Source organism: Odocoileus virginianus, chromosome 17 (genome assembly GCF_023699985.2).
Source record: "Odocoileus virginianus isolate 20LAN1187 ecotype Illinois chromosome 17, Ovbor_1.2, whole genome shotgun sequence".
In the NCBI taxonomy this organism is placed as follows: Eukaryota; Metazoa; Chordata; class Mammalia; order Artiodactyla; family Cervidae; genus Odocoileus; species Odocoileus virginianus.
Window position 1 is genome coordinate 36,881,026 of NC_069690.1, and position 67,816 is coordinate 36,948,841.

A 67,816-nucleotide genomic window follows, 5' to 3' on the forward strand; every position below is an offset into this window, starting at 1 on the left:
ACCTCCCTGGCCCCCCCAGAAGCAGAAGATAGTAAGGTCATCCAAATACTGATTTGGGAGGGAAAAATCCCTGCTCTAAACCACTGCGTCTCCTCCCGCCACAATCAGTGAAGGCCCAGGCACCCGGACTCACACACTCCAGGTATCAGGGCAGGGCTCCCAGATCTTACTGAGAGGTGGTGAGATGAGGGGGACCTTCAAGTGACAGGTATGTGTTCCAGAAAGGGGCCCACTCTTTCTGGAGTGGGGTGGTTTTTAGGTTCCCAGTGGTTTAAGGAAAGAGAAATAGACCAGGAATGGAGAGACCTGGTTCACGGAGATAAAAACTAGCTGATTGAATGCATAGATTGAATGTCTTTTTTCAAGTGACTTTTCCAATTATGGCTGTTTCCTCTTCTTTGAAATGAGGATTGAAAAATAAAATAAGAGGGTTGGCCAGGAGCAGTGGTTCTCAACACTTGGTTGCATGTTAGAATCATGTGGAGAGCTCCTAAAAATGATCCAAGTCTAGAATGCACTCCCTGTATAATATCTCTGGGTAATTCTTCCTCTTAATTTCTGTGCGATTCTGGCTTTTCCTGTTGCTTCCCCCACTCTGTCCCTGAATCCCTTGCTGGTAAGCTCTTCTCTGGCTGACCCCTTCTCGGGGGAAGCAGACCCCTCCAAGCTTCATATCTGGGTCTCCCCTAGATTGGAGGAGGGCAGAGGTAGCAGCCAGAAAGCCGGCTGGGCACTGGTGTAGATCAGGCCAGAGAGAGGGCTTAGCTTTCTCTGGTGGAGAGACGTCCTCTGAAAACTGGTACTGTAGCTGTACCCCAGGAAGGTGAAGTCCCTGCTAGAGAGAAAGGGAATGGGGGCCAGGTATGGAGTGGGTTTGGTGGGGCTGAGGCAATCCAGCCAGGCAGGGAGCTGCGGGGAGTGGTATAGGGCAGAGAAATGCTCTTCTTCATTGAGCATGCCTCAGGGATGGAAAGAGGGCTCTTTTTCTAAAACCTCAGAACCTGCTTGGGGCTTTGGGAAGTCAGGTCACTATAAGCTTTGGCTTAGAACACCTCCCTCTCCCCAGCTTAGTCCCAAGTTAAGGTGAGGACTTACACTAGAGATGAGCCTAGATTCTGCATTCTGGCGGGCAGCAGATCTGCAGGGGGAATTTGGAGGGAGGGAGATGGGAGCAATGCCAATGCCCCTCACACCCAGCTGGGCAGCTAGGATGGTTTTAGAACTGTAATCTAGGTAAATCTGACCTGTTCACCTGGGACCAGCCCAACTCCCAGGATGAGCTGGGTCCTATAGGAAGGATCACCTAGGAGAAGGTGAACTATCAGCGTCTTCCGGGGGTGGAGGGCCTCGCACCCTCACCCCTTCCTATCACTCCTAGTCCACACCCAGAGGTGCTTTCCCCGCTTTTCACCTGGGGGTGGGAAAGGAGCACTTGGCCCCGGAGGGGATCCGGGCTGGGAAGGAGAATGAGCCAGTTACTTCCCTCACTTTGTCTCTTCTTTGCCTCCTTTAGGTCCCACCTGAGGTGCCCTTGACTATCCCTGTCCCCCATCCCACCCCTGATCCCGGCAATGCTAACCGCCGTCTGCGGCTCTCTGGGCAGCCAGCACACGGACGCGCCTGCCGCCTCCCCGCCGCGCCTCGACCTGCAGCCTCTCCAAACATACCAGGGCCACACGAGCCCGGAGGCCGGGGACTACCCCTCCCCGCTGCAGCCTGGAGAGCTGCAGAGCCTCCCGCTGGGCCCCGAGGTGGACTTCTCTCAGGGCTATGAGCTGCCGGGGGCCTCCTCTCGGGTAACCTGCGAGGACCTGGAAAACGACAGCCCCTTGGTCCCGGGACCCTTTTCCAAGCTCCTGCAGCCGGACATGTCACACCATTACGAATCGTGGTTCCGGCCGACACACCCAGGCACCGAGGATGGCTCGTGGTGGGACCTTCATCCGGGTACCAGCTGGATGGACCTCCCCCACGCTCAGAGCGCGCTGACCTCACCTGGCCACCCCGGGGCGCTTCAGGCTGGCTTGGGGGGCTACGTCGGAGACCACCAGCTCTGCGCCCCGCCGCCGCACCCACACCCGCACCACCTCCTCCCAGCCGCCGGAGGGCAGCACCTCCTGGGGCCTCCCGACGGGGCGAAGGCATTGGAAGCGGCCGCCCCAGAGTCCCAGGGCCTGGATACCAGTCTGGACGGGGCGGCCCGGCCCAAAGGCTCCCGGCGGTCGGTGCCCCGCAGCTCAGGCCAGACCGTTTGCCGCTGTCCCAACTGCCTGGAGGCGGAGCGACTGGGGGCTCCATGCGGGCCCGATGGGGGCAAGAAGAAGCATTTGCACAATTGCCACATCCCCGGCTGTGGGAAAGCTTACGCCAAGACGTCACACCTGAAGGCGCACCTGCGCTGGCATAGCGGCGACCGTCCCTTCGTGTGCAACTGGCTCTTCTGCGGCAAGCGCTTCACGCGCTCTGACGAGCTGCAGCGCCATCTCCAGACCCACACCGGCACCAAGAAGTTCCCCTGCGCCGTCTGCAGCCGGGTCTTCATGCGCAGCGACCACCTGGCCAAACACATGAAAACCCACGAGGGCACCAAGGAGGAGGCAGCCGGGGCGGCTGCGGTAGAGGGCAAGGCTGGCGGAGTGGAGCCCCCCGGGGGCAAAGGCAAGCGTGAGGCCGAGGGCGGCGCGGCTCCCTCCAACTGAGCTCCCCCGTCCTGCCTCCCCGCTGGTCTTCATCAGAAGAGAGCCCTCGGGCCTGATGCCCCTGGGGGGGGGGGGGGGGGGGCTTGAGTAAGAGGAGAAAGTGGTTATTTATTGAGAGGCAGGAAAAGTGGTGTGGGGGTCAGGGAACCGGGGCGCTAGGGGTTTCGCAGTCTCTGGAGCTGGACAGGACAGGCGCGTTTGACTGTTTTGACTGGGCAGGGAGGAGCTGCGCATGCCGGTCAGTTCTCCCCTTTCTCTCTATTTCACTCCTGCCCCTGGGCTGGAGGCTGGGGAGGGATACCCCTGTGGCGGCTGGAGGGCGGAGGGCACAGGTCGGACGGCGTGTCCCGGGAGCAGAGAGGAGTGGGGCCGCCCCGGGCGCTGGGGATAGCTGTCCGGACACGTCCTTAGCGCCTGGGAACTGGGACATAAAAGGGCCTCCAGAGCCGCCCTGCGCCCTGGGTCCCTTTCATCCCCCTTAGATTGCTTTTACCCCAGGGTTTCCGGAGGGAGAGCTGAGATGGGGTATCAGAGGCTGGGGGTCCCCCTAAGGGAGGAGATTCTATCTGGCTAGGAGGGTTGTCGCCACAGAAGTAAACGCCTTTGATGTGCCTCCTTATTAAGCCTTCCAGACCCAGTCTGATGGAGCCATGAAGGAAGAGGGGAAGAGGGCCAGAATCCAGCAAGCTTCCAGCAAGACCAGTGGGGTGGAGGAGACAGCTTGATGTGGGGGTTAAGCAAGGAAGTCTCTTCTAAAAAACAGGAGAAAGGAATTCGGTCAGGGAGTGGAACTAAGCCTTTCCCTCTCTAACTCTGATTCAGACCTTAACTTCTGGTCTTTATAAAAATAAAATTCAGTAGCCCACTCTGGTCTGTCACCCCAGGTAGGGCTTCAAGGCAGCCAGGAGCCCCTGCTCCAGAACTGATGTAGTTCCGCACCCTAGGTCCCTCGGCATTTGCCTTCTCCTTAGGGAAAGAAGGAAGAGGCTTATCTTGGCTGCGTGGGGTTAGGTGGGAATGTCCACCTCCAACTGTTTGGCTCTGAGTGGAGAAGTCTGTCCCTGCCTGGCCATCTTCTCTTCTCTGCTTCTTAGGGGAGAAGCTAAGCCCCACTATTTCTTTAGCTCGACCCTTCCCCTTTCCTGATGCCTACCAGCCTTGCTCCTCCTGTAGAGTGTGTTAGGAGGCTCCTCTTCCAAATGAAGAGGTTCTCTCGTTGGAAGGGGTCTGCCTTCTGAGGCGATGTCCAGGAATCATCCCTGTTCCCTTCTTTAGATGCTAGAAATACATCCTGATGGTGATCCTGGAGTGGGGAACGTGGGGCAGGGGGAAGCCAGCAGAGGCTGAGCCAGGCACTTGGAAGGAAGCTGATGGGGGAAGGGTCTGGTGGGCCATAGGACCCTGGAGCTAGTGGGCTTTCCCAGGCTCCAGATAGAGGTTTTAAGGTTTCCCCTGACCTCCCTTTTCCCTGCCCTTCTTTCTCCACCCTATGCAAGGGTTAGTTGTGTATTGATTTTTTAAGTTATAAGCAAAGGGTATTTTATTTAATATTAGGACATGTGTGTGCATGTTGTGTGTACCTATGTATGTGTGTATTTCTGTGTGTATGTGTGTTTCTCTACTGAGCCTGGGGTCTCCAGCCAGGGAGACCCCGTCTTGTTCAACCCAGCCAAGGTCCTCTGGCCTAAGGCCCATAGCATCTTTTCCTTGGGGATGCTGGAGCCCAGTCCAAGGACTGGGTGCTTTTTGGGAAGTGGGGCTGAAATCTGGGGGGGAATATGTTTGTGTAGAAGAGAGCCCTTCGTATGAGGGATAGGGTGACTCTCCCTGAAGGGCCCATGGGGTAGGTTCAGAAGTCACGTCCTGTCTTTATGCTCCCTCTGTCCCTACCTCCTGCTTATCTGACCAGAGGTCCCTTTCCTTGTGGAGAGAGTTGGGGGCAGCAGAGAATGGGCAGTGCCTGCAGGCTGCCTGGCCCGGTGGACAAGGGGGAGGGAGAGAGGGTTCCGTGGGTGTGAGATGCCGTTTTCCTCCACCCATCGAAACCAGCCACCCCCTCCCTGTGCCACCAGGACAGTCTTTCCCAGTGACCATTCTCAGGGGAACTCCCTAGTGGGTGTTGGGGAGGGGGTGTGGATATTCCCCCCATGGAGGCCCGAGCTCTAAGGTGTGCGGGTGAGGGCTTTGGATAGGTTTTCTTCTCCCCTCTTTTATAGACCAAGGTTGCTTGGCTGTCTGCCCCCTTTTAGGCAGCCCCCTAGAGGAGAAATGTAGGATTTTTTTTTTTTTTCTTTAACTGCTGTGAACCCACTTTAGGGGGGTGGGGGGGAGGAGGAGGAAGAAGAAGCGGCCTGTGTTTTTTATGCCATAATAAAGTCATCAACCACATCACTGCTTCATTTGTCTTCCAGCTCTGGCTTCCTTTTTGACTCAGGGTCCCTCAGCAGTGAGGACCAGGCTGGCTGCAGGGTGGGGTGGACACTTCTCTTTGATCCCGCAGCCCTGGGCAGCCTCCCCTCCCTTTGTTTGGGGGCAGAGCTGAGCTGATTGCAGGGTCAGATCCTGCCCTGCCCTGAGGTTGTTGGTGCAGGAGGAGGGTGGGGTTCCCTCGGGGTTGATAGCTGAGCCGACTGTCCCTCCCTGTTCTTCACCTGTGGAGATGAAAAGATTCTAGATATTTCCTTCCTCTTCCACATGCAAGCCCCTTCTTTAGCCTCCCCCACCAAGAATGCTGGTTCCCTGCCTTCCCAGAGATGGCTAGCCTCTTGGCCCCCTCTCCCCACTCCTGTGGGGGTGTGCCTGTCAATCAGGCCTTCTGGTTGTGAGCGAGGTGGGGGTGACTGACAGCGATTTCTTCACCCAGGATGATCCCTATCAGGGACAAGGTGATGAAAGGCAGCCCAGATATCTGATGGGCTCCCGCCCAGCTGGAAAGTATGAAGGAAAGGTTCCTACTGCAGCTCCCAGCTAGAGACCGGCCACAGTTACACAATCACAGAAGTGCTTCAGTGGGTCCATGGGGCATCCCCAGATACGCACGAATGCATACTTTTCCAGGCTGCTCAGTGCATGGTGCACAGTCAGTGCCTGACACATGTCACAGTAAAAGCCTCATGACTCCAGAGTCTCAAACCTAGGAAGGTTGATAGGGATCAGTTTTTGGCTCCAAGGGTGCAGAGTAGGTTACTATATTCTTCCATCTTCCCATCCTACATGATGGCCAAAATTATCTACCCTAGTGGGACTCCTATTCCTCTCCCTCTAACCCTACCCGACTTTCTCAGAGCCAAGTCTGGTACCAGGTTGTTTGGGAGAATCTGATGTCCCAAAATTTCTTAAATGGGGGCATCAGCATGATTTAGGGATTACAGTGTACAGCAGACTGGGGAGGGGGCCAAATATTTATTTTCATATGCTGCTGGACTTAGATGCCTGGGTGGAGGCGCGTTCCTGTGACCTCAGGCCCACTCCACTCCCTGCTACTTACTCTTCTTTTTGTCTTCCTGGTTCTGGAGACTCAGACCCCAGGAAACTGGCGAATCCTCTCCTCCTGCCCCCCATCGCTGCCCCCAGGGGACAGGAGGGCAGCTGTGGGGCCGGCCGGGCCTGTCTGGGCAGGGCTGGGGCTGCCCCTCCTCCCCTGGCAGCTCCTCCCGCTGACCTGCATTCTTAGCGGGGGCCTTTGGTGGGGCTCTGACGATTCGTCGCTCGCCCTGGCAGCAATGCTGCCTGGCTGCCCCCTCCCCGCGCAGTGGGGCCCAGGACCATCTCTGACCCCTCAGTTCTGTTTCCCCCCGGCAGGACAGTCCTAGAGGGGCTGAGAGCAAATTTGGGAAATAGGAACATGGGTCTGATCCCTCTGGGCAACGTCTCTGAGCCACTCTCTTCTCTCCTGGGAAGTGGGAGTAGAAGCCCTCTAGGGTGGGTGAGTGGAGTCAGGACCGGGAAAGTGACTGGGGAACCAGCAGCCTGGGAACTGCAGCCGGAGGCTGTGCTGTACGGCCCCAGGCCTCTCCTCCTGCCCGTTCCTGCCCCCCAGCGGGCACCTGGGGAAGTGCACGACATGAACTGGCTTTCCAGCCCAGCGAGGTGGGTGTTCAGTGTTGATCACCACACAGCCTTGATGTTTGCTTCTGGAATGACGTCCGGTGGCAACCTCAAGACCCCACCCCCACCCTGTACATCACACCAGAAGCAGCCTTCACGTCCCATTAATCCTAGCGAGTCTGACTGCTCAGCATCTGAGCAGTGTGGGTTTGAAAAGAATCTCAGGAACCAAGTAGTCCAGTTGTTCCCACCTGGAAGAGGGCATATTAGAACCATCCGTGGAGTTTTTCCAGAAACCCCGATTCACGCCCCAGCATCCCACCAAATTATGTCCCTTGGGGGTGCAGTAGAGCAGCGCTTCTCAAACTTTACACCTGGGGGTCTTGTTAACATGCAGATTCCCATTCAGTAGTTTTGAGGTGGGGCCAGAGATTCTGCATTTTTAACAAGCTCCCAGATAATGCTGATGCTGGCAATTCTCAGACACTTTGAGAAGCAGAGTATTAAAGTATTGTGCTATGCAATGGGAGTTGTGTGGTTGAAATATAATCCCTCCTCACCATGATTCAGAACCACTGATCTAGTCCAATGCCTTCATTCGTTACTGGAGACACTGAGGCCCTTGCAGGTAAAGTGACCTGCCCAAAGAGGCCTGCGGTGCTGTTATAGCAGGAAAAAGGAGCAGGATGAGATGCTGGTCTGCACGTTCCGGGTAAAATGCTTTTCTCCCTCCAGCCCAGCTTCTAGGTCAACCTTCTGTTCAAGTGGCAGTCCCTTTTCTGAAAGTGACACCCATTTCCCTGGAAACAGCACCCTCTTGGGAGCCAAACTTGTTTAGCTGGAGGCAATCAGAAAATGTCTCAGGACTTTCCAAGTGGTTAAGAATCTGCCTGCCAATTCAGGGGACACAGTTCGATCCCTGGTCCAGGAAGACTCCACATGCCTTGGGGCAACTAAGCAGGTGCAGCACAACTGCTGAGCCCACCTGAACTCTAGAGACGCAATGAGAAGACCAGGCACCACAATGAGAGAGTAGCCCCCTCTCGCTGCAACTAGAGAAAGCCGGTGCACAGAAACGAAGACCCAGAACAATAAAATATAAATAAATAAATAAATAATCTTAAAAAAATTTTTTTTTGTTTGTGTCAACACTCATTTGTTCATTTACTCAGCAGATATTCACTGAGCATTCACAATGTGCTGCTGCTGCTGCTAAGTCTGTGCGACCCCATAGACGGCAGCCCACCAGGCTCTGCCGTCCCTGGGATTCTCCAGGCAAGAACACTGGAGTGGGTTGCCATTTCCTTCTCCAGTGCGTGAAAGTGAAAAGTGAAAGTGAAGTTGCTCAGTCATGTCCAACTCAGCCTATGGACTGCAGCCTACCAGGCTCCTCCATCCATGGGATTTTTCAGGCAAGATAAACAATCTTTTTTAAAAAGGAAAATGTCTCAGATTTCAGATGTCCCAACAGCCTTATCTTGTAGGTTTTCCCCAGCCATCACTCCCACAGCTGCCCACAGCCTGCCTCCTGGGGAAACCTCCACCTCCACCTTCAGTCCCATCCCAGGAATGACAACAGGCTGGGATGCTGTGGCCAGGGCTCTGAGCAGCAGCCCTGATTGGTTGGCAGGGTGGATGTGGGCGAAGTACATAATCTGCAGTGTCTCCTCTCCCCACATTCCAGAGGGCTCCATAAAGCAAATGGGAGTGAGATGCATTCACTTAAATGCTGGTTATGGAGATGATTTGTACAGGAAAATGACCTGGAAAGCAGAATATTTGAGATCAGAGTCTACCTCCATATGGATATATGCCCCCTTGGCCAAGATTTCTCCTTTGCTGTTTCGGTTACAAATCTTTGGACTAGAAATTTCCAAGTTTTCTTTCAAAGCTAACTTCCAGTGAGTTTGAGCAACGTGGGGCAGAATTGGCCTTTGGGGATTTTGTGCATATGGATTTTGTGCATATGAGTTAGTTGCTCAGCTGTGTCTGATTCGTCGTGGCCCCATGGACTGTAGCCCCCTGGCTTCTTTATCCATGGAATTCTCCAGGCAAGAGCACTGGAGTGGGTAGTCATTCCCTTCTGCAGGGGATCTTCCCCACCCAGGGATTGAACCCGGGCCTCCCACATTGCTGGCAGATTCTTTAGGATTTGAGCCACCAGGTATATATGCTTTAAAAGTTTTAAAGGAATTCACTTAAATTACTCGCAGGCCTCCTGGCCTGTGACCACTCTTGTCGATCTTTCTTTCTTTCCGATCTTATTTCTGAGCGGTTGGGGAGTGGGAGGTGGGAGATGGGGAGGAGCAGGGGGACAGGGGATGCGAGGGAGGGTGCACCAGCCCGGAATTGTGCCTTTGGAATTCAGATTAGGTCACAAGAAGCTGAGGTGCTTCCTTAATCTCCAGACGCCCTAGCAGTCCACATTCTCTAACAGATCAGCCAAGTTTTCCTTTCTTCCCTTCTCACATGGGCTTCTTTCCACCTCCGGCTCCCTCTCCCGACAGTGACCCCACTGGAGAAACTAGCGGATTCGTCGCAGCCTTTATCCGGCCTAAAAGCTGCACCCGGGTAGGGCAGGCAGCAAGCAGGACTCCGAAGGCCGCTTCGCTCCAAGAAGTGGTGCTGGCGCGCTCTCTGCTGGCAAACGGAAGAACTGCAGGCTCTCGATTTCGACTCCGCCCCCGAGTCCAAAGTCTTCCAGGTCACTTCCAGGAGCCTCCGCCCCTGGGACAGACCTTACCTGAAGCGGAGGCTGTAGGACTCCGGACTAAGCTGGGGATTTGCACGGAGAGAGGGTGAGGAGCATAAAGTGTTGGGGGAGCGAGAAAAGGGCCGACAGAAGAGGGGCTTGGGACTCTTGGAGAGAGGTTGGGTAGCGAGGGAGGCGCTCCTGCGACTGCCCTGAAGTGTCACGTTCCCGAGTAGAGCAGGGCCCTCGGAGCGTGCGGTCTGCGCCCGTCTGGCGATTCCCAAACCTGGAGCCCCGTGGAGAGAGTGGGCGTTTCCCTCTCGCACGCCGAGCAGCGAGCCTGCGTGCGGTGCTGTGCGTCGCACACCCGTCGCCGGGTCTTCCCCTAGTGTCTGCACGTGTTGGGAGGGGTGCTCCCTAGGACCGTTCCCCGGTGAGGATGGTGCAAAGGTGGCTTGAGAGGTACACACGCATCCCCATGTCTCCCCAGATGGCATCGTGGAGCCCTGACACCCCATGTTCCTGCGACTGCTTTGCCTCGGTGCCCCCGGCCTCGGCCCTCCCGGCGGTGATCTTTGCCAAGAACTCTGACCGGCCCCGGGATGAGGTGCAGGAGGTGGTGTTTGTACCAGCAGCCACGCACGTCCCTGGGAGCCGCCTCCAGGTGGGTTAGGCCGTATAGAGTGCTGGGAGGTGTGCAGAACTAGGTATTCTTCTAAAACCTTCCTCCTCTGTTCCCCCCACCTGAGAAGCTACCAGGTGTGGTGAAAAGAACATGAGCTTTGAGTCTATTGACTGGGACCTAACCTGTTATTTAGCCTCTGTTGACCTCAGTTTTCTCATCTGTATAATGGGGATAAGACGACCTTCCTCAAAGGGCTGTGTAGGGTGATTGGCACAGCGCCACCACTTTATAGGTACCTTCCCCCTTTCTAAGTGGATTTTCCCTTTCTCTTCCCTCATCTCCAGTGCACCTACATTGAGGTGGAACAGGTGTCCAAGACCCATGCTGTGATCCTGAGCCGCCCTTCTTGGCTGTGGGGGGCTGAGATGGGCGCCAACGAGCATGGGGTCTGCATTGGCAATGAGGCAGTGTGGACCAAGGAGCCAGTTGGGGAAGGGGAAGCCCTGCTGGGAATGGACTTACTCAGGTGCGGACCTGCCCTCCTTCATCCCCTCAATACACCAGAAATCTGGGGCTGAATACTGACCCAGGCTACCCTCCCTGCCCCCAAGCACCTCACTCACCTTTTCTGCCCATTCTGTCATCCTCCCCAGGGGCTCCTGCCCCTCCCCTCTCCTGGCCGCACCTCCACAGTCTGGTGAGGAGCTCCCAAATGTGGCCAGCTCTGGGTGTCTCCTGGCCCAGAAATAGGGCAGTGGTTTAACTTTATTTTCAATAGAAGGAAATTTATTTTCAAGTGAAATCTCATGAAGAATTTTGGTTTGTAAAACCAGTAAACATGGAGCAGCTCTGATAGAAGAGATTGGAGAGCTCAGGGCACTTCTTCCTCCAAGAATGTGTTTCAGTCCATTTCATGAACCCCTCAGAGCACAGCTTGAAAACCACAAGCCTCTAGATGGTGGCGATTTTCTCTGTGACAGGCTTGGCACCAAACCTCTCTGGGACTCTTCTGTCCACTGAAGCTCTGCCATCAGCACTGATACCCCATCGCCCTTCTTTCCCCTGGACTCTTTGTGCCAGGCTGGCTTTGGAACGGGGCAGCTCTGCCCGGGAGGCCTTGCACGTGATCACAGTCTTGCTGGAGCGCTACGGGCAGGGAGGCAGCTGCCGGGAGGACCCCATGCCATTCTGCTACCACAACACTTTCCTGCTGGCCGACCGGACTGAGGCCTGGGTGCTGGAGACGGCAGGGAGGCTGTGGGCTGCACAGAGGATCCAGGGTGAGGGGCCTGGCGCTGGGGCCTGCCTCCCAGAAGCATTCTCCTTTTTGGGGTGGGAATGATGGTGGGGGCAAGGAAGGCCTGATCCAGGTGCAAATGTCTCAGATGGTGGGGACGTTCTGGGACGTGGGAGATGAGCCCACTCGGGTACCTCACCTCCCCCCTCACTTGGTTGAGTCCTCTTGTGCTTCAGCCTGCAGCTTCCTCTGGGGAGCCTTCCTGGACTTCCTGGTGGCCAGGCTTCTCCCTTATACACAAGCTGGGGTCCCTTCATGATGATGTTCCCTGCAGCTGCCGGCTCTCGTTTATTCGTGTGATCGGTTTATCTGTCCCCTCCACGAGGGTTGTCTTGTTCTCTCCACCTCTGTGTTCTCGGCACTAGCTAGCTGAGTGCCTGGCACAGGACAGGAGCTCAAGAATATATGAGCGACCCCCCATCTCCTCCGCAGAGGGGGTCCGCAACATCTCCAACCAGCTGAGCATCGGCACGGACATCTCGGCAGAACACCCTGAGCTCCGGCCCCATGCCCGGGCCCAGGGCTGGTGGGACGGGCAGGGCACCTTTGACTTTGCCCAGGTCTTCTCCCTGAGCCAGCAGCCTGTGCGCATGGAGGCTGCCAAGGCCCGCTTCCGGGCCGGCCGGGAGCTGCTGCAGCAGCAACAAGGTCAGTGAGTGGACCATCGAGTGGTCGGTGAGTGGTCAGCGGGGGCCCAGCTCTCTTCCCTCCCACAGCCTCAGGGGGCTTACTCTGAGGCCGGAGGGCCCCCCTTCTGCCCCCCGGGGGCCCTCACTGTGTCCTCCTTGGCAGGGGGTATCACGGCAGAGGTGATGATGGGCATCCTCAGGGACAAGGAGAGCGGCATCTGCATGGACTCTGGGGGCTTCCGCACCACGGCCAGCATGGTGTCCGTGCTGCCCCGGGACCCCTCCCAGCCCTGTGTGCACTTCCTCACTGCCACACCAGACCCGTCCCGGTGAGAGGGTGGGGAAGCTGGGGGCAGTGCCCCAAGCAGGGGCGACGGAAGGGTGTCAGAGCCCTTATCATTCCATCCTTGTCCCACTAGGTCAGTCTTCAAACCTTTCATCTTTGGGGTGGGGGCGGCCCAGGCCCCCCAGGTGCTGTCCCCCACTTTTGGAGCACAGGACCCTGTTCGGACCCTACCTCGATTCCAGACTCAGGTGGATCGCCGGCACTCCCTCTACCGTGGACACCAGGTGGCCCTGGGGCTGATGGAGAGTGAACAGGTAACCCCGGGGAAGAGGGGCTACCCTGGGGGGATGATGCACTTCCCCTACCCCAACTGGGACTCTGGAAATGTGAGGGGAACTGGGAGCGAAGGAGACTAGAGCTGAGGAGTCTCTCCCTTCAAAGTCAGCTCTGGAGAATGTTGGGTGTATATCCTTTCTCCTGCTATGTGAGATGGCAGCCATCTGCCCCTACCCCGTAATCCAGAGGGAAGCCTGTCCCGGGGATTCATCACTGCCTTTCCTGGGCAGGCTCAGGGGCAGCAGCTTCGGCAGAAGCAGCGGGACCTGGAGCAGGAAGGCCTGGAGGTTGTGCGGGGGCTGCTGACCAGGGAGTGTGCTCCACCCGCCCAGGAGCTGGGCAGCCTCTTCCAGGCCTTTGTGGAGAAGGAGAGCCAGGCATATGCCTGAGCCCGGCCCCTCCTGACTTGGCCTGGGGTGCAGGGGGCTGCGGTGGGCACAGGCCCCCTGTGGCAGAGGGCTAGAGCAATCCCCTCACCTCGTCCCCCACCCCAGCCTTGTTCTGAGTGGCCAGGTCGGCCTTCACCCTAATAAATGTGTTTTATTTTCTTGTTCAGTGTCCAGGTCCAGTGGCGGTAGGAGGGCCAAGAGGGGACAAAGGGCAGCCCTGAGGTGGCTGCAGGGCCGCTGGGAGCCTTGCTGGGCAGCATGTTCTTCTGACTTAGGTGGTGGAGGAACCTGGGAGGAGAAGAGGTGGCCCCCAGCATGGGGTGTGGGAACATGGAGGGGCATGGCTGGTACAGCAGGTGGCTGCTCATGGGAAGAATTAGAATTTTGGTTCTTGGCTTGAACCTTGGAAGGGCAGTCCCTGGTGGGGGGGCGGTGGTATGCGATGTGTCTACTGTGAGATGGCATCTCCACCAGGCAGTGCCCGCCTCCTGCTGGCTCAGAAGCCAGGTGGGGGCCCCGAGGTGGGGTGCCAGTCCCTTGGGCAGCTCCTGAAAGATCCTGTTCCTTAGAATCAGGCTCTGTATTCCTGCCATTGTTTCTGGGTGCTTTTTACTGACAGCTTCCCCTGAGATGCCCCAAGTGATGCGGAAGACACATGCAGGGCCTGGGGATGCTTTATTGGGGACAGGCTCCTGCCACAGGCCAGGGCTCTCAGGTGGAGGAGAGGCCCACTCCTCGTTCCTCCATGTGCCTGGGGCTTCGCTGACAGCCATGGGCTGCATTTCACTTCTTGATTCTTTTGGTCACAGTTTTGGTTGTGCCGGGGGCCCCAGCCAGAGAGGCTTTGGGGGCCGCGGCCGCTGTGGCCTCTTTCCTTGCCTGCAGAGTGCTTTGCTGGCTCCTGGGAGCCAGAGGGCATCGTTTCTTGGTGGTAGAGGAGGCCTGTGGCAAGGAAGCAGGCTCTGGGGATGTTTCTTTCTCTTGCATGGGGGTGATGGAAGGGCTGCTATCCCCAGCCATGGGTGCCCCCGGCAGCGGGGGGAGGTCTGTGAGGGCGGGCCGTGTCTCCACCCTCAGCTGGTGCTCCAGCAGGGCTGTCTGCTGCCTGTGCTCCCAGAGCCTGCTCATTTCCTGCTCCAGCTCCTTGAGGAAGCCTGTGAGGGGTGGGATGGTGGGCGGCGGATAGAGCCCTGGGCTTGGCAGAAGCAAACTCTCCCCTACCACCCCTAGAGGGGAGGAGACAAGGTTGGGAAGGACTGTTCTGGCCCCGGGACCACCTCCCCAGACACCACTGCCCGTCTGAGCTTCTCCCGGACCCCACAGGGCAGCTGCACACTTTGGAAAGCAGGGGTCACCTCGTTCTGAGCAGAATGGGCCTCTCAGCTCTGGGAACTCCTCATCCTCATCACTCAAGGTTGCATCCTCCTCGTCCGAGGTCCAGCGTTCTGCCACAGGCTGCCCGTCCAGGTCTAGGAGCAGTGGCAGGGCTTCTGTCAACAGCTTCCTGCGGGGCGGAAAGAGCAGAGGTGACCCAGGAGGGTACCCCGGGTGTGGAGCTGGGAGGATGTGCAGACACAAGCCGCAGCAACCACACCGGGAGGGGTGGTGTTCTTGAGCTAGAAGATGGACCTGTGGTCAGCTCAACACAGGAAGCTGCAGTTCCTCCTCACCTGTAGCCATCCTGGTTGGTGCAGCTGTTTCCAGCCAGGTTGAGGATGAGAAGGCTCTCGGGGAATTCATCTGCACACAGCAAAGAGAAGGGGGATGAGGTTCGCACCCCCACCTTCCAGTCCAAAGCTACTGCCCCTTTGCACAGCACCCCCCAGGCTCCCTGGAGGATGTGCTGCTGATGCAAGCACAGGGAGGAGGGCAGCAGCGGGGGGGCACCCCAGGACTTATTCCATGAGCCAGGGCAAGGGCGTTCCTACCCAGCTTCAGTGTTTCTATCAGGTTCTCAGAAAGGTCCAGAAACTGGAGGTGTGGGAGGTCACGGAGGTTTTCCACTTGCCTAATTTGGTTTCCTGCCAGAGACAGGAAGCTGTAGGGGAAGGGAGGGGGAGAGACAGCTAAATCACAGAACTGCTGGAGGAAGGGATGGGGCCCCCAGGTGCCCGGGCCCCCCTGGCTCAGCAGCTGGAGGAGTGGGGACACGGGGCCTCCTGGGGTGAGGGAAGCAGAGCTAGGCTTGTGGGGCCCTTGGCTGACCAGCAGCCGGGCTTGGGGACATCTGAGCCAGTTTTCTGGAGTATTTCCAGGTTTCCTCCCCTTCGTTCTAGCTCTTCTCCCCTCCCCCAACCCTGCCAAAGCCCTGGCACCATCTACCGTAAAGAGGGGATGCAGGCCAGGTTCTCAATTCGCTGAATCTTGTTCTGCAGGAAGAGACCAAGGTGGGGAAACCAAGGTAAGGTCAGCTGAGTGGGGTCCCTTTAAAGGGACAAAGCCCTAAGACCGTGTCTGCTCTTGAGGCTGGAGACCTGGCCCTTTGGGCATGATCACCCCACTCCTTGAACAAGTTGTGAGTGCCTTGGGATGATCTGCTTTCTCCAAGTCAACGGCTGAGGACATAAACGTGGGGCTGGCTAAACTTGATTTAAGTACCCTGATCACCCCACAACCTGGACATCAGAGAAAGGGAACCACGGGGGGGTCCAGGAAACGGAAAGGCCTTGGTGGTGGACTGCACACACAAAGGGAAGAGCAAACCTGCACTCCTTTGATCTGGCCAGTGTCTGTGGGGGAAACTTGGAGGGATCTGGGTATATTCAACCTGAGGGAGCCTAGAGATTAACTGCCCCCTCTCCCACCCCCCACCAAAAAGCCTTCGAGGTTCTGAAGGATGCAGAGAAATCTTATGGTTCCCTCTTCCTTTCCTTCAAAACAGGAAATGGACTTGAGCTGTATAACATAAGAGATTTAGGACAGACACCATCTAGGACTTCTAGAACAAAAAAAGTGTCTGATAGAAAAACAGTGATTCAAGAGCATGGTCAGGATCTCTTTTGGGTGCATTGGTCTTTCAATTCAGCAGAATTCTGATCTCTTTCGGGTGTACTGGTCTTTCAGTTGAACAGAATTCCTAATTCATCTGGAAACCATTTCAGTGAAGGTCTGCCTGCCTGAACACCAGTAAATGGGCAAGATGACCTGGTTGGCGTCTTTCAGATTAAACAGACATGGCTCACAGGGGATGGAGTCCCCTCCCCAGGGAGAGGAAGGGCAGGAGGCAGGACATTACCCCTTGCAGATAGAGGCTGTGAAGATTCTGGAGGCCCTCTAAGTTCCTGATAGTGGTGATTCCTTCCCGGTCCAGGCGAACAGTCTGCAGTTCAGCAAGCGTGTGGAACCTGGGCAAATGGGTGCTGTGACAGAGTGCCATTTCTGTGGTCTCTTAGCAGGAAGATGGAGGGGAGGGTGTTTCAAGGAGGGATGGATGTCTCAGTGACTCTGATCAGATGTCAGGGACACCTGCTTGACTCATGAGGTGGGGCCTAGATTGGGAACCTGGGTTGACTTGGAGACCTCAGTTATCTATCAGTAGCACTGGGAAGGATAAGGGTGAAAGGGGAGTGAGAGTCCTTGGACTGGGAAACTAGGTGATGGCGGCCTATGGTTCCTGGAGAGGTGGGGGCAGACTTCCTCCAGCCAGCTTGGGTTGGGAGGCAGGGGGTGGGACAGAGAAGAGATCCTTCCTCACATCCCTTCAGAGTGTTCCATGGAAGGAAAATCACTTGTTCCACCCATCCATTCATTAATCCCGCAACATTTCCTGAATGCCCATTAGAGACAAATGAGAGAGTCCCTGCCCATCACTTTAGGGAAGCTGGCCAAACATCTATGACAAGCGGATGACAAATGCATGTGGAGAGGACTAAGGGAGTACATAGACTATACATTGAATCCAGAGGGATTCAGGGAATGCTTCCTGGGGGAGATGACACATAAGCAGGAGTTAGACTGGAAGGAGAGGGGGGATGAGAAGGCATTTCAAGCAGAAGGAATAGTCTGTGTGATTGCAGCCTTTTTGGAACTGCAATGTGCCCATGAATCCCTTAGGGGGTCTTCTTAAAGTGTAGATTTTGATTCAGTAAGTGGGCCCGAGATTCTTCATTTCTAACAAGCTCCTAGGTGATGCAGATGCTGCCCACCCACTCCAGCACCAATCTGAGTAGTAAGTGCTAAGCTGTAAGAACATGGGGTCTTAGAGGAATCACACTTATAGACAGTGGCAAATAATAATGTTGAAAAGGCACCAGGCTAAAGTGTTTGGATTTTATTCTGGAGGTGCTAGGAAGTTAAGGAAGGTCCTAACAGGGAGTGTCTGATCCGATTTGTTATTTAAAGGGATCATTTTGGCAACAGTATGAGGTGCCTGGACTGGAGGCAGACAGACTAATTAGGAGTTTCTTGAGAAGTGATGACTTTAGACCCTTATTTAAAGCAACTGAGTGGGCATAGTGAAAAAGAGAATGATTTTTAAGGGGGAAGAATCAGCTGTACATTGCCACTGACTGAATGTGTAGAGTAAATAAAGAGAGGGACAAAAGTAAGTTGACAAATCACTAGAGCTCAGGGGACTGGTCATTCTGTGTGTTTCAACATTCCAGCACCCCTTTCCTCTCTGATGCACTTACATCTTCTCTGACAGATCCTCATCCTCTGGGAAGGTCAAGTTCCGCCTAGTGATGAGGGCTTCTGTAATGCACACGCCACTGACTTCCTCTGGACTCTGGGCAAGTTTAGCTGTGAAAAGATGAGTCCAATTGTTACATTTCCTTGTTCTTGGAGGCCTGACTCTACTGTTAACCAACTGTTCTACCTACCACCCCACCTCCCTACTCACCTCCAGGCATGATCTAAAAGTTGCTGGCTTGCGGAGCGATTGGAACTAAGAGAAGTAGAGCAGCTTGGACAGGCCCTGGGAATGGAAGAACCCAGGGTGGTATGAGGAGAGAGAAGCTCAGAGAATTGGGGGACAAAGGAAAGGGCTTGATTCAGAGCTAATTGTTGGGGTGGGGCAGAAGACGAAAGTAAATCGGAGTGGAGGATCTGGAGTTTGAGGGGTATATAGGGGCTTTCCAGGCCGCATACAGGGGGATTGTAGGTAGATAGCGGTGCGGACGGATGGAAAGAGCGGTTCGAGGCGTCGTTGCTAGGAGACCGGACGCCTGATGACGCGCCGGGGAGGGCGGGCTCCCAGGTGCCGGGTTCGGCGCGTGCGGATTGCAGCTCCAGCCGGCGGCTCCTCCCCCCTCTTCCGGTCCTGGGACTACCCACAATCCTCAGCTCTTTCCGTCGCGCTCGTCTCCCGGTCTTTCTTCCGGTGGCGATGGCTGCGGCCGTGGCTGGGATGTTGCGAGGGGGTCTCCTACCCCAGACGGGTAAGGAGCGGCCCAGGTCTTCGCGGCGCGTTCTGGCCGATGCTCTCTTCTCGTCTCCCTCCTCTGCTGCTGGTCCTCTTCCCAAATTTCTGATCCCAGGCAGCTCCCGATGACTGTAGATATTAGTTTAATGAGTGATTTTTGAGAACCTTATATGGACCAGGCGCAGTGATAAGTACTTTACATGTATTATTTAGTTTAAACATTAAAGCATCCTAAGAAGATCTTTGGCTTGATCTAATTTCCTGTAATTCCAGATTCTGGTAGTAACAGCAACACAGCAGAAGCGTCGGGAACAACCACAGTACTTATTCTCTATCCCCTAGTCCCCCTGCCTTGTTTAGGGTTTTAACCCATTACCCAGTTTTTTATGCCTCCAGAAATTAAGATCTCAGGCCTTCCGTAGCCACCCTCTGCAAAGAAGATCTCCCCTGTTAAGTCTGTATCGTCACCCTGTTTATTGACCCCTCCACCTCATCACAAACTGTAATTTTGCGTTTGTTTGTTTTCTCTATTAGACTTTAAACTCCATCAAGGCAGAACCGTATTCATTCAGCATAGCCAGCAGGTGGCATGGTGCTTGACATTAGTAGGCATGCTGTAGGTATTTGTTTAATGAATGATTTTGAGTACCTTATATGGACCAGGCACAGTGATAAGTACATGTATTTCATTTAAACCATAAAGCATCCTATGAAGAAGGCATTCTCTTCCCCTCTTTATAGGTGAAGAAACTGGTTGAATGGTCAAGGTCACAGCCAGTAAGTGGCAGAAAAAGATTGAAAATTGGCTCCATGTGTGTCAATTATATCAATAAAACTGCAAAAATTTGGTTTCATCTGATACAGAGCTTGTGTTCGCAACAGTTAGGATTTGTGGCCACTAGCAAGAAAACCTCTCACTTCAGCAAAATCTCCATGCTCTTTGATATTAGAGCCACCTTCTGACTGAAACTTTCCCTGAGATCCCACCCTCGGCTTGGGGAGTGCTGAAAATGGGAAGCTGCAACCTGAGTCCTTTTGTTGAGAATGAAGGGGTTTCTTTGGCCTTGGTATTTCGAGTGTCTCCCTTGTCTTTTGGGGGGTGCTCTGCAGCAATGCCTGTAAACAAGAAAAGTACAGAGAAGGAAGACTTGTTTGGGAGAAGATATGAGAACAGTATAACTTTTCCCTCCTGCTTCAAATCCTGGGGGAAGGAGTAGTGCTTAGAGCAGTGATTCTCAAACTTCAGCCATCATCAGTATCACCTGGAGGGCATGTTAACACACTGTTCTCTGGGCTCCTCTTCAGAGCTACTGACTCAGGAGATCTAGGACAGGCCCTGAGAACTTGTTATTTCTAACAAGTTCCTGGGTGATGCTGATGTTGGGTTGGGAGGTGGTGGTAGTGCATACTTTGAGAACCACTGGCTTAAAATTGGCAAATTATGGCAGGACTGGTCACTGTCTTTTCTCCATAGTTGTGTTAGAAACAAGCTACATCTGTTTGTTTACATAGTGACTATGGCTGCTTCCACGATACAGTGGCAGAGTTGAGTATTAGCGACAAACCATATGGCTCTCAACCATAAAATTTTTGTTTGGTCACTTAAGAAAAAGTTTGTTCAACTCTTTCCTTTAAAAATATGTTTGAAATACTTTCCCTTTTGTTCCTGTTTTTCCTCGTTTCTGTGCATAAAGAAGAGCTGGAGAAGTGGGCTCCTCCAGGATGAAACACATGAGCTAAGGTCACCCATTAAAGAGAAGAAAAGGTTTGGGGATTCAGGCTTTCCAGCAGACAGTTCCTTTTTCCACTTAATGCCGAGGCTAGGATTGTGAGCTCCGTGCAAAGAGAATGGATTCTTTGTCTCTGGAGCAGACTAAGGCTTCCAAGAGGCTACATCTCACCACATGGCCCTTTTTTTCTCCCAGGCCGGCTGCCCACCCACCAGATTATCCGCTATGGCTCCAAGGCTGTTACCCGTCACCGTCGTGTGATGCACTTTGAGCGGCAGAAGCTGATGGCTGTGACTGAGTATATTGCCCCCAAACCCGTTGTCAACCCAAGATGCCTGCCGCCCCCTCCCAGCCCCCCGCAGGAGGTGAGGAGGAGGCTGGGCATGTCGCCTGGTGGTGGGATGGTGGATTAAAGTGATCTTGTCTCTGTGGCCATAATGAAGTAGCGCTCCAGGACATGGTCATCCACATTGTTACTTCCCCACTTTGATCCCAGAGTTCAGATCCTTTAAAATGAAATCTGCCCTTGATTCTCTGTTGGCCTCTTGGACTCAGTGGATTGGACAGGTGTGGGTTTCCTTCATTCTTGTCTCCAAAAATGTGTGCTTGAAACTCTCCACATATGTGAGGGGAAGAGAGAACATCCCACCGATCTTGAAGCTTCCAGGTTTTCTTAGAGGAACAATACAAAGTTTTTGGTCCTTGAAAAAGGACAGAAAGATCAGTGGAGTATTGCTAACTTGATGGTGGTTCTCAATTCCCCAAGTTGTCAACTTTGAGAAACACTGTCTTGAGAAAATGAAGTATTGTTCTGTGAAAATACCTCAATTTTGAATCAACACTGTAAAAGAGTAATCTTGTATTTAAATTGATAAAAGAATTCAACATGAGTACAGTGTCAGAGGGCTAATTAAGTGATTTTGACAATATTATTATCAAAATAACATTAGCTGGGTCAGACTGTTGTCCATTTCAAAGGGACTGAGTGTTCTCAGGTTTTAAAAACACTGCTCTAGGCACATGGAACTCTGTTCAATGTTATGTGCCAACCTGGATGGAAGAGGGGTTTGGGGAAGAGTGGCTACATATATATGTATGGGTGAGTCTCTTCGCTCTTCACCTGAAACTACCACAACAGTGTTAATCAGCTGCACTCCAATACAACATAAAAAGTTTTAACATTTGAGGGGGGAAAAAATGCTGTTCCAGGGGATTTCCTGGCAGTCCAGTGGTTAGAACTCTGTGCTTTAACTGCCAAAGGCTTGAGTTCAGTCCTTGGTTGGGGCACTAAGAACCCACAAGCCGCATGATGCCATCAAAAGATGATAGTATAAAATTGTAAAATAATAAAAAATCCTGCTCTGAAACCTGCAGTTATCAAATGGAAATGAGAGGGTGGAGTGAGAGAACGTGTCTCTGAGAGTCAGGGGCCTGGTTCTCCTTGCTGTGCCCTAATCGTCACTTGGGCGTCACTGGGCGCTCCAGCACCCACCCCTGAGGGAGTAAGGAGTACTAGAAGTGGCAGCCTATGTCCCCTTGGTCCTCCCTTCTTGACCTCAGGAGACAGGCCTCATCCGGCTCCTCCGTCGGGAGATAGCCGCAGTTTTCCGAGACAACCGAATGATAGCTGTCTGCCAGAACGTGGCTATGAGCGCGGAGGACAAGCTTCTCATGCGGCACCGGCTGCGGAAGCACAAGATCCTGATGAAGGTCTTCCCCAACCAGGTAGGGAGCGGACTCTCATTCCCCACCTTGTTCTCCACCCGCTCCACCCCCATGTCAGACCGCAGCATCTTCCAAGAAGTGGCATCCCCAGCCCCCTTCCATGGCCGCTCTCTAGTCCGGGGCCTGAACTGTGTTAGGGGTTGAGGAGACCTTCATTAGCTTGAGCCCACAGCCTGGTATGGCCTGTGACCAACGTGGGAGACTTCCCCCTACTCAACCCCAGTAAGCCCTTCTCTTCTTCCGGTTCAGATCCTAAAGCCCTTCCTGGAGGATTCCAAATACCAAAACCTGCTGCCCCTTTTCGTGGGGCACAACTTGCTGCTGGTCAGTGAAGAACCCAAGGTCAAGGAGATGGTGCGCATCTTGAAGAGTGTGCCTTTCCTGCCGCTGCTGGGTGAGCAGCCAGTTGGGGGCGGGGCTGAAGTGGAGTGGGTGCTCCTGCAGCCTGGTGTCGCCTTCAGGGCTCGTGTGGGTAAAGCTGTGGCTGTTCTTGGAGGGGACCCCTTCTCACAATGGGGCCTGCCTCTGTCACTCTGGGGAGGGGACGTTCAGACACCTGGAGTCTAGTCGGGGTGTTTTGTTGCTTTAGTCACTAAGTCGTGTCTGACTGTTTTGCGACCTTATGGACTAGAGCCCACCAGGCTCCTCTGTCTGTGGGAATTCCCAGGCAAGAATACTGGAGTGGGTTGCCATTTCCTCCTCCAGGGGATCTTCCAGACCCAGGGGTTGAACCCAGGTCTTCTGCATTAGCGGGTGGATGCTTTACCATTTGAGCCACCAGGGAAATCCAGTAAGGGGGTAGTGGGTGTTGAAAGCCACACAGATGAAGATACTTAAACAGGCCAAGGGAAGGGGGCTGAGGTTCAGGATTCCTCTGATGCTGAGAAACCCTGAAGGTGCTTCTTTTAGAGAATGCTGATTTCACAGTTATCTGTTGGTGGGGCAGGAATCTGTGGATATAATACAGATAATACAAATTCCACCCCCGCCTCCATCAACACACACTCCACGGTTCTTCAAGGAAGTTTAGAAGGAAACACTGATGTTGTGGGGATTACATAATACATGGAAGGGTTTTCCAGGAAAAGTTAGGAAAGAGAGGAGGGGACTGATCTGAAACATTGGGAGTGGGGTGGGACACAGGTGGAGACTGGACTTGGGGGACAGCTGGGAGGTAGAAAAGGGCGGTGGAGAGCAAATTCCTAGGGTGGGACCATTGTCTTTGAAGAGGAAAATCATGTGTGGGAGCCTCGCTGATCCTGTGTTCTTCTAGGTGGCTGCATTGACGACACCATCCTCAGCAGGCAGGGCTTCATCAACTACTCCAAGCTCCCTAGCCTGGCCCTGGCACAGGGGGAGCTGGTGGGAGGGCTCACCCTGCTCACAGCCCGGACCCACTCTCTGCTTCAGCACCACCCCCTCCAGTTGACTGCCCTGCTGGATCAGTTCACCAGACAGCAGCGCGAGGGGGACCCCGTCCTGCCAGCCAGCGCGCAGCCGGATCCTCCCAACCCTGTTCAGGACTCGTAGCCAGCCTCCTGCACCCAGCCTGCCCATAAATACACTCTGCCCTGTTGGCTGTCGGAGACATGGGGAACTTAGGCTGGGGAGTGGCGTTGTTCCCTGGTTTTTACTGACAGTGATCTCTTCCAGTACATGGCCACCCAGAGATGTAGGGGAATTCCATTTCAGAACGGAGGCTTGTAATCAGTATCTTTGTTACTAGTTTTCCTAACTTGGGACCTGATAGGAGCCATCTCTTCCCGTTTTCCAGGTCCAAGGCAGAGAAGCCCTGTCTTCTTGTTCACTGCGTCTTGCTGCACACGCCTCCCAGCCTAGCCCCTCGTGGCTCCTTCATGCCAGAATAGCTCAGCTGAGTAGTTAATTCTGCTGAGAATGGCATCTGTTGAGAGCCTGCCGTGCCAGGCTTGCTGCTAATCACTTTACATGTGCTAGTTCCTGATGTCTGACTTATTATCCCCATTTCACAGAGAGGAAGACTGTGGGGAAAAGAAGTTAAATGGCCTGTGAAAGGTCATGCTGTTAGTAAGAGGCAGCACAGGGACTGACCAGGCTCTTTGCAGCTGTAAAGATGCTCCCCTGGTTTTCTACACTAGAACTTTCTCGTTAGGGTCCCAAGAGTGCTTTGAGTGTTAATTGTGTACCCTCGGGGTGTGTCATGTCATGGGAAGGTTGGGAGCACTGCTTTATGATAAAGTGAAATGCATTTTACTTAACTGTGTTTTGCTGTTTATAAGCTTATTCTCCCTGTAGACATATTCCCAGGGTCATCTCTGACTCACTTCCCTTCCTAGAACATCTGCCTCTTCCCATGTCCGAGTCTGTCACTTCCCTGTACCTGCTCCCACAGATGACACTGCTTACATGCTTGTCCTTTTGAAGGCAGCTGCCCGCTTTACTAAGTAGCTGACGTGTCTCAGGTGGTTCAAACCAAAAGAGCCGAGGGAGGAAAAACCAGGATTCTGTTTTAACGACCGGGTCTGAGGGCTGTTAGTAGGAGGCCTCATCCAGATCTCAGGGAACTGAAAGTTTCTCATGGAGGATGTTTAACTCGGAGCCCGCCCTTGTCCTTGATGGGAGCCCGTTTCAGGTGGACACGGGCAATGCATGGAGGTGGCCGTGGATCATTTCTGGGACTTGGAGCAGTGCCGCAGCTTCCTTGGTCCTGGGCAGACGCTGCTCTGGCAGTGGCGACCTGCAGCAGCTTTTCCTTCCCTGGTCCAGGATCAGCTTCCCACCGTGCCCAGCTCTGTGCCCTTTGCCCAGGGATGCTCAGTCAACATAAAGTGAATTAAAAGGCCCTTGAGGCTCCTGGGTGCCAGAGCTAGTCTGGCCAATGCTGCCCAGCGCTCCCCCTGACTCCAGAATCCTGCCAGGTGCTAACAGTGCCCTCCTGGGGTGGCAGGAACGGTGCCGAGGTTCTGAATGGAACAGAGCGCACGCGTCTGAGAGATATAAGACCCTGAAGGGTAAGCTGAGACCCAGGTGGTGACAGCTGGATGGGAAAGTGGCCCACATCATATTGGGAGTCAAAGAACCTCAGACTGCACCCTTCACCCGCTGGCGGTGCCTGAGGCCACACCATTCAAAACCCATTTCTTTCTGGAAAGGGGCTGTACTGCACTTAAAGCTGTCAGTCCAGTTCACATCCATTTGAATAAATTCCAGACTTTTCAGCAAGAGCAAGTTTTTAATTAGAATTGAGCAGCTGGACTCTAGCAGAAGGGCAAAGGTGCTCAGAGAAGGAGGCTCAGCTAGCCCTTTACCAGCCAGCTGGTCCCTGGACCTGCTCCTGATCCAGACTTGGTAGGCTGGGGGTGGGTGGGGGTGTCCTACCACCTAGCTGCTTCCGGCCCCCATGTGTCCTGACCTGGAGGTGCATCACCCCCAGTGACAGCCTCACTGTGGCCCTCTTAACCTTGACTGCCCTGCTGACTGTGCCCTTGGCACCGTCAACTGTGTCCCCTCGGGGCATCCCTCCCTTCCTGTCAACCTGATAGCTCTGCTGGCTCCAAATCTAGCCACCTATTTTCAGTTGTAAAACGAGGAGCGGGGGTTAACAAGGAAATGGCCTTGGGTACTAACAGGTCAAGGCCATGCTGTTATGAGTAAATTCTTTACCACCGCTGGCTTGAGGCCAGCAACTCCCCAGTACTCTGTGATCTATCTGGAACTGTGCCCAAGGGGGACTCTGTCCTCACTCCCAAGCCTCCTGGGCACTGGGGCGTCAGCTCAGCCCTGAGTCCTCCGGGGAGCAGGGGGGCAGAGCTGAGCGGCCGCCTGGAGCTCGGCAGGAGGAGGGGCCGAGGAGGGGGAGGTGAGGAGATCCGGCTAGAGGGGAGGCTCCGACGTCTCCTTCCTTCCTGGTTCCTGCTGCAGCTGCCGCCACAGCTCAGCTCTGAGAGCAGGGAGCGGGTGGCTCAGAGACCGTGACTCAGAGGCTGAGTGGTGCTCGGGCCAAGGAGCACTGGCGTCCATGGACCCTGGGGTAAGGGGGCTACCCTGGCATCAGCTGACATTCCCTGAGAGGGCTTCCTCACACCTGAAGCTGGCGGGTCACTGCTCCGGAGATGAGGGCGGGAATGGAGCTGGAAAGGGGGCACCCACCTGGCTCACCTCGACCTGCGCCCTCCGTAATAGAGTCTGCCCCTCCACCCACAAGCAGTGAGGGGCCAGGATCCCATGGGGCCAGGAAGAGGGTACAGAGATGTCCCAATACTGGAAGAGTTTGGGAACTTCCAATGGCTAAATGCAGGAGTTTCCCCCAGACCAGCCTCTCGTAGCGTGGCATGGACCCCTCTGCCCTGACCTTCCTGCCACCCGCAGCCCCCATATCCCTGTCCCTCCTGACCGCAGCTCCTCAGGTGCTTGCTAGCTCCATCAAAAGATGTGAGCTGTTTCCCCGGCCTCAGGCCAACCTTGCCCCTCTAATCCCCTCCCCCATCTCTCACACACACAGTCTCATGCATTATTGATCTCCCCGTGGAGTCAGGATGGCCAGGACTGGTGCCCAGGGCGCCTGTGGGCACGGCTGAGGGACCAGTATGGACCTCAGCATATGTCTCCATCAGCCTGTCCCCAGCTCTCTCCAGGTGGATGGTGTTTCTCAGGAGCCCCAAGGACGGATGGAAAAGAGGAGGTTGGGGGGGGGGGCGGTGGACCGAGGGTCCGAAGTGGGCATCCTAAGAGAATGATTGATGGGAGGCCCAGGGGAAAATGGGGGCTGTCCCAGGGCTCAGTTTCTCCAGGCAGAACCATGGGAGCCCATGAGCTAGAGGATATGGAGGCCAGTTGGTCAGGCAGCTGGGGGGTCTGTATGGAGCTGGGGTCGGGGGTTGCGGGGGTGCTCTGTAAAAGGTTGATGGCAGGGGCGTCTGCACTTCTGTGGTGGTGGTAGTGGGGTTGGGATCCTGAGGAAGAGGAGCTGGGGTGAGATCTCGCCTGCCCAGTCCCTGAACCCCTTGCTCTATTTCGGAGCCTCTTCCTTCACTGCCCGGCTCACCTCTGGGAATCCTCCAGAGAAAGCACCCAGTGTGTCCTAGAGCCAGAGAATGTGTGTGTGCCTAAGGTGGGGCGGAGCAGACTTTTCGAGGTTTTCTCTTGGCACCGGCCTGCCTGCTGCGCGCTCCGCCTCTCTGGGCAGCGGCTGCAGCCGGAGGGTGTGGGCAGGGTGACCGGCCCAGAGCGGGGATGGGCTCGGGATGGGCTTGGCAGGTGAGCGGAAGATGTGTTGGGGCTCTCAAGACTCAGAAGGAGCAGGAGGGGGTGGGGGTGGGGAAGGTGACAGTCAAGTCTGTGCTAATAGGGTCTCTCTCTGCTTCAAGGGCCCCCTCAGGACAAGGTGACGTCCCTCCCCTCTTGCTCTCCGTCCACAGCAGGGAGTGGCCGCTCCCTTCCCCATGGACTTCCAAGAGTGGGACCCTCCCTCCCTGGCCGAGAGCACTCAGTCTGCAAAGCCCAGCGGTGGCCAGCAGGTCTGAGGGTGGGAAGTGGGTGGTGGCAGAGGGCAGGGGGGCTGGCCCTCAGGGGACAGACAGATGTGGTCACCTCACCGCTCTGCCCCCCCACCCCGCCCTTTGTCCTGGACTGCAGACCACTGAGCTGTGGGAGGTGGTGGAGGAGCCTCGGGGCCGGCTGGGGCCAGAGGGTATCATGCCCGAGAGGCAGGAAGGCCACCTGCTCAAGAAGAGGAAGTGGCCTCTGAAGGGCTGGCACAAGGTAGGGCGGCAGGGCAGAGGGAGGGGCCAGATGCAGGGCCGGAAGGGATGTGTGGGGCCTCTGGGCAGTGCAGGCTGTCTGTGTGTGAGGAGACGCTTCCGTGTGGTTGCTCTCCCCCACACCCTTTCCTCTCCGTGCCCCCCACCCTGGTCCTGTTCCCTCTGGGCATCCTCACAGAGATACTTCGTGCTCGAGGATGGGATTCTTCACTACGCGACAACTCGGCAAGATGTGAGCTGGGGCCTCGGCTGCGGGTGTGAAAGGAGGGGGCCCTGGGCAGGCAGGGGGCTTCTGGAATCCCCCAGAGCAAGGCCCGAATCCCAGGTATGCCGTTTTCTGGATGTGGGGTCTTGGGCAAGTTACTTCCCTGGGTCTCCACTCCTCACCCCTAAGGTGGAGAGAGGGTGAGCACCCACTTGTAGAGTCTTTGCTTGGTGAGGGCTCTCAGAACAGTGCCAGGCTCAAATTAGTGCCCAAGACTGAGGGGCTTCTTCATCCTGTGCTCGTACCATGCTCAGACAGGAACAAGAAACTAGAGACCTAGACACCCAGGCCCTCTCCAGGAGGTTCATCGTCCTCAGCCCTGCCTGCAGACTCCTGAGGGTGGGAAGTATTCCTCGCTCTGGACTCCCTGGAGTTCTGGTTGTGACGTGACATAGCAGGCTGTCCCGTGCTCAGGAGGACGACTGACATGTCCTGCTGATGCTGTCACTTGAGCCTGAGGGTGAACCTGCTGCCTGACCTTTGAACCTAGCATGACCTCAAGGGGATGGTGGCCCCGGTGGCCTCAACTCATCTCCTTTTCCCTCTTTGATCTCTCCATCCCAGATCACCAAGGGGAAGCTCCATGGCTCCATTGATGTCCGACTGTCGGTCATGTCCATCAACAAAAAGGCCCAGCGCATTGACCTTGACACTGAAGACAACATCTACCACCTCAAGGTGACATCCGTGGGAGGCAGGGGGTGGCTTGCCCCCCCAGCCTGGCAGAGGCACTGGGTCACAGGAGAGAGAGGCAGGGCCGAGGGGCCATCTGAGTTTGACCAGAGGGGAGTTCCCACCATGTACAAGAGCCAACGGCAAACTGGCGCTGTTGGTTCTTATATGAACAGGCACAGAGGGGGGCCTTTGCACCATCTGTGTGCTGTAGGGAGAGACCCTGCCTGCCTAGGGACCAGAGCCCCAACTACTTGCCCCTAGAAAGCAATCCTTCCCTTCATGTGTCCCTCTTGTTCTCCATCACCTCTGCAGATCAAGTCCCAGGACCTGTTCCAGAGCTGGGTGGCCCAGCTGCGTGCCCACCGCTCAGCCCAGCACCTGGATGTGCCCCGAAGCCTGCTGCCCAGCACCACCCACCAGAAGGTAAGATGGGCCCCAGGGCAGGACCCGGTCACATGAGGATTCAGGCTGAGACTCAGAGAGGAGGTGCCTTCCTGACCTTTGACTCGCCCCACAGGTTCCCAGTGCCCAGCCTCCGGCAGCGGGTAGTGCCTCGGCTCTGCCAGGGGTTGGACCTCGGGAGAAGGTGTCTTCCTGGCTGAGGGACAGTGATGGGCTGGACCGCTGCTCTCATGGTGAGGGACAGGGACCCCTGGCCCTGCGCCTCCATGGGGAGGGCCCATGCTCTTGCGTCTCGCTGGCATCAGCAGTCACAAGGAGGAGAAAGTGTGACCTCTGTCCCTGCTCTGGGAGGCCCCATCTGGTGGGGGGGACAGCCTCTACCTCTAGCCTGAGCAGGTCTCCTCAGGCCCTACCCCCAGAGCCTCAGGCTCACAGAGATGGCAGGGCTTGTGCTCTAAGCACACAGGGCTGGCACTCATGACACAGAAGACCCCGGATGCCAACGCAGGGAGGGGTCCTGAGAAGGAGTGCCAGGGAAGGGGTGTGTTCTGGCACCAGGTTCCTAGAGTTGGGGGCTGTGATGTTGGCCCGGGAGAGGGGAATGCAGGCCGAGTCGGGAGAGTAAGGGTGAGGGCCCGCTGGCCTGTGTGGAGGCAGCCGAGGTGAACTGTGGTCTGGGGACAGTGCAGACTGGGGTGTGGGTGCTCCGTGGAGGCCAAACCGTAGGGTGGGAGCTGGAAGCGGCTGTGAGCTTGTGAGTGGGAGAGGGGAAGCAGTGTCGGGATTCCCCAGGCTGCTGGTGAAGTCTTTGGAGGAGGGAGGGAAGCCGGCCAGTGTTGGCTTCCGGCCTTCCTCATCCATCCTTCCCACAGAGCTCTCGGAGTGTCAGGGCAAGCTCCAGGAACTACACAGACTCCTCCAGAGCCTGGAGTCCCTGCACCGGATCCCCTCGGCCCCTGTCATCCCCACACACCAGGTGAGGTCCAGACGGAGACAGGGCTCTCTCGCCTCTTGCCGTGTTAATCTCCATCACCTCCCCAGACAGGTCCCCTGTCCCCGTTCCATGCTGCCATTTCCTGGAGAGCCACCGTCTCCCCGTTGCCCCTCCCCACCCTATCCAGACCGCCTCTGGCCTGTCTCTTCTGCCCCTTTGGAGCGACCCCTTTCCCCTGTGCCCAGGCGGCTGCCAGGCTGTCTGTCTTCTGCCTCCTCCTCCGTGGCTGTCCGCCTCTCACTTGGCTTTGGGGGTCTTCCCCACCCTGAGACCGAAACTCACCCACCTTGACTTGCCAGACCTCGGTGACGACGGAGAGACCCAAGAAGGGGAAGCGGACCAGCCGCATGTGGTGCACACAGAGCTTTGCCAAGGACGACACCATCGGGCGGGTGAGGTGGCCCCTGAGACGCTGGGTGGGAGGCGCCGAAGAAGGCTGGGCCCTTCCACCCTTCCCCTTCACCCACAGGTGGGTCGTCTCCATGGCTCAGTTCCCAACCTGTCTCGCTACCTGGAGTCCCGAGACCCCTCGGGCCCCCGAGGGCTGCCGCCCCCAGACTATGCCCACCTGCAGCGCAGCTTCTGGGCCCTGGCCCAGAAGGGTGAGTATGAGCTGGAGGGGCAGCGGGGAGCAGGTGGGGGAGGGTGAGGGGGAGGAAGGGAGTCTGATGCCGGCCCTGCCCCCGCAGTGCACAGCTCGCTCAGCAGCGTCCTGGCCGCCCTCACTGCTGAACGGGACCGACTGAGGGGCCTGCACCAGGGTTCGGAGCCATCCAGGCTGGGGGTGAGCCAGGGACCGGGTGATCGGTGGGAGGAGTGGCCTGAAGATGGCCGGCCTGGGCAGGCCTGGGGTGGTCGCAGGCCTGGGCCGGGAAGGGGGTTGGTTGACGCAGGCCCTGCCTGACAGGCCTTTGGTGTGTGTGTTGGGGGTGCTTCCCCCATCCCCATCCTGTACCTGCACCCTCACTCTCTCCCTGCAGGTCTCTGAGACCTCGGCCGGCCCGAGGCGCCTCCATTCACTGTCCGTCTCCTCTGACACCACTGCAGATTCCTTCAGCTCCCTCAATCCCGAGGAGGTAGGAGCTGGCTGGGTGGTGGGGCCCTCCTTTCTCAGCAGGAGTGAAGGCAGGGTTCGCTTTCAGAACTGAAACTCCAGCCCCTTTCACAGAACACAGGCAGCAGCCATATCCGGATCATTTCTTAATAGTGTGTAGAGCGCTTTTAAGTCAGGATCTCGTGAGGAAGCTGATTCTTACCCTCAAGTTCACAGATAAGGAAACTGAGCCTCAAAGGATCTAATGATGGGCCCAGGCTCCTGTGCTATATGGGTTTGAATTTGACTGTACTGCATGCTGGCCTCGTGAACCTGAGTCTCCTAATCTACAGAGTGGGGGTGATAATGGTACCTACCTTGCAGAGTGAGTGTCGGGATGGAGTTGATACATGCCAAGGGCGTGGAGCTGGGCTCAGAGTCAGTGCTGGGAAATGCAGGCAGTTATTATGGAACCCATGTCTCCTCACTCCCAGGCCAGGATCTTTCCCTAGGCCTCGTACCACATGAGGCTCACTCCCCTCTACATCTCCTCCCGCTCTGCACGACTCAGACAGTAAAAGTCCCCAGTCATACTTCCTCTCGAGGGAACTATCAGGCCAGGGGAGCCCGGCCCAACTCTCCCGGCTGGGCCTCGGGCTGACACCAGTCTTGCTCCCACAGCAAGAAGCTCTGTACATGAAGGGGCGAGAGCTGACCCCCCAGCTGTCCCAGAGCAGCGTCCTATCCCTTGCTGACTCCCACACAGAGTTCTTTGATGCCTGTGAGGTTCTCCTCTCTGCCAGCTCTTCTGAGAATGAGGTGAGGGAAGGGGGAAGTTGCCTGTGAGAGGGGAGGGCCCCTGGGAATAGAGGGCTGGGGTCCCAGGAGACTAGAATCAGTAGATTCCCAAGTGCTTTCTAATCAGCTCAGCCGCTGTCTCTGGGAACATGGCCAGACCTGCTGGGTTTGTGTGGCCCTGCTTAGAAATCTCTGCTGAGGACCCTTCTTCCAGCTTGATGTGCTCTTTCTTCATGGGTTCTCCTGAAACTGCTGCCTCAGCTCCACCCCCAGCCATCTTTCTGTGACCCCATTTCAGCCTCTGCATTCTCTTGACCCTTGCCTTCCCAACCCTGGATCCCAGGAATCCCTTACTTCCCTCCCTTCATGTCCACCATGTCCCTGAGCTGGGGGCCCTCTCCCTCTCAAGGTGGCAGGGTACACCATGACACCAGGCCTCCTGGGGCAGTGTCTTAGGGTTCAGACCCCCCAAATATGTTCTCTTCCCCTTCCCACCAAAGGGCTAGCTGGGCAGATTCTCTCGCCAGGCCCTGGGTACTGCCCAGCTGCCCGGGGAGGCCTAGTCTGCCCGGCCTGTCATCTGTCCCGGCCCAGGGCTCGGAGGAGGAGGAATCGTGCACCAGTGAAGTCACCACCAGCCTGTCTGAGGAGGTGCTGGACCTCCGGGGAGCCGAGCGCTGTCAGAAAGGTGCCCACCGGGCGAGCAGGAGGGAGGGCTGGAGGTGGGCCCAGAAACGGAGTGTGTCCAGGCCCAGGCCCCTTGGGAAGTCGTCCCTTGTAGGACTGGTGGACTGATGGCTTTGGACGCTGACTCCAGGGTGACTTTGGAAGTGAGGAAGGCTCAGCTATGAGCTGGGCTCCAGTGGTGGCTCTGGGGGGTGGGGCTGGCTCAGCTTGGGGCCGGCCTCCACACTGGGCTTCTGAGAAGGCTCATGTGGGCCTCAGTGAGCCAGAAGAGCCCACTTTGCCATCTTTTATTATAGCAGCATGGCTTTGTAGTGTCATTTTACTCCTTGGAGCCTGTTTCCTTGTTTATACAATGGGCTGGATAATCTACATCCTGACCTTGCTTTCTGTGTTTATGAAAGGGAGTAGAAACCAAGGATGGGACTCAGGAAGGGGTTCTGGGGTGCAGGGTTTCCATTTCCAGCAGTGGGAAGCGTCCTCTGGTTCTTAGCCCTGTGACCACCTGAATCCCCGGGAGCTCATCAAGAATTAGCCCCCAGCCACCTGCCCCTGCTCCTGGTAGTGAGTCAAGCCTGGAGCCTGGGAGTGAGCACACCTCGGGCTGCTGCAGGGGCTTAGGAGGGGCCTCGCTGTGGTGCGCAGCAGAGAGGGACAGGCGGGCTGTGTTCCAGGCGGAGCCGTGGAGCTGCCCCGCCGCCGATGCCTGCCGGCCGCCAGCGGGCCCGGCACTGACGTGAGCTTGTGGAACATCCTGCGGAACAACATTGGCAAGGACCTGTCCAAGGTGTCGATGCCGGTGCAGCTCAACGAGCCGCTCAACACCCTGCAGCGGCTCTGCGAGGAGCTGGAATACAGCAGCCTCCTGGACCGGGCCAGCCGCACCGCCGACCCCTGCGAGCGCATGGTGCGCCGGCCAGCCCCAGCCCCGCCCCGGCTGTTGCCACGCCCCGCGACCCCGCCTCCCAGCCCCGGTGAGGGTGGGGGTGGCTGTGGGGTAGCATCTCCTCTGATCCCCTGGCGCCCCGCCCCCTGCAGGTGTACATCGCAGCCTTCGCGGTGTCTGCCTACTCCTCCACGTACCACCGGGCGGGCTGCAAGCCCTTCAACCCTGTCTTGGGGGAGACCTATGAGTGTGAGCGCCCTGACCGAGGCTTCCGCTTCATCAGTGAGCAGGTGCAGGCCAGGAAGAAGAGGGCTGGCAGGGGAGCCGTGTGGATGAGGCCAGGGAGGATCCAGGCTTCAAGGGGCCAGGGCAGGGGTGAGAACACCCCGCAGACGGGCAGTCAGGAAGGAGGTCCCCACTCCTTGAGGAGATAGACTTGAAACACTTGCATCGTGTTCTGGGTCGAGGAAGCTCACAGAAGGCTATTCAGCTCTAGTGAATGATCTTGAGCTCAGTCTTGAAGGATGGATTGGAGTTGGCCAAGTGTGCAAGGAGGTGGGAGACCAGGCTGTTCCAGGCAGTGTGAAGGGATGGATGGGAGGGTTTGGGAAGAGTTCAAGACAAGGCTGGAAGACAAGGCAGGACCAAACCTTGAGAAGCCCTGTGGGTGAAGATAAGGAACAGTTGATTGGTTGATTTGTTGGTTTTTAAATCCTGAAGGCCACAGGGAGTCATGGGAGGGTTTTAAGCAGTAGAGTGACATTCTTAGAATTGCACTTTGTAGAGAACACTCAGGCATTGGTGGGCGCCAGGGGATGGGGAGAGGCAAGGAGAGCCCTGGAGGGAAGTGAGCGAGAAGGGAGAAAGTTGGGGCTTGTGGGAGAGGAGAGGATGATGGAATTTGGGTGGTGGCCAAGGATGACAGGGACAAGAGACCTGGAACTAGCTGGTCTTCTGGTTCACAGGGGAACTGGGGGTGAAAGTGAGGGGTGTTGGGGGCCTAGGGTCAGAAGCAGCCTCCAGAGAACTTCTTTGCTCCTCAAGGTCTCCCACCACCCCCCCATCTCAGCATGTCATGCGGAGTCTGAAAACTTCATCTTCTGGCAAGGTGAAGGTTGGAGCTGGGAGTGAAGGGCAGATGGGAAGGGGCCTGGAACACCCTCTGGTCTTACCTCTGCTGTTGCTCTTCCTCCCCCAACCCAACTCCAGACATGAAGTGGAAGAACAAGTTCTGGGGCAAATCCCTGGAGATTGTGCCTGTTGGGACAGTCAACGTGAGCCTGCCCAGGTGAGTGTTCCTAAATGCTGGGCAGCCGGGCCCAGCCCACAGGCCATCCTCCAGGCTGGGATGGGGAGGCCTCCTGAAGCTGCTCGGGGTGGGGCAGTGTCTGTGCACTTTACACCCATGTTTACAGCAGTTGTCAGTAAAGAAAGGGGAAAGTCTTAGAGCTGCAAGGGCTCATCAAGGCCATCTGACCAAGAGGCTTTCACAGTTTTTGACCATGCCTCACAGTAAGCAATGCATCTGAGACTTGAGGTGAGTGCACTGTAACATACACACACACACACAGAAACCTAAAGTAGTTTTAGGATGAGTCACAAACCATATTGAAGCACCCTCATCTAGCTCATGTTACAGGTGGGGAACTGCAACCGGAGGCCAGTATGAAAGGTGCAGGAGACCCTGGGCTTCAGGGTCAAGAGTCCTGGGTGGGAGTCTTAGTTCTGCCACTTAACAGTTGTGCAGCAGCAAAAATACTTGAGTCTGCTCGTCTATAAAATAAGAGAAATAAGTAACAGCCAGCAGAAGTGGGTAGTAAACAGGCTGTTGTATGTGATCAGCCCACCACGGTCCCCGGCATCCAAGAGTAGGGACCCTGTTTATGTTTTCACTCCCATGACTTAGGCACGTAGGAGCTTTCTCAGCAAATGGAGATGTGTTAGTTGAGTACTCTCTGGGGAGGCTGCTCTACTTAATAAATATGTCACCCTTCATGGAAGGGCCATGAGCTGGAACCAGGACACCGGGGTTCCTTCCCCAGACCCATGTGACCTGCTCCAATGAGAGAGACATTCCCCGGGTCAGGGTAGCACTGTTCCCCAGGGCCAGCCAGCTGCCCCTCACCTGCCCTGTTCTCTCTCTCACAGGTTTGGGGACCACTTTGAGTGGAATAAGGTGACGTCCTGCATTCACAACATCCTCAGTGGCCAGCGCTGGATCGAGCACTACGGGGAGGTACTCATCCGGAACACACAGGACAGCTCCTGCCACTGCAAGCTCACCTTCTGCAAGGTGGGCGGCCCCCTGCCCACACTCTCCACCCCAGCAGCCCCTCCACGGAGGTTAGGGGACCTCTTCCTAAGCCCCCTGCCCCACCCCCACCACAGGCCAAATACTGGAGCTCCAACATCCACGAGGTACAGGGAGCCGTGTTCAGCCGGAGTGGCCGTGTCCTCCACCGACTCTTTGGAAAGTGGCATGAGGGGCTGTACCGCGGACCCCCGCCGGGTGGTCAGTGCATCTGGAAGCCCAGTAAGTGGGGTGCTCGGGGCGGGCTGGGCAGGGGTGAGGGCAGCTGCGCACAGTCCACCTGCCCCAGCCTGCTGCCTTCCCCCTAGACTCAATGCCCCCAAACTATGAGCGAAACTTCGGCTTCACTCAGTTTGCCTTGGAGCTGAATGAGCTGACCACAGAGCTGAAACGGTCCCTGCCTTCCACGGACACACGGCTCCGGCCAGACCAGAGGTCAGTGCCAGGCGGGAGCCACTCTGGAAGCACTGGGCTTCTCCCTTCGATGGAGGTTTCTGCATAGACCCAGGACTGTATCTTTGCTTCTTGGTGTTGCCTCAGGGAGATGGGACCTGTCTGGGGGCAGAACTGGGCAGGGACAGAAGCCTTGGATTTGGGAGCCCCTGAGGGTGGGGCAGTTCCACTGACGGCAGTCTGGGTGCCCAGGTACCTGGAGGAGGGGAACATACAGGCAGCCGAGGCCCAGAAGAGAAGGATCGAGCAGCTTCAGCGAGACAGGCGCAAAGTGATGGAGGAGAACAACATTGTCCACCAGGCCCGCTTCTTCAGGTGCCTCCGTGCCCCCCGTACCACCACACCCTTGTTGCTCCACCTTCCTCTGAACTCAGGGCCACCCCCTGCCCACTAGTCCCTTGCTGCTTTGAGTGGGGCCCGCAGTGTGGGGCAGCATCTCGGGAGCAGCCTCAGTGCTGGACGTTCACCCCCTCCTTCCCCGGCCCCTCTCCCCCAGGCGGCAGACGGACAGCAGCGGGAAGGAGTGGTGGGTGACGAACAACACGTACTGGCGGCTGCGGGCTGAGCCGGGCTACGGGAACCTGGACGGGGCCGTGCTCTGGTAGCCCAGGCCCCGGGGGCAGGAGGCCTCGGTCCTCCCTCCTGCCCCCACGGACACACGGACGAGGCCAGCCTGTCCCACTTGGCTGCCCTGGAGACCGAAGGGGCAGCCCTGGCTCTGGCCCTCTCCCCTCTGCCGGCCAGAGGGGCTTCATCTCAGCCCATCACCCACCTCTTGTTTGGGGTGGGAAGCAGGATTCGTGCTTCCCCAGTCTTGTTGCCCCCAGACAACCGGCATGTAAGACCCTCCTTGCTCTGTCATCCCCCTTCCTTCCCTCCCTGGGGCACCTGGGGGAGTCTCCAGGCCCTCCAAGATCTTCCCCATTTCAGTGCCTTCCTAGGACACAGGGGACCCCTTGATGCTCCCCAGGCTTCCTTGGCCCAGGACTCCGGCCCCAGCTGTGAGGCTGTGAGGTTGGAGTGAGTGAAGGAGAGGGGATGGCCTTTTCCCACCCCCGTCCCTCCCACGCCCCATCTCCAGCATTTTCTCTCCATGCCCTGGCCCAGGGGGGCTCCCTTTGCTTGGCCCTGGCAGTCTCTCCCATCCTCCCAGATCCCCTTCTCCCAAACCACAAAACGCCTGCAGCCGCCAGCTCCTTCATACCTGGTCCTCAGTGGTTTCCTTCAGTCTCAGCTCAGCGGATCCCCCCAGAGCAGGCGGGGCAGGAAGGGTACTTGGCCTCTGACCCACCGGGAGTGAGTGAACATGTGTGAGTGTCTGTGTAGAAGTGTGTGTGTGCGTGCACGTGTGTGCCTGTGTACTGCTTGCGGGCGAGCAGGATTCCTCATGTAGGCCGGACGTCCCCCCACCAGCGGGGGGAGGGGGTGTCTGCTGCCGTTGCTGCTCATCTTACCAGTCTGCCTCTGATAAAGGTGAATTGCTATGACATTCCAAGCTCCAATAAAGACTGTCTCAAACTTTGGCCTGTGACCATTCCTTTAAAAACACGTGTGCTCAAGCTCAGGCTTTCCTCAAGGCTCAGCTAGTAAAAAAAACCTGCCTGCTAATGCAGGAGGCACAAGAGACTCAATCCCTTGGTTGGGAAGATCCCCTGGAGAAGGAAATGGCAACCCACTCCAGTATTCTTGCCCAGAGAATTCCATGGACGGAGGAGCCTGGAGCTATAGTCCATGGGGTCACAAAGAGTCAGGCTCCACCTAGTAGGCAGTAGGGAGGCAGGCAGGCTCAAGTTCAGTGGAAGTCCATAGCTCCCCACTCACCTGGGCTAAAGGCCCAGTGTCATCTCTCTCCCTAATCCTTACCTCGATTGTGCCTCAGTGGCTCTCAGCTCTGGCCCCTTCCCCAGTGATAGCCAGCTTAGACTGGGCCCTCATCGACTTTCACCTGGACTATAGCAGTATCCTCCAAGTATTCTTGCCTGGAAAAATCCCATGTCCTGAGGAGCCTGGTAGGCTACAGTCCATGAGGTCACAAAGAGTCAGACACGACTGAGCGATTTCACTTTCACTTTCAGAGCCTCCAGTCACTTCCATTTTACTGCTGGCTTTCGGGCCGATATTTTTAAAGAGAAATAAATTTCAAATACATCCATTGCTTCTGAGTGCCTCAGGGAAAACCTAGACTCTTCAACCAGGCAGAAACCTGTGTGGTCCCTGTCCCCCACCCCCAGCACCCTTGGTCAGGTCTGTGCGCACCCTCTCACTCCCTCAGTGAGTTTTCAAGGAAAGGACGCAGGGAGGGGAGGGACTGGAAGGGATGGGAGAACAGGGCAAGCTGCATTTCTCCACCCCATCCCCCGCCACCTCCCAAGTTCAAACCCCAACCCTGTCACTCCAGAGTTGTTCTGACCTTGACCAAGTGCTTCACCTTTCTGTTCGGAGACTCCATTCCCTCATTTGGCTTCCTTTGTGTCTTAGAGGAGAACATATGTCCAGGCTCCTGATTTCATTGGTGGTCTCCTAGCCCCTCAGCCCACCCCACTGCCCCCACATGCTCTGCTCTGGTGTGAGGGGTGTCCCGAGGGGAGGTCATGCTTTCTCAGGGGAGTGGGAAGAACAGAGGGGTCCCCTGAGCTAAAACAGCCCTCCAATCCTAGTCCCTTTCTTCTTCCCTCGCCTCCAGCCTCGCCCCCACCCCACCCACCGCCACCCCCTGGGGGGTGTGGTCCACAGTTCCACAGTTTATTTACAGAAGGTGCTAAAAGGAACACGTTTGTCCTGACACCATGCACCAGAAATAACCTTAACCCATTCCAGAAAAAGCCGAAGCCTGCACACATTCAGGATCTTTTTAAAACAAGATGTGTCTCTTCCTCCCCAACCCTCTCTACCCAGAGTCACACACAGCCTGACCGTCCAGCCTATGTTCAACTCCCACGTGTTTTAAGAACTAGAGTTTCAAATAGACCGAATTCCAAAGGCATTTTTCTAATGGAGACAGGAGACTAGCCGCAACTCCTCTGCCCACAGGAACCAGGTCATCTGTGGCTTTTGCCATGGAGACCAGTATCCTCTCTCCTCCCCGGTGCCAGCTCAACAGCGGGAGGGAAGGTGCTCAGGCCAGTTTTGCTCCTGCCGTGGCATTCCTGCTGGAGGACCCTTGTCTCTCAGAAGCCCTCCCCACCCAGCCAGGGCCTGGTGCGGGGCTGCTGATGGGGGCGCTCAGGCCGGGCTGAGGGGAGCCCGGATTTCTGACTGCAGGCTGCGCTCTGTGGACTGTGTGAAGGGGAGGAAGCAACTGTGGGTACAGAGGGTGGTGGCCACCTCCCAGGCACCACGAAGACAGGCATGGAGGGTGCTCGAGTCTGCTCTGAGGAAGGAAGGCCAGGCCCCCTTCTCCAGCCCTTTCAGTCTAGTCTGAGGATGGATGCAGAGGAGGACTGCTCCCTGTGGGCCTCAGGGCAGCCCAGCCCAGACCCCAGGCTTTGTTCAGAGGATACGGCAGTCCCGGGCAGAGGGGAGCATGTGGGCTCAACGGCCCATATTTTGACTCAGCTTGGGAAAGAGGCAAGGTGGGACACACCAGTTTGTAAAGCCAGGGGCCTGTTTCCCTGGATGAGCAAAGATCAGAGCTTGAACAGCAGAGGAAAACCAGGGCCCAGGGATGGTGGCAGAGGGTGAGGGAGGCAGGCAAGAGCCGCTAGTCTTCAGCTCACTTGCCGTGGACCCTCCAACCCCAAATCGCTCCACCTAGGGAGATTAAAGTCTTTTAAAACTTAACGACTGAAGAAGTCACCCGCGTACCCATCCAGAAGAGTGAATAAGACATGTCCAGTGGAAAGTGTGTTTCAGACCAAATGACTGATGTGAACTGATATGCACCCATTCTCTATTTGTTGAAGTTGGTAGAATTTAAGTACAAACTCACGTCCCAGCATTTTGTCTGTTTTTTTTTAGTTGACATTTTGCAGTTTTTTTAAATGTAAAACTTCAACTTTTGTCAAAACTTGAGTTGAAATCAAGTTATCAATTATCTTGGTTTTTATAGATGAAATTTGTTAATAAAAATTGCAAATCAGTGGTTTAATCTTAAAAAAAAAAACAAACAACGTAACGACTGAGTTGCTGTTGGGGATACCCAGGTAGCAAGGGGCAAAAAAAGTCCAGAAACACTTAAAACTTGCCCCCACACCCCATTCCCTGGATCTTCTGAATAAAGGGTGGTTTGGTGTGTGTGGGTGTGTGTTTGTAGTGAACCGCAGAGGGGCGGGAGCGCTGAACCAGGGTTAGGCCAGGAGCCAGTGTCAAAGGTAAACATAGTCGAACTTTAAAGTGGTGAAAACAGATTTTCCTCACTGACTACCAACAGGAGGGGAAAGAGCTGAGCTCCGTTCTGATCTGTGCAGAGGACCCTCGGTGGCTAAGGGAAGCAGGAAGGAGTGGGGAAGGGCAGTGGGGTCTCAAGCAGCTTCAGAGAAGAGAAAACTACAGTGTTAGGAGTGTCAGCGCGATGAGGCCATGGTGCCCACAAGCGGCAATTATCTCAGGATTCTGTCCTCTGAGCGAGACCAGGAGACACGGCCTCCATCCTTCCTGATGAGTGACTTCAAGAAGTGGTGTTCAGGTTCTGGTGAAAAACACTCTTGTTGGAGGAGGGACAGAGGAAGGAATCAATGACAAGCCCTGTTTAGTAAATGCTCTAAGAAAGGGAGGTCAGGGGCCTGGGTCAGGTGTTGGCTAGAACAAGCAGTGAATTCTGCTGGCAGCGTTGAGCTTTCTCAGACAGGCATCCTGAGGGGGACTGGGGTCACCCTAGGGATGCAGGGCCTGGGTTTGGTCATCTCCTAGTGCAGGTGTGTGGGTGGAGTCATGTGCTGATCTGTAGCTCTCAGGGGGCACTTCACCTTCCCTTCTGGAGGACAGGGTACGGATCTGACCCCCCACAAGCTGGAGGCCCCCCACTCCTCGCTCCCCAACACCATGCAGCCCATGTGGCCATGAAAGGGGCTCTCCCACGCGCTCCACTGCTGGGAGAAGGAGCGCCACATCGGGCAGTGGTGGGGATGCCCTCAGGGTCTGACCGACCCCCACTTAGGATGCAAAGGTCCTGGTGCCTCACTCCAAGTCCGCTGGTTTCAGTCTGTCCCCAAAAGGGTACACGGCTCTCCTATCCTCAGCGCTCTTATTCTAGTCCCGTTCTCCATAAGCACCTTAAAGACCCTAGGTCACATTTTCGGGGATCCTTTTTAAGGAAAGTTCAGGGGGCCCCATGTGGCTGGTCTTTAGTTTAATGATGCTCCCTTCCTGGAAAGGACCTGCTGAACTACTGACTTTCCCCTTCAGAGACCCTCTGGTTCCAGCATGGGCAGAGGAGGAGATGGGGCTTAGCACTGTCCCCCCTGGGGCCTGTCTCTGTGCCCCTTAGGTGGTCAGGGAGGGCGGAGGGACTTCACAGGGCCCCTCACAGGCTGGCTTGAGCTGAGTCTTGCTTACCTCTTCCTCGTTCAGACTTTTCACCTGGCCAACTGACCTAAAAATTCAGGGACTGATCCACCCTGCTTCTTGCCATCCTCCCCTCACCTGTCCCCTAAGAGCCCATGTAGAGAGGGGTCACTGAGAGCTCTCAAGATCCCCACTACAACAGGGTCAGCTCGGCATGGGGCTCTGGGCAGGGTGGCCCTGGGGGCTGAGAGAATCTTGGCGGTGAAAGTTGGAGTTAATGAGACTATCCATGTCTCATGAACATATGTCATCATGTAGTACAAAATCTTCAGGTTGCTGGAAGATGCTTCCAGGACCTAATGTATTTGGAGGAGTGCTTCCCTATGGTAAATCCAGACTGTTGGCACTATGCCCCATGAAGTCAGGATGCTGGGGATGCTGGGCCTTGCTGGTTCCTAACAGGAGAGGCCTCTCAGAATGATGGGTGGGCTGGACTATGGCAGAGGCTGTAAGTGGAAGAAGAAATTGGAAGGGTCTGGACAGGAGCTAGAAGGAAAGAGAATGCAGAGAAGAGCTGGCCTCAGAGTCCCTGTATCCAGGATGGAGGCGGTGAGATTCTTTAAGAATCCTCTAGAGGGCGTCTGGGTGTCTTGAAAGGACTGATTCAGGCACATCCCGAGTAGCTGGCAGCACCCACTGTTGGCTCAGAGTATCAGACCCCTACAATTTTCAGTGGCTGGCGCCCAGCTCACAGCACAGACACCATTTATCAGCAGTGCCCTCAACCCCTGTCCACCTTCACTGTTTTTTCTTTTTTAATATTTATTTATTTGGCTGTGTCAGGTCTTAGTTACTGCATGTAAACTCTTAGTTGTAGCATGTGATATCTAGTTCCCTGAGCAGAGATCTAACCTGAGCTCCCTGCATTAGGAGCATAATCTTAGCCACTGGACCACCAGGGAAGTCCCCACCTTTATCCTTCAGAAAACACTCACCTGGCCAGGAAACCCCCTTTCCTGGGAAACCCGAGTGAAACCCAAGCAGGAAATCTTTCCTGCTTCTGTAGCCCTTAGACCCATTACATACTAGGGCAGGAGACTCTGAATTAGTCTTGTCCCCTAACTTTGAACTTCCAAAGAGAAAGGGTAGAATGCAGAGTAGGAAGAGGGTCACCCCTCAGTCCAGACAAGAGGTGCCCCTGCCAGTGCCCTCAGCTTTGAAAGGTCTGGTCCTGGCTTTCCTCTGACAGCACCCCTCCCACGGGGAAACAGAATTCCTGACCAACTGGCTTCTAGATCATAGCGCAGGGATCTTTCCCAGGCACACCGTGTCCAGGGTTAACTGCCTGCCAGCGTGAGCAGTTCCAACCCATGACAGAAATGGGCGTCTGCCATTGGCCTAGTGCCAGGTCTCCCCTCATTAGTGAGGAACTCAGAGGAGTCTGGAATTCTAAATAGGAACCTGACCTTTCAGGTCATAATCAAGTTATATTTTGTCAAATTTGGACAATAGAACATATTTTATTTGTTAGCTTGGTTTATAGTATTTAATACACGAGGGGCTTCCCACGTGGTGCTATTAATAAAAAACCCACCGGCCAACACAGGAGATTCGGGTTCAATCCCTGGGTCAGGAAGATCCCCTGGAGAAGGGCATGGCAACACACTCCAGTATTCTTGCCTGGAGAATCCCATGGACAGAGGACCCCCGGTGGGCTACAGCCCATAGGGTCGCAAAGAGTCAGACACGACTGAAGCAACTTAGCACACACGCATGTAGGCCTGCATTTGTACTCCTGTCCTGGGCCTGGGAAGACGCCTTGTGTTGTGCTTCTCAAGGGTGTATGCATGGTGTGTGTGTGGGGGGTGGTGTGGGGTGTCAAGGGCTGTCATTGTGCCTCCTGGGAAGGATGAGATTGGGGATGAGAAGGAAGCTAGGCCAGTGCCAGTTTAGCAGAGAAGTCTTGGCTGCTGTGGGAAGTCCTCTGGCCTAGGACCCTGGAGACAGCTGGAGAAGTGGGAGGTGGGGAGTCCTCCCCACCTCCACCAGCAATACTAGCAAGAGGGGCCCAAGGCAGCCTCTCTCCTCCAAGCTAGGTCATCAGAGGCCAACACAGTCCCCTTCCACCACCTTCAAGGCATAGAGGGAAGGTCAGGACCCTGGACTTAGAACCAGGCGATCTAAGTTATGGCTCTGACTCTGCCATTTCTGCCCTTTTCCAATTCTCCTTCTGTAGGGTGGGTATCAGAGATTTCCTGGTGGCTCAGTCGGTAAAGCATCAGCCTGCAATGCAGGAAACCTGGGTTTGACCCCTGGCTTGGGAAGATCCCCTGGAGAAAGAAATGGCAACCCACTCCAATATCCTTGCCTGGGAAATCCCACGGACAGAGGAGCCTGGTGGGCGACAGTCAATGGGGCCTCAAGAGTCAGACAGAACTTAACAACTAAACCACCACCAGGGTGGGTATAATGATAATGGGCCAGTTTCTCTCCTTTTCAAAAGAGATAGTGGGACCCACTGTTCTCTAAGCAGCGGGACTCGGGACAAGGGTGGCTTCAGATGACCTCGACCAGAGTGACCGCCAGCTCTGCTGCCTTCTAGTGCAGCAGAGACCTCCTGGGAGAGAAGGAGGCGGAGGTCAAGCGTGGACACGTGGACATCAGTCGATGCCTTAAGTTGCCCAATACTTTGGCCAAGAAAAGAAGGATACAAAGCATCTTCCCCCAAAGATGTGAGGTTCAAGTATTGGTGGAGGGCGAAGGGCGACACCCCCCACTCTATGGGCCCCTCACTAACAGTCCCTGAGACAGAACACAGCACCCCTGTGTCTGTTAGCCTGACCCCCTCCCCAGTGAAGGAGCCTCGGGCTGAGAGGAACCCCTGACCCACCTGCATCAAACACTCCAGGCTAAAGTGGTCAGAAAGTCCTGAAAGGGCAACACGCGTCCTAGGCTGATGAAGAGGAAGGTTAAGGGGGCAGAAATGGGCACCTGCCCCAGACATCACCTTCACTTTATTTTTATTTATTTATTTATTTTTTGACTGTTTAAAGATTATCTTATTAAATATCTTCAGTTCAAGGTTTCATTGTAACAAAGCTATGAAGGGTCTACCAACATTCAGAACAAACACTATTTTTAAATTATTTCTATGTCATCATGCAAAAATTCTGCATCAAATGCCCTCCATTTCCTGTTTAAAAGGTGTTGTTGTTGCTGTTTTTAATAGTCTATTGTCTATAGATGCTGACATTAGCCCCAGAAGAGGACTAAGAATGCTAAGAAGTGGTGCTGGAGCAGCCATATGAAGCTATGGGTCTTAATGAACTCTAAAACCATTTGTCTTCAAGCCAGCAAAACCAAACCCTGTGGTGAAGGTGTCTGCGTGCTGGTACTGCAGGCTGCAGGGCGGGAGACGGCTGGGACCTGGGGGCTGGGGCATGCAGGAGGTGCTCGGAGGAGCCTGGCTAATCCAAGCACCAGCACCTGTGAGTCTGCTCTTCTCAGCTGGCTCCAAGGTAAACCTGTAGCTTTGCCTCTTCTCCCAGCTCCTGTGCCTCCTTAAGGCAGTCCAGGGAGCTGGGGTCTACTCATCTCTCCCCCAATAGCACAGACATTTGTGCAGACAGACCTGCACAGTTGTTTGGGGGGAAACCAAGGCCATGACCAATTGCTCCTCCATTATCGTCTCTGCTATCTGCTTAGAATATACATTCTTCCCTCCTGGAATGGAACTCCTTGAGCACAGACAGGGACAATGAAGGTAGGAGCCTTGGCTCTGGACATCTCTTTTGGGTACATGCAGGTGAGACGGGGGTGATGCCCATGCAGATTGTCCAGCAGTAAGTCTATACTTCAGTTGGTCAGTAAAGAAGTCTCTTTATAGAGGATACCTCTTCTTGCCAGAGTAGTCAAGTCAGTCTCAAAGACAGGAAAAAAGATTGGCGTGCAGCAAGGGAAGAGTAAGAAGGGAGGCAGCCCTGAGGGCAGCCTAAATGCACAGAAACAACCATCAACTCAATCCCGCTGCCTCACTCCTCCCATCCCACAGGGGCACTTGGCAGAGAGCCCAGGCCCAGATGAGAGTCAGCACAGGGACCACCACCATAAGAAGGCAAGACAAAGATGGTCCAAGTCAGCACGGAAATGGAACTGCCCAAGGCGGCAGGGGGAGCCCAGTCCAAGGCCTGGCTCTCTCCTTGCTAAGTTATAAGAAAACAAACACAAAGCAAGGCAGCAACCCCTCCCACTTCCCAGCTGCTAGGGTTGGGCCTCAAGATCAGAGCCCACGTGCATTGTGCATCCTATAGAAATGGATGAGTAAGTGAGTGCATGTCAGACTAACACGAGGTTTCTCATCAGCTTCAGAGCAGACACGTTTCTGCAGCACCAATTCTCTTCCCTTCTACGCTAGATGGTAGGGTACAGCAATGTCCAGGCCCTGCTTCTCAGTCCTAAGGGCACTGCTTCTCAGCTGCCTCCACGACAGGCTGGGAGCTCCACATTCTCTCCCAAGTAGGTCTGTTGGCCACGGTGTTCTCATAAGCCTCGTTCTAGGCGCGTATACAAACTCTGAAGAAGTCCATTCCGAGACCTGGGGCAGGCAGGCCATCTCAGAGGTTGCAGTCACATCACACAGCCCCCAGAGCTCTGTCAGAGTTTTTGCCTGGTCCCGAGTCCATGGAGGCCAGAGGCCGAGCTCACCTCTTCAGGGCTGGTGGGTGAGCCCACTGCTTGTGCCAGGATGGGCGTCACACAGACTCCTGCCTTCTTGCCAGCCCAAGGGCTGTTGGTGGTTTTAAAACACATCATGGTATGGATCCTGCTTTTTTTTTTTTTAACAATCTTTTTTTTTCTTTTTTTCCCCTTAAATGTAAAAAACACCTCTGTACAGCAGAGACAGACACGAAGGGCGGGCAGGAGGGCTGCATGCAGGGGCGTACATTGGCTGCTGCCGCTTTGTAATGTAATTGTTTTAAACCTCAAACGAACAGGACTGCCGCTGTCACTCAGGCCCTCCAGAGCCACTGGCTGCGAAGGTTTGACCTCCGGCTGGGATCTCCTCATGCTCCTGTGGCTGAGCTCACTGCAGTGGTGCGGCAGGGGCCCCTGAGCAGTGATAGTGGACATTGAGCCACTTGCCATCCCGGCGATGCCAGACCCAGGTCTCCTCCGACTGGCTGGTGCGAGGCCGACCCAGCCCATCGATGTACTGGGTGAGGCGGATGTAGGCAATGCAAGCTGCGTCCTCTCCGATCACATGGACGTGTGGGTTCAGGATGGTGGTGTGGATGGGCTTGCTGTTCTTGGACAGGACTGTAGTGGGCAGGGCGGGGTGAGGTAGGTAGGAGGGCATCAGGCCTGGGGACAGGCATTTTCCTCCCAAGTCTCACCCTCTCTCCAGTAACCATTCTGGGAGTCGCCAAGATCCCCCGTACACTCTCCAGAGGCTGGGAAACCCCGTTAGATTAGTTTCAATTATTTAAAAGGAAGAGAAAGGTGGGGAGCAGTGTTAACAGCAGCTAGTATTTTAATCAGACAATGTACTGCGGGTTTTACATGCATGAGCCATATTCCTTGGTCAATATTATTTTCTTCGTTATAAGATAAGGAAATAGGCTCAAGGAGGTTAAGTAATTTGCCCACACAACATTTGAACTCAAGATTATCTTAACGAAAGACTATGATGATCTTTCCACCCCGACAGGTGGGTTTAGATTTCACAAGTGCTGTGTGTGCTCAGTCGCGTCTGACCCTTTTGCAGCACTATGGACTGTAGCAGGCCAGGCTCCTCTGTCCATGGGATTTCTCAGGTAAGAATACTGGAGTGGGTTACCATTTCCTTCTCCACACCTTCACTTTAACCTTCATCTTCACCTGTGGCACCGATTCAGGGTGGCCGGAGTGGGAGGTGGCCGCGGCGCTTGTGGACACCCAGATTCGCCGTCGCCCTGGGGGCCAGGGCCGTGCAGCCCGGGTGCAGCTGGCCCCGTGGCCGCGGGGTGGAGCCCGAGGACCGCAGACGCCGGATCTAGGGCGCCGGCCAGGCGGGAGGGAGCGGCGCGCCGAGTCCTCAGTCGCCTCTGCGTTTCCCCGGGGACTGCGGGGCTCCGGGTGCAGGGAAGACCCGGGGACCGCAGAACGGCTGGAGTCTCCTTGCTCTTCCTCCGCGCAGATGATCGCGGGTCCCCTGGTCCAACAGGTTCACCGGGCGCTGCGGGACACTGGACCGCGCCTCCGTCTGCAGCGCTCCCGCTGCAGAGAGGGCAAGGGGCCTGGGGACCCAGTTCTGGACAGTCTCCCCAGACAGCCTGGGCCACTCATCCTCGCCATCTCATAGGTATGACATGTGTCCCATGGATGACCATCTCGAAAAGGAAGTCCTGACCGAGGGCAGGACAGAGAAGGAGCTGCGTGGGCTGGAAGAGCCCGCAAGGGGTGAGGATAAGAGGCATGGAGACGGAGATGCCTGAAGGAAGGATAATTTAGAGACCCTTGTCAGGAGAGGAGGTAGTGACCAAGTTCCCTTTCTAGATTGTTGGGTTTTCCTTGGTTTTTGTTTGTTTGTTTGTTTGGTTGGTTGGTTTTTTGCCCCTATCCGCCCGTTAAAAATAATGCACGTTCATCCTTGGACAGTTAGAAAATACAAAAAAGATCTGTCTCCTAAAGCAAAGGAAATAAAAGCAAAAATAAACAAATGGGACCTAATTAAACCTAAAAGCTTTTGCATAGCAAAGGAACCCATCCACAAAAGGAAAAGACAAATGACTGAATGGAAGAAAATATCTGTAAATGAAATGACTGATAAGGAGTTAATATCCAAAATATATAAAAGAGCTCATACAGCTCAATTTCAAAACCAAATAAACCGATTTAAAAATAGGCAGAAAAAGAAAAAAAATAAAATAGGCAGAAAAAGATTAAAAAATCGGCAGAAGATGTGAATAGACATTTTTTTTTCTGAAGAAGACATACAGATGACCAATATACACATGAAAAGATGCTCAGCGTCACAAATCAGCAGGGAACTGCAGAACAAAACCACAGTGAGATATCACCTCACACCTGTCAGAAAGGCTATCACCGAAAAGACCACAAATAAATGTCGGCGAGGATGTTTTCCACAGTGGCTGCACCAATTTACATTCCCATAAACAGTGTACAAGGTTGCCTCTTCTCCCCAACACTTGTAGTTTTATGATAGCCGTTTTAATGGGTGTGAGGTTAGCAAATAGTAATATTTTTGGAGGGGGTTAATTTTGCTGTGATTTGACAGGATTTTGAAGAGGTCAGTTTTTGCCTGAAATATGATGTAAACATTACATGGAAGGAAAGTGTGTTTTCAGATGCTAGAAAATCACATTGTCAACCTTAAAAGGAAAATACTTTCTTGCATATTTTTACATATGAGAAAAATATCAGGCGGAGGAGAGATGGAAGCCTTAAGCATCTATCTCCAAGCCTTGACTCAGTACAAATCCTTTGGCTCCCAACTTGGGCAAAATCCAGAACCAGAAGAGTCAATGGGTCCCTCATTCAGAACACTGATGATTTAGGATAATGTTGCCAAAACCTGAGGGGTGAAAGGAGGAGAATTTATTTATTTATTTATTTATTTTCAGGAGACGGGAAGGCAGCCGAGCACTTGAGATGACTCTGATCTGTCCAGGGTGCTGACAACTCACAAGCCATGCTACCAAACAGGTTGGAAAGATTTGATGCTAATTATGAAATTAGTTCCAGTGGCTTTATGGCTTCCAGTATCAAGAAGAGTCCAAACTCCTCCCTCACCCTGGTGAAAATAAAGTTTAAGACATCGTGACTTGGACCAAATAGACTAGAATCCCAAAGAACTTCAAAAAGAGTTAGAAAGCTAAAAAAGAAGTACAACAAAATAATAATTTGTTTAAGAATATATGAACGTTGGATTAAAATTTTTTAAGCAAAAAAGTAATAAACTCACGACTCAGGATAATGGTAAACTCTAGGGGAGACTCAGGCATATGGGTAGGGAAGGAGGATACAGATAGATGCAAAGTTATTGATATTGTTTTGGTTCTTAATTGAGTGATTCATAGACATTTATTTTAATATTACACTTTAAGTCCAAGGCATATGCCACATGTATCTTTTTTACATGAACAAAAAATGAAATATAAAAGATATGAAGATTAAGAATATTCCTTAAAAGAATCTTGAAAAAAAATTAAGTCTAGAGATGTATTTACCTGGTGCCGAAAGAAATGAAAGCTTTTATTTTTTCATTGCTAACACTGTTTTTTACTATCAAAAACATTTAAATCACGAATTTTACACTTTTATATTGAAAGTGTCAATATATAAAATTATCATAGACTAGAACAGAAATATTTCTTTGTCATTCTCATTTTATGAAACTTTTTGGTCCAAATTGCTCCTTCGGTATCATTGTACTTATTATCACTCCTGGGACTGTTTGAGCACTTCTATCCGAGCTACTTGAGGAGAAGCAATGTTTGCATCATGTATGATGTTGTCCGTGGAAATGTTATCCCAAGATATCCACTCACCATTTGTGATCTTCACATTATAACCATGTATTGTATAAATGTTTAATTTTTATTACAAAAACATCATAAAACAATGTAGAAGGAACATACAATGAACCCCCATATTCTCATCCTTCAGAACTAGCAATTATCAAACTTTTCCCACACTTGCATAATCTATTCTTCCTATTATTGTTTTAAACTCCAGACCTTACATCTTTTCAGTTTTATGAATTTCAATCTGTGTCTTTAATGTATGGTTTGTTATTGTTATTTAGTCACTAAGTCATATCTGGCTCTTTGCAACCCCATGGACTGTAGCCCTCCAGATTCCTCTGTCCATGGGATTTCCCAACAAGAATACTGAAGTGGGTTGCCATTTTCTTCTCCAGGGGATCTTTCCAATCCAGGGATCAAACCTGAGTCTCCTACATTGGCATGCAGATTCTTTACCACTGAACCACCAGGGAAGCCCTTAATGCATGGATGTTTTCTTCAAAACCCCAGTGCCATTATCCGTGCCTTAAAAAAATAATAATTCTTTGGTGTCATGGAACATCTAGTCCATTTTCAAATTTTCCAAGGGTTCCAAATTTTTTTTTACAGTTGGATCATTTGAATCTGAATTCAGTCAAGGTCCACACACTGTACTTGGTGATGTCTCTTAAGTGTCTTTCCCTCTAGAGCAGTACACCCTCTCCTCACCCTTTTACTATTAATATTATGTTGTTGAAGAAAACAGGCCAGTTACCTTGTAGAATATCCCATATTCCAGATTTCTCTGTGCCTTTGGGATGGCATTTAACTTTTCCTTTATCCTCTGCATTTTCTGTGAACACAAAGTTAGGTCTAAAGGCTTAATTCAATTCAGGTTCAACTTTTCTCTTGGATAAGAACATTTCAGAGGTGGTGCTAAGCCCTGCACATCGCATGTCCCCAAAAGGCTCATAACGTCAGGTTGTTCCATTCTTAGTGGTGCCAATATTGATCTATGGCTTCAGGAAGTAAAAGCTTGAAGCCTTCACTGTAAAGCCGCTCATCAACCTTTCATACAAAAAGTGCCTTCTGGGGACATGTGATGTGAACGACTTAGTACCACCTTTGAAATGTTCTTATCCAAGAGAAAAGTTGAACCTGAATCGAATCAAGCCTTTAGGCTTTATCAAGCCTAACTTCAAGTTCACAGAAAACAGAGGATAAAGGAAAAGTTAAATGCCATCCCAAAGGCACAGAGAAATCTGGAATATGGGATATTCTACAAAGTAACTGGCCTGGTTTCTTCAACAACATAATTTTAATAGTAGAAGGGTAAGGACAGGGTGGATGGACTACTCTAGATGGAAAGAAACTTCATCAAGTTAACCCGATCCTCTTAATATATGGGTTTCCCTGGTGGCTCAGACAGTAAAGAATCTGCCTACAATGCAGGACACCTGGGTTCGCTCCCTGGATAGGGAGGATGCCCGAGAGAAGGGAATGGCAACCCACTCCAGTATTCTTGCCTGGAGAATTCCATGGACAGAGGAGCCTGGCAAACTGCAGTCCATGGGGTCGCGAAGAGTCGGACACAGCTGAGTGACTAACACTTAATATATAGAAAAAATGCAGAACTACAGAAAGGAGAAAATAATCACTCATGTTCCTGCCTCTGAAGGCAATGATAAATGCTATTTTTTAGATCATTTCTTTCCATGTTATGCATTTATTTTTCCTTGTTGTGGTCATATCAATGTACATTTTTATAAAACCACTAAAGAATTTACAGGTGTTATTAAAACTTTATACACATCAATTTAGTTGCAGCAATGGACTAATTGTTTGACTGTTACTAAAACTTCTGAGCCTGTGTAGTGGGGCTGGCAGTCACTGGGAAAGAGGCTTGATGTCCTCCTAGGCAGGTGGACTGGGCAGTGACATGTAGAACTCTGCTCTGTTGGGGAGCAGGCTCCAGGTCCCTCACTCAGGCTTAGAAGCTTCACTGGCTGCTTTCACCCGCTCAGAGAGAAAAGTGCCCTCTGATTTTGGCATTCTAATTTTAAAGTCATATCCCATATAGTAAAAGCACAACAAGAAGTGGATATTTGTTACAGCTTTGGTTTTGATGGCAAAGACCTTACTATCCCACCTGGGCCCAAATGGATTAATCCAGCAAAATAGAAATTGAAAGGCTGCTTTTCACATATGTATGAAATGGCTTTTAGTAAAGACGACGGATTGTACATGTGCGTGTGATGTTTCTCTCTGCCAAATCACCACTAAATAAATCAAATTGAATCATTTGGGTAATATTTATTAGTAATTGAAGTATAGTCATTCAGTAAAATTCACTCTTTTAGAAGTACAGTTTCATTTGAAAATTTTTTCTATGCATTTTTACTTTCTCTCTGCATTTTCAACAAATGCATATTGTTACCTCACACATTGTGCCCTTGGGTCGTCAACTCCTTCCCCTACCCTGTTCCCGGCAACCTCAGATCTGTTTTCTGTCACATAGTTTTGCCTGTTCCAACATGTCATATAAACAGAATAATAGTATAATATATATAGCCTTTTGAATTGGATTCTTTCACTTACCATATGCATCTGAGATTCATGTGGTTGGGTGTATCAATAGTTCATTTCTTTCTATTGATGAGTAGTTTTCCATTGTATGAATGTATCCTAGTTTATCCATTCACCAGTTGAAGGACATTTGGATTATTTCCAGTTCTTGGCAATCATGAATAAAGTCACTATGAATAGCCATGTACAGATTTTTGTGTGAACTTAAGTTTTCTTTTCCCTTGGATAGATATAAAGGGGTAGAACTGCTGAGTCATATCTTTAACTTTATTAGAGACTGCAAACTGTTTCCCTAAGTGGCTGTACCATTTTGCATTCCCACTCAGAATGGATGAGATCACTACTTGCTCAACATTCTCAACACCACTTGTATTATTTGGAATTTCTTAATTTATTTTTTCATTTGCTTGTTTTTTAGCTATTTTATTTATTTTTGGCCCAGCTACATGGCTCATAGGATTTCAGTCTGCCAACCAGGGATTGAACCTGGGTCACAGCAGTGAAAGTGCCAAGTCCTAACCACCAGACCACCAGGGAATTCCCATTTTTGAGCTATTTTAATAGATGTGTAGTGTTATCTCATTGTGGTTTTAATTTGCATTTCTCTAAAGAGTAGTGATCTTAGCATCTTTCATGTGCTTGTCATTAATATATCTCCTTTATTGAAGCATCTTTTTGAATCTTTTGCCCCTTTATCACTGGGCTGTTTTTTTATTATTGCATTCTAAGAGCTCTTTATATATTTAGGGTCAAGTCCTTCATCAGATATTTATCTTGCAAATATTTTCTCTTAGTCTGTAGCTTGTCTCCTTATTCTCTTAATGATATTATTTGAAGAGCATAAGTTCTTAATTTTAATAAAGCCCAATTTTATCTATTTTATTTATTTATATATTTACTTTTGACTGTGCTGGGTCTTCCTGGCTTTTTTTTTCAGGCTTTCTCTAGTTAAGGAAAGTGGGGGCTACTCTTCGTTGCAGTGCATGGGCTTCTCATTGTGGTGACTTTCCCTGCTGTGAAGCACGGCTCTAGGTGCATGAGCTGCAGTAGTTGCAGCCTGCAGGCCTGGTAGTTGCAGCTGGTGGGCCCTGGAGCATTGCCTTAGTAGTTGTGGTGCAGTGCACAGGCTTAGTTGCTCTATGGCATGTGGAGTCTTCCCCGACCGGGGATCAAACCTGTGTCCCCTGCAGTGGCAGGCAAATTCGTATCTACTGCGTCACCAGGGAAGTCCAATTTTATCAGTTTTTTTTTTTTGCTTTTGGTATAGTATTTGGCAGATTTTTGCCTAACCTAATGTTAAAAAATAATTTTTCCTCATTTTCTAGAAGTTTTACAGTTTTATATTGAGGTCTCTGGTCTATATTGAGCTATTAAAGTAAATTCTCTTTTAGAGTGATTAAAAATAAGGAAAAATAATCCTATTGTTATTTTAGTTTTTACCATTTTTACCACTCTCCATTTCTTTAATGGAGCAAAACTTCAGTCTGCTTATCACATTCATGGGTTATTTTTAACAGCTATTTATAGACATTAAAAGAAAAACATAGCAATTGAGATAGGAGACAGTATCAACAAAATTTTGGCAACTGGGAACAAATGGTGAGTGGTAATGACCATACAGCTAGCAGTGGGAAAAGCCCAGTAAGGAATCTGATTTCTACATAATTTCCCAAAGGCTCTGGCATAGAATGTACCAGGCACTTCTGGAAGTGGGGTAGAAGGTAAGATTCAAAAAAGGAAAAGGAAGATTGTTTAAAACCCTGTTGAAGAAACGTCTGCATCCTCTGATTTTCTTCATACTCAACACAGCTGAACAGCTTCCCCTTCCAAGTCCCAAAAGAAAAATGGAGTTTTATTGTGTGGAGAGATTAAAATAAAAAGTTTCTGCCCTGTGAGGTCCCAGATGTAGCTGAGAATGGAATTACTATTCAGGAAACAAGAGGATAAATGATATAAATTTTAAGACCCCCTTCCTGGACCTCTTCTCTGCTCAGCACCCAGACACTGGCCTCAAGGTTTAAACTTTATAGGCAAGGGGTCCAAAGGACCTTCTTAGAGATAATCTGACTAGCTTATGAGGGAAGATTCAAAAGGTCCAGCCAGATCACTACATGAGCCCACAGTAGATGAAGCTCAGCTACTCCACTAACTAAGCTATTCCAGTAAGTGTTTCGTGTCCTATTCTCAAACATAAGCAGACAAAAGGGTCACTTGCTCTTGGAAAAGTCTGGTGACAAGGCTTTCCCAGTTGTGAGTTTCGACCGGGAGGTTTTACAAGGGATTTCTTTTTTAGGTAGTGGAGAGGTGCCATGAACCCAGGCCCATGGCAGTGAAAGTGAGGAGTCCTAACTACTGGACCATCAGGGAATTCCCGGAAGAGATTTCTTCAAAGAAGATAAAACTGATGAAAAAATCAGGGCTTCCCTGGTGGCTCGGTAAAGAATCCACCTGCCAGTGCAGGAGACATGTGTCCGATCTCTCATCTGGACAGATCCCACATGTCTCAGAGCAGCTAAGCCTGTGTGTCGCATCTACTGAGCCTGAGTGCCCTAGAGCCTGTCCACCTCGTCAAGAGAAGCCTCCACAATGAGAGCCCACCCACCGCAACTAGAGAGTAGCCCCCGCTCACCACTAGAGAAAAGTCCATGTGGCAAAAAATATAACTGACTAAAAAATCTAAAACAGAGTCAAAATTTCCAAATACCAGGAAAAGATCCTACAAGTTTCCTGAGAAAGAAAAAAAAAATTTTACCATATGAAATGTAAACCAGAAAAGCTTTAAACCCCAAAGATAACACCGGAAGTCAGAAGAAAATGAACCATTACTTCTCTGAGGGTAAGTTAATTCTTAGAATTTTGTACCCACAAAAACTACCAATTTAACATGAATTGAAACCAAAAATTCAAGATGTACAAATTCTGAAAATACAAGCCATGTCCTCCTTCTCAGGAAGTTACTAAAGGATATAGTCTACCAAAATGAGAGTGGAAGTCAAGAAAGGGAAAACGGGCATCGGGAATTCAACCCACGGGAGAAGCAGAAGGATGACTGCAGAGTGGCCAGCCCAGACTGGAGCAGTAGGAAATATTCTGCTCAGGAAAGATTCTTCCAAAAGGTGAAAGGATCAAATTACCCGATGCAACTGAAAATACTGAGAAACAATTTGGACAACTGGCAAAAGGTTTGGGGTTGAAGTTGTGATATATTTCTAGAAAATAAGCAAACAAAAACAATGACTGACTTTGGAAGGCAAAAAAAGTTGCTCAGAAAAGGAAAAGTACTCATAGGACTTCTGTGAGTTTCAGCTGTAAATAGGGCTTTACATGGTCCCAGGGATGTGAACATGGACTAATGATCTAGTCAATTAAGTTTCAGCCATGTTTATGATATAATTATGTGGAGAAGTGAGGATGTATGAGTAGGGGTTGGAGGTGAGGAAGGTAAATCCTTATTTTCCATCCTGGGAAGTAAATAGATAATGTATCAAATTTGAAAAACAAATTAGTCACTATATGAACATGTTATTTTGAGTTAAGAGAGTTAAGGGAGTTGCCTCCAAGGAAAAAAGAATAGGGAATGTGAGAGGCTAAAGCTTTTCATAACAAATCTTCTGGAACAATTTAGTTCTTTAAACTACTGTATGATACAAAGATAGAAAAGCTAGATTATAAAATTAAATGATGAGTAAGATTTATGTTTGTTGACCAGGAAACATTTCTATTATTTACTCTTGAATAAGATAAGCAAATTTCAGAGTAATGTAAATAATATGATCCATTGTTTTTTTCTGATGAAAAGAAAAAAGTCATCAATGTGTATAGATATTTAATTGTTTATATAAGCATAAAATGGCTCAGACGGTAAAGAACCTGCCTGCAATGTAGGAGACCTGGGTTTGATTCTTGGGTCGGATCCCATGGAGAAGGGAATGGCAACCCACTCCAGTATTCTTGCCTGGAGAATTCCATGGACAGAGGGGCCTGGTGGGCTACAATCTATGAGGTCCCAGAGAGTAGGACATGACTAAACGAACTAACACTTTCATTTTCACATGAGCATAAAGGATGGTGTGTAGGGATACACATTAAACTCTAAACAGTAGTTATGTCAGAGGGATGGAATAGGGTGGGGAGAGAGAGAAATGATATCATGGTCTTTATGTCTTTTGCATTATTTGAATTGTTATGAACATAAATTATTCTGCAATAAAACAATTAAGAATGGCCTCTTTGCAACACGACAATGTGATTCTAAATGCTATTGATTTTCTAGATGTCTGAAAGAATAAATATGAGACCATTTAAGAAAAAAAATTTGAGAAATAGATGTTAAAATTAAGTCATTTTCATCAGATATTAAAATACTTTCTAAATTAATTAAATCAAATGTGTTTTTTACTAATCATCAAATGGATTATGAAAAATAACATAGGGCAGAGGAGACAGGAGCACATGTAAGAATTCAGCCTGTACTGAAGGCAGCATCAGAAAGCAATGGGAAAGAAAGAAGTGTTTGACAAACAGTACTACAGTGGTTTATAAACCATTTTGGTCAAAAATAAAGTCAGATTTTTACCAAACACCATACACAAAGGTAAACTGCAAATATGTTGTTAATACAACAAATAAAATTAACATATTTATGTTTATATATCTGTCTTTAAATCGATTTAGACAAAGATTTGCTTTTTTTGGTTACAGAAGTGAGGCTTTCTTGATGTAGAATATATTGAAACACTACATGCCTACAAAATAAAATGTATAACTGACTCTTCCTCCTATCCCCACTTTTCAAGGTCATCAGTCTTGTCATTTTGCAGTAAACATGTTCAAGGTTGTTGTTTTTTTAATTTTTGTTGAGATAAGCGTAGGTTCATTTTACAGTTAAAAGAAATAATGGAGAGATCTGACATTTTGTCCAGCGTCCCCCACTGGTAACATTTTGCAAAACTCTAGTGTTATAGTATTACAGCCAAGATGTTAATATTGATACCATCCATGCAATTTTTTCAGAATTCTTTAGTTTTACTTGTTCTCATCATTTGTGTGTGTGTGTTTAGTTCTGTCCCATTTTACCACCTGTGCGGGGTTGTGTATTCACTAGTACAGTCAAGATGCTGAACAGTCCCAATATTGCAGTGATCCTCTCCGGCCACCCTTTTATGACCACATCTCCCTCCCTCCATCCCTTCTCCCCACCATCCCTAATCCCCTGGCAAAAAACAATCTGACTGCCATTTCCAAATGTTTGTCATTTTTAAATATTTTATAATTGGAATAATACAATATACCACTTGAGAAGGGTTCTTTTTTTTTTTTTTTAATTCCCTGGAGATTTATCCAAGTTGTTGACCATGGCAATAGTTCATTCCTTCTTACTGCTGAGTAGTTTTCTATGGTATGTATGTATCACAATTGTTTAACCATTTATCTGTTGAAGTACATCTGAGCTGATTCCAGTATTTGGCTTCAGTCAGTCAGCCAGGTCAGTCGCTCAATAGTGTCTGACTCTTTGGGACCCCATGAACTGCAGCATGCCAGGCTTCCCTGTCCATCATCAACTCCTGGAGCTTGCTCAAACTCATGTACATTGAGTCGGTGATGCCATCCAACCATCTCATCCTCTGTTGTCCCCTTCTCCTCCTGCCTTCAATCTTTCCCAGCATCAGGGTCTTTTCCAATGAGTCAGTTCTTCGCATCAGGTAGCCAAAGTATTGGAGCTTCAACTTCAGCATCAGTCCTTCTAATGAATATTCAGGACTGATTTCCTTTAGGACTGATGGGTTTGATCTCCTTGCAGTCCAAGAGACTCTCAAGAGTCTTCTCCAACACCACAGTTCAAAAGCGACCCTACGGACTGCAGCCTAACAGGCTCCTCTGTCCATGGGATCTTCCTGGAAAGAATACTGGAGTGGGTTGCCATGCTCTCCTCCAGCATTTGGCTTATATTTTATTTATTTGTATTATAAACAAAGCTGCTATGAACATTCATGTACAGCTCTGTGTTTGTGTAAGCATGTTTTTTTTTCCCCCACTTGGATAATTGCCCAGGAGTGCAATTGTTGAGTCCTATGTCAGTTGCATCATCCAGATGTTTTTATACATGCAAACTATATATGTGTATGTATTTGTGTGTGTGTGTGTATGTATGTGTATGTATCTTAAAACAGCAATCATTCTATAAACATCCTTCCATAACTTTTGTTTCTTTTTGAACCTAATAGTATATCTTGGGTATATTCCTATTTGCATATGAGGAGGACTACATCAGTCATCTTAACAGATACATAATACTTTCCACTGCATGGATTTACAGAAACTGTGGCCTGGGCTAAACAAGACCCCCAGAAGCATCCTCTCCCCAGAGCCCAACCAGTATTGCTGCCAGCACCCACAATGAGATAGCCTGAGGTGTGCTTCTCAGCTTGTTATTTCTTTCCCTTTTTGTTTATCAACAATTAATTAGACTCAAGGACACTAATTTCTTTGTCCCCTGCCCTTTATTTACCCCACATCTTCCTCTTTTTTGGATTCATTGCCTTTTCTTCCTGAGTGCATCCTCAAACCATTCTTTTAGAGAGTGTGTAAGCTTCCCAGGCGGCTCAGTGGTAGAGAACCTGTCTGCCAATGCAGGAGTGGCAGGAGATTCAGGTTCGATCCCTGGGTCGGGAAGATCCCCGGAGGAGGAAATGGCAACCCACTCCAGTATTCTTGCCTGAGAAATCTCACAGACAGAGGAGCCTGGCGGGCTACAGTCCATGGGGTGTCCAAAGATTCAGACACGACTGAGCAACTGAGCACTTCGTGAGTGTTAAACTTTATTAAGGTTTGCATACCCAAGAGCTTCTTTACTTTGCCTCCTCATTTGAAAGTTATTTTGGGTGCATTTAAGATTTCTGGTTTAAAATCTTTTCCCTTAGAACTTTTAGGCTATTTCTCTCTCTTGTCTTCCAGCTTTGTGTTGTGTTCATGACGCAAGTCATTCTGATTCATGATCTATCTACATAGTCTTTAAAAATTACTTATTTAACGTATAGTAAAAATCACCCTTTTTGGTGTACATGTCTGAGTTTTAACAAATGTATAAGTCACTAATCACTACAGCAGTGTAGACATGCAAGATTCATTACTTCAAAAAGTCCCCGGGTTGCCCCTCTGAGGCCAACTCTCCTCCCACCTCTGTCAACCCCTGCTGAGTTCTCCATCATCTATTCCAGTATGCTGGGTATCTGCTTAGCTTTCCCCACTCTTATGGTTTTAGAATATTCTCAACATCGCTGGACTCTGAAATGCCAACACAATGTGTTTGTGGGTTGATCTTTTAATTCTTCCTCCACTAGACTTGGTGGACTCTCTCAAATTGAAGATGTATAAGAAATGCTATTGCATTTCTTTATGTTCCTCCCCCCCTCTACCCTCTGCTCTCTTCTTATAGAACTTCCATTAGATGGATGTGGAAATTCTACAAATACCTTAAGCTTCTCACTTACTTTTTCCATCACTTTCATTCTCCTTTGCACTGTATTGTGGGAGATTCTTCAGTTCAATATTCCAGTTAACTAATCAGCTGTTTCCAACTGTTATCCAATCATTTTTTGAAAAAAATTTTCCCCTGGCAATCAAATATTTAATTTCTAGGATTTCTGGCTGTGTGTGTGTGAGAGATATATTGCCTTTGGTTTTTATTCATTCACTGCAGTACGACAAACTACTCCAGATCTCAGTGACTTGAAACAACTATTTGCTCATGATTCTGTCCTCTTGACAGGGCTCTATGGATGGTTCTTCTATTGGTCTTGCCAGTGGTCCATAGAGCTGCACTAAGCAGGGATGATCAGGTCTCACTTGCTGTATGCAATTTAAGTGACTTTGTTTAGTCTCTTGACTTGATCTCTCCGGCAAGGTAGCTGGACTTCTTAAATGGTGGCTCAGGGCTGCCAAGAACACTAACAGGGAAGATGCCAGACCTTCTTAAGGTTAAACCCAGAACTGGCACACTTCTGTCATCATGTACTGATTAGAGCAGGTCCCTGGCCAGCCCAGAGCCAGTGTGAGAGAGGACAACCACGGACAGACTCAGCAGGAGGTGCGGTTCTTTAGAGACTGAGCAAGTGACAGGTTGCCAGCCATCTCTCTGGAGATACTAATTGTGCCTCTTCACACATCTCATTTGTCTCAGCTAACTCTCAGGATATTAGACACAGCGTGCTGCCAGGAGGGATGAGCTGGGAGTTCGTCTTCCGGGTGTGAGGACGCCTTGATCCTGCTTTCCAGTCGCAGGGCCCACACTTGTTTTACCATTTGTGCATCACTCATGCCTGCTGCTCAGCAGTAGTGACTAAAGGGAGGCGGCGCTGCCCACTCCTCCCGATGCAGCATTTCATCACTCTGGTTCCAGCTTCAGGGCCATTCCTGGTGTAAAGTGTCAAGATGTTAGTGGCTCAGGCATGTTTGACTCTTTGTGGCCCCATGGACTGGAGCCCACCAAACTCCTCTGTCCATGGGCTTCTCCAGACAAGAATACTGGAGTGGGTTGCCATTTCTTTCTCCAGGGGATCTATCTTCCCCACCCAGGGATCCAACCTGGGTCTCCCCCATTGCAGGCAGATTCCTAACCATCTGAGCCACCAGGGATGTCATGATTTTCTTCCTCAAGGAAGACTGATCTGGACTGATCTCCATGTTGAAGAAACTCTTCCGCATTTCCAGTTTGCTCAGACTATTTCCCTCTCCCATCTTTTCTGTCCTTTTGTGGGATTTGGGGCAAGATGGGGTGCAGAGGTGTGCTTAATCTACCATGGCAATGCAAAGCCATTGCAAGGATTTGCCATAATTCAGGTAACCATGTTCCTGCAAAGCCAGGGCACCAGATAGTCCTGGGATAACCCATTGGTCAGCCCAGCATATCTGGCCCCTCCTTCTCCCACTCTCCTCCAGGAACTGCCAGAAGAGTCAAAGAGGATGGTGGTACTGAATAAACTGTGAACTCCAGGGGACAAGAAGGTGGGGCTTTGGGAGTCACCAGACTAGTCATCAGCCTGGGCTGTCTTCGGCTGTGCTGCCCACCACACTTTGGGCTCAAGGCCCCATTCCTTTTGGTGGTCAGGCAGGCGCCCCAAATCCTGGCTCCTGTCGAGTGTACTCCACCGACGAAACACAATATCCTCTGTATTTCTAATCTTTTTTTTTTTCCATTTATTTTTATTAGTTGGATGCTAATTACTTTACAACATTGCAGTGGTTTTTGTCATACATTGAAATGAATTAGCCATGGATTTACATGTATTCCCCATCCCGGTCCCCCCTCCCACCTCCCTCTCCACCCGATCCCTCTTTATATCTGACCTCCTTCTCCAAATATTACGGAGCCTGGGGCTGTGAGGAGCTCCTGACCCGCCCACCTCAGAGGAGAGACACTCCCGGCTAAAGAGGCCAGAAAATCTGAGGAGGGCAGCCAGTCCCAGGCCGGCAAGGATGAGGGTCAAGGGGGCAGAAATGGGCACCTGCCCCAGGCACCACCTTCACTTTCACCTTCATCGCCACCTGCGGCGCCGACACGGGGTGTCCGGCGTGGGAGGTGACCCCGCGCGTGTGTGGACACCCAGCTTCGCGTGTGTGTGGAGACCCGGGGCAGAGCTGCGGGACTCTGCAGTGCCCAGAGTCCGCGGGGCGGAGCCCGAAGACCGCAGACGCCGGAGCGGCGGCTCGTCGGCCGCTTCTGCTTCTCCCCTGGGGCTGCAGGGCTCCGGACGCGAGGGAGACGCTGGGTCCGAGGGGGCGGCCGGAGTCTCCGCGCTCTCCGTCAGCCTACATGAAACGATCGCGGAGGCCCTGACCCAACACGCTCAGCCGGCGCTGCGGGACCGGGGACCGCGCCCCCGCCTGCGGTGCTCCCAGCTGCAGAGCGGGCGGGCCGGGGGACCCGGTTCTGGGACCTTCTACCCTCAGAGTTAGTGACCCAGGGAATCGGGAAGCTGCAGGATGACGAGAAGGCACTTCAGGTCCCGTGAAAAGGACTGAGGGTCGAGAGGTGATTGAGTTAGGGGCAGGGGAGTTTGGAGAAAAAGGTGTGGTGGGGACAGGGGGAACAATTCAATGCGCACGTCGTTAGATGGAGGGGTTGGAAGGTCTATGAACCTTTTCTAGACTTAAACGCTCTTTGCATTCATTTAATTAAATCATTTGCAGATAAAAGCGATGCAAATCTATTTGAGAAAATTTGAAAACTTACAACAAAATTAAGAAAATTATAAATTGCATTTAAACTTGTTTCCTGTTTTAAAACTTAAAGGCAAAAAAAAAAAAAAGCTTAAGGGCATGTATCAAAGGCATTTTCCCATATCAAGTAATTTATAAAAGTGGGATTTTTGAAGTTATATCATATTTTATGGAAAAAGTAGATGACAAATTATTTAGCCAGTTCTTTATTGATGGAAGATTAGGTTGTTAGTTTCTAAATATCCTCTAAATCATGCTGTAGCCAACATCCTTACACATGGATCTGTGCCAACAGAGGCTTATTATTTTAGGATCATTGAGTGAAATATTATGAATACTTTTTCTCAAATTTATTTTCACTCTAAAAGAAGTACTTATAAAATGTGTAAGCAATCCTAAAGGGTACAAAAGAAGACATTGAAGATTTGCTCTCACTCTTTGTCTAACTCCCCAGACATGACATTGTTCACATTTTTAAAAATAGTATTTATTTATTTGGCTATATGAGGTCTTAGTTGCAGCATGAGAACTCTTAGCTGCAGCATGTGGGGGATCCAGTTTCCTGACCAGGGATCGGACCCAGTCCCCCTACATTAGGAGCACGGAGTCTTAGCCACTGGACCACCAAGGAAGTCCCTGTTCACATTTTTGTAGTAAAGATTCAAGATTTTTCCATATGCATTGAAAAATAAACATACGTAAGGTATATATTTGTATAGATAGGGGCATAGCAGATCCATAACCAAAACATCATTTTTTGAAGATTTTTTGAAAATTTTTGAAAAATTTTTAAAGAAAATAAATTATTGTAAGAAAAAAATACATTCATTCATTCATTGTAAAAGCAAGAACAATCAAACAAATTAGGGTAAAGGAACATAATTGTTATGATAATGATGAAAGTGAAGTCGCTCAGTCGTGTTGCAGAGTTGGACATGACTGTAAGTGAATGAATGTATGTGAACAAGGGGGGGCTGGTCTCAATCCCTGGTCAGGAAACTGGATCCCCCATGTGCTGCAACTAAGAGTTCTCATGCTGCAACTAAGACCTCATGTAGCCAAATAAATAAATACTTTTTTAAAAAATGTGAACAATGTCATGTCTGGGGAGTTAGACAAAGAGTGAGAGCAGATCTTCAATGTCTTCTTTTGTACCCTTTAGCTGCTAAGCACTTAATTAGGAGCAGTGAGCTGAGACGTGCAGTCATCTGCTTATTTACCTGCGCATGACTGAGTGGGGACCTGTCCTAGGGAGGATGTCAACTCCTCCCTCAGATCACAAGAGCAGGAGAGAGCCCAAGTCATTGGACTTATTACTGTCAGTGTGCAGAGTGAAAAATTCACATCTCTACAAGCACCATCATGCTGTGCTGTGCTTAGTCGCTCAGTTGTGTCCCCATGGCCTGTAACCCGCCAGGTTCCTCTATCCATGGGATTCTACAGGCAAGAATACTAGAGTGGGTTGCCATTTCCTCCTCCAGGGGATCTTCCCAACCCAGGGATTGAACCCAGGTCTTACTGAAGCTCTCTCCTGAGCCAGGCCAGGCTGGAACATGGTGGATCCTCAGTGGAGGCTTCCTAAGGGATTTCTGCCTTGAAGGGCAGGTGAGAGCTGACACAGAGTGGGAGGCCCCAGGGGCTGATAATGCTGAGACCTTGCAAGGCCAGGGTTCAACCTTTCCAAAGGCCGGAGGGAGGCTGCTCTCCTGTATGCCATGGGGGAGGGGGAGGATGGGCATTCCTTACACACACAGCCACACCCAAAGCATAACAGAAGCCCAGATTTGCCAGTCTGAAAAGGGCCCACCATTCAGGGCCCCAAAACACAGACCCTGGGCGACCCTGGGTGACCCACAGGTGTCTGCTCTCATCCCCAGGCCTTGACACAGACCCTGAAGGATGGTTCAGGCTTGGGTAGCCTACGGGTCCCCTTCACTGGTGCAGCCTTCTCAGGGGGGCCTCCTAACACAATCTCTCACTTGAAGCACTGAGTCATCTTAAGTGACCTGTGATCTTGCTATGCCCACACTCACCAAGCCCTGTGGTTTCTCTGTTTGCTGGTCAGTTCCTGGAATTTCCTCAGCTCTGAGGGTTGGCGTAGACAGAAGAGTGTCTTACTGCCTGAGGAGGGTGGAGGAAGCCTTTGGGCTCTCAGACTCCTAGGGGAGGGTGCGAGGAGAGCAGTTCGGCCTGACAGAGCCGCTGGGTCAGTGGTGGCCATGTCTGGGCAGGACCCTTCAGCTTGCTTGGCCTGCAAGTCTTTGCTCCAGGCTCCACCAAAGAGTCCAGTCTTTCCCCAGGCCCTCAGGGCCCCTGTCCCCCTGAAATCTCAGATGGTAATGGCACTGGCATGATGGCTTCCGTCTGCACCAGCCTGCTCTGGGGTCTCCCCCTCCAGCACCCCAGCTTTAGGGGTCTGAGGGCCTGTCCTTCAGACCCTCACAGGGAATCACCAGGCTTTTATCATGTGACCACAAAGCAGGCCTGGGGACAGAGGGAGGCAGGAACAGGCACTCATTTTCCAGGGTTCTACTTTCTTTCCTAATGTTATTTGATTAGTTGTCATTTTACAATAAATGTGCCTTTTCCTCAAAATGGCTTATTATATTTTCAAAAGGGGCTGAGAGAATCGTGTGAGCTGCTGGTCCCCCACCGTATACAAACGTACACCTTTAATTCACAGGACCCAGGTGCCTTTTTGTCATCCTGCAGCCTCGGCATCTGCTTGGTAACTCTGACGGGCCTGCCCTCTGCAGGGGGAGCGTCGCCGGTGGAGGCGCGGTCCCGGGTCCCGCAGCGCGCGGTGAGCGTGTTGGGCCGGGGGACCCGCGATCGTGTGCGCGGAGGGAGGGCGCGGAGACTCCGGCCGCCCCCGCGAACCCCCGGTCTCCTCCGCACCCAGAGCCCCGCAGGCCCCAGGGAAGCGCAGAGGCGACCGAGGACTCGGAGCTCCGCTCCCTCCTGCCCTGCCAGGGCCTTGCGTTCGGGCGTCTCCCGTCCTCGGGCTCCGCCCCGCGGCCACGGCCCCAGCTACACCCGAGCGGCCAAGCTGAGCAGCGCAGCCCTGCCACCGGTGCTCCTGAGAAGCTGGGTGTCCACAGGCGTCGGGGCCTCCTCCCACCCCGGCCACCCCGGGTCTATGCCACAGGTGAAGAAGAGGGTGAAAGTGAAGGTGATGCCTGGGGCAGGTGCCCATTTCTGCCCCCTTAACTTTCATCTTTATCAGCCTAGGATGCGCTGCCCTTCCAGGACTTTCTGGCCCCTTTAAGCCTGGAGTGTCTGATGCAGGTGGGTCAGGAGCTCCTCACAGCCTGAGGCTCCTTAACTGGGGAGGGAGTCAGGCTAACAGACACAGGGATGCTGTGTTCCCTCTCGGGACTGATGGTGAGGGACCCCATTTTTGAGAGAGACCCCAGGTCACCACCTGCTCCGTTTCAGCTGTTAGGGAATTTTAGGAAGTGTTTTTGGTTCCCACTCGCAGTTGTCAGGATCCCTATTCCTTCCAGCCCTCCAAGATCAAACGACATCTTCAGGAGCCAGTCTGCCACACCATCACCTGAGCTGCATGGCATACTTATCCCCACCTTACAGATGAGGAAACGGAGACCAAGAGAGGCGGCAACAGTTGATGACGGTGTCAGGCATAGAACCCAGTTTTCCTGTAAAGTCAGTGTCATTTCCTCTGCCCCTGGCTTCCTTTGTTGTGAAGCAGGGAGGGGCTGGAAGTGATTTTGCCCTGACTGGGCACCCAAAGGCTGCATCCCCTCAGAGTTGGCTGCAGGAAAGTTGGCTCTGGGCCTGAACTGTGCAGAGGAAGAGAGGTGGAGAGGGTGAGTCTGTAGGACTTCCCTTCCCTACATCCCACCTTTTCTACCCTTTACCAGAGGAATGCAGGAGCAATGGCGTCCCACTGGGTCCTGAATTCTCTGCTGAATCAGACCCTGGGCCTAAGCTCCCCATCCCAACCCTCACTGTCTCAGCCAGCGCCAGGCCAAGGAAAGTCTCTGGTCTTACCACTTCACAATCCCTCCACTTATGCTATCTCTGGAAAACCAGGGACTGCAAGGACCAGAGCTGGACTCACATGACCCAGCCCAGACTCCTGCCAGGCTCAGCTGGGGGAGGTGGTGGGGTGGGTGAGGGGTCTGTGATGGCATAAGGCTATGAGGCATTTTGAGAGCCTGGTGGGGGAAGTTAGTAGAGGGGTCTGACTTCCGGGGGTGGGGGTGAGGATGAGACAAGCAGTGTATCCAGGCATCTGACACTCCCCTTACCAAATAGCCAGACCTCAGAGTAGCAGGTTCAGGGGCAGCGCTAAAGGTGGAGGATATCTGGGTCTCTGAGGAGTAAGAGGTGGTGTGTATTGAGATGCACACAGTCTGAGTTTGGAGATGATTCTGAATGAGTGCTTTATCGCCACTGGGCCGAACCTTCCTTCACTATAGCCTGTGAAGGCAGAAAGTCCGTCAGGCTCGCCATATGGAGTGGGCTCTTTCAGGAAATTGGGTGCCCTCTTGTGGATACTTGAGGAAATTCACTAGATCTTTTCCATTCTCCGAATATTGAATAGTTTCATGACCATTTCCAGCTTCTAGCCTATGTACTCACAGACCATTTGGGGGGTGGGGGCGGTCTCTCTATTAAGGAAGAAAAGGGTTCTAGGATCCTGTGATTGGATTTCAAGACATGAAACCCTATTATAGTCTAAACAAGCATTTACATAGCACTTACTATATGCTTTACAAATATCAACTTATATATCCCTCACAGCTTACTCATGAAGTAAGTACTAATTCTTTTCTTATGGATGAAGATATTGTGGCACAGATAAGTAACTTGCCTAAAGCCACACAGCAACTCTGAATTCCAAACTCCACCATGCTGTCTCTCATCGTTTGGGAAGCCTCACCCAGTGACACAGGCACAGCCAGTGGATGTGTGTGCTGCAAAGTAAAGAATGTCCCCAGGCCCCTTCTCTGACTCCCCCAAAGCTCACCCGACACCTCTCAC

General features: G+C 52.0%; 5 protein-coding genes across 8 annotated transcripts; 4 read left to right on the forward strand and 1 right to left on the reverse strand.

Annotated features, from left to right (window-relative positions):
* The first annotated feature begins 1,524 nt into the window (after positions 1-1,524).
* On the forward strand, positions 1,525-2,742 carry SP6 (Sp6 transcription factor). The gene has a single exon (XM_070478421.1). It carries the CDS (start codon positions 1,572-1,574, stop codon positions 2,697-2,699), a length of 1,128 nt encoding a protein of 375 aa, XP_070334522.1. The 5' UTR covers positions 1,525-1,571; the 3' UTR covers positions 2,700-2,742.
* Positions 2,743-9,230: 6,488 nt separating this feature from the next.
* SCRN2 (secernin 2) lies at positions 9,231-13,161 on the forward strand. Its single transcript, XM_020870721.2, has 8 exons — positions 9,231-9,544; positions 9,929-10,102; positions 10,408-10,589; positions 11,144-11,343; positions 11,793-12,008; positions 12,153-12,318; positions 12,409-12,589; positions 12,842-13,161. The coding sequence occupies exons 2-8, from the start codon at positions 9,929-9,931 to the stop codon at positions 12,998-13,000; spliced, it is 1,278 nt and encodes a 425-aa protein (XP_020726380.2). The 5' UTR covers positions 9,231-9,544; the 3' UTR covers positions 13,001-13,161.
* Positions 13,162-13,658: 497 nt separating this feature from the next.
* LRRC46 (leucine rich repeat containing 46) lies at positions 13,659-18,190 on the reverse strand. Of its 2 annotated transcripts, XM_020870722.2 has the most exons (9): positions 18,089-18,190; positions 17,841-17,915; positions 17,632-17,740; positions 16,236-16,359; positions 15,323-15,369; positions 14,929-15,038; positions 14,671-14,740; positions 14,356-14,504; positions 13,659-14,154 (listed from the first exon to the last, which is right to left on the reverse strand). In XM_020870722.2, exons 2-9 carry the CDS (start codon positions 17,848-17,850, stop codon positions 13,784-13,786), a joined length of 990 nt encoding a protein of 329 aa, XP_020726381.2. In that variant the 5' UTR covers positions 17,851-17,915; positions 18,089-18,190; the 3' UTR covers positions 13,659-13,783. The 2 variants fall into 2 exon arrangements, with proteins under 2 accessions (XP_020726381.2, XP_020726383.2); XM_020870724.2 differs by having other exon boundaries at positions 16,236-16,344; positions 17,841-18,189.
* Positions 18,191-18,271: 81 nt separating this feature from the next.
* Positions 18,272-24,049, forward strand: MRPL10 (mitochondrial ribosomal protein L10). The gene is made up of 5 exons (XM_020870720.2): positions 18,272-18,378; positions 20,288-20,457; positions 21,653-21,817; positions 22,067-22,211; positions 23,091-24,049. The coding sequence occupies exons 1-5, from the start codon at positions 18,327-18,329 to the stop codon at positions 23,345-23,347; spliced, it is 789 nt and encodes a 262-aa protein (XP_020726379.2). The 5' UTR covers positions 18,272-18,326; the 3' UTR covers positions 23,348-24,049.
* Positions 24,050-25,655: 1,606 nt separating this feature from the next.
* OSBPL7 (oxysterol binding protein like 7) lies at positions 25,656-37,579 on the forward strand. Of its 3 annotated transcripts, none has more exons than XM_070479349.1 (23): positions 25,659-25,826; positions 27,163-27,312; positions 27,431-27,556; positions 27,734-27,787; positions 28,385-28,498; positions 28,808-28,918; positions 29,013-29,130; positions 29,770-29,873; positions 30,191-30,283; positions 30,361-30,493; positions 30,581-30,675; positions 30,872-30,967; positions 31,606-31,743; positions 32,317-32,410; positions 33,081-33,313; positions 33,445-33,582; positions 34,337-34,400; positions 34,502-34,580; positions 35,441-35,585; positions 35,681-35,825; positions 35,912-36,038; positions 36,249-36,371; positions 36,553-37,579. In XM_070479349.1, the coding sequence occupies exons 2-23, from the start codon at positions 27,238-27,240 to the stop codon at positions 36,659-36,661; spliced, it is 2,514 nt and encodes an 837-aa protein (XP_070335450.1). In that variant the 5' UTR covers positions 25,659-25,826; positions 27,163-27,237; the 3' UTR covers positions 36,662-37,579. The 3 variants fall into 3 exon arrangements, 2 of the variants coding, with proteins under 2 accessions (XP_070335450.1, XP_070335449.1); XM_070479348.1 differs by having other exon boundaries at positions 27,214-27,312; XR_011492300.1 differs by lacking the exon at positions 36,553-37,579 and having other exon boundaries at positions 25,656-25,826; positions 27,214-27,312; positions 35,956-36,038; positions 36,249-36,337.
* The last annotated feature ends 30,237 nt before the right edge of the window (positions 37,580-67,816 follow it).

Bases quoted from the DNA above. Each gene is read 5' to 3' on its own strand.
- OSBPL7 (XM_070479348.1), top strand. The intron at 29,131-29,769 runs GTGAGGGACAGG...TCCTTCCCACAG, and splicing joins GCTGGACCGCTGCTCTCATG to AGCTCTCGGAGTGTCAGGGC. The intron at 34,401-34,501 runs GTGAAGGTTGGA...ACCCAACTCCAG, and splicing joins AAACTTCATCTTCTGGCAAG to ACATGAAGTGGAAGAACAAG.
- MRPL10 (XM_020870720.2), top strand. From the start codon at position 18,327: ATGGCTGCGGCCGTGGCTGGGATGTTGCGAGGGGGTCTCCTACCCCAG. The intron at 21,818-22,066 runs GTAGGGAGCGGA...CTTCCGGTTCAG, and splicing joins TGAAGGTCTTCCCCAACCAG to ATCCTAAAGCCCTTCCTGGA. The intron at 22,212-23,090 runs GTGAGCAGCCAG...GTGTTCTTCTAG, and splicing joins GCCTTTCCTGCCGCTGCTGG to GTGGCTGCATTGACGACACC.
- SP6 (XM_070478421.1), top strand. From the start codon at position 1,572: ATGCTAACCGCCGTCTGCGGCTCTCTGGGCAGCCAGCACACGGACGCG.
- LRRC46 (XM_020870722.2), bottom strand. The intron at 15,039-15,322 runs GTAGATGGTGCC...CTTCCCCTACAG, and splicing joins GCCTGCATCCCCTCTTTACG to CTTCCTGTCTCTGGCAGGAA. The intron at 14,505-14,670 runs GTGAGGAGGAAC...TCCGCCCCGCAG, and splicing joins ACCAACCAGGATGGCTACAG to GAAGCTGTTGACAGAAGCCC.
- SCRN2 (XM_020870721.2), top strand. From the start codon at position 9,929: ATGGCATCGTGGAGCCCTGACACCCCATGTTCCTGCGACTGCTTTGCC. The intron at 11,344-11,792 runs GTGAGGGGCCTG...TCTCCTCCGCAG, and splicing joins GGCTGCACAGAGGATCCAGG to AGGGGGTCCGCAACATCTCC. The intron at 12,319-12,408 runs GTGAGAGGGTGG...TTGTCCCACTAG, and splicing joins GCCACACCAGACCCGTCCCG to GTCAGTCTTCAAACCTTTCA.